Below are 72089 nucleotides of genomic sequence, written 5' to 3' on the forward strand. Positions count from 1 at the left end.
TGCTAATCGCAGTGTTCATGTGTTGCTGTCGGTTTGTTTGTTCTAATTGGTTGCAGGTCGGGTTAAATACACAGTGTATGTACAGATACTGACATTCTGAAAGTCTTACTTTTTTCGCATCAGTACCCTGCCAGACATACCGATGTACATCATAGAGTAGCGATTGTGCAGTCTCTTATGAACAGTTGTGTGCCGCATCTCCAAGACACCGTTACCTGATCTGCGTGGAGCGTGCAAGACGTAGCATAATCATCTGACCATTTCAAGTGGCCAATTTTCTTCACTTTCAACATGTATGAAAATAAAGGAGGTCGCCAATGATTAGAGTAGTAAGCCTATTTATATGTGTTACTAATATTAGCTCGTTCGTTTGTTTGTTTGTTTGTTTGTTTGTTTATTTATTTATTTATTTTCACCATAAGTGATGATGGCTATGATATCATATCCCTTTATAATGAATTTGTACATTATAATTATGTAAACCTCTGTACAGCGCATTTCTGCTTTTCAAAGTGGGGAGCGTACGGTCCCTACCGAATCACGCCATATCGGCGCGGGCTAAGAACGGGTATGGTGAAGTGGCCCACTCATCATGAACCACACTGTGCGCGTGCAGTCCACCCTCAGATAAAGAGTCATAATGATGTACTTATGGGGCGCCAAGTGTCGCATGGTCTATTTCGTTACGAAATAGAGTGATTTCGTAACAAAATGAACATTTCGTCGACAAAAATGATCATTTCGAAATAGTGACGAAATGGCCATTTCGTAACGAAATCAATATTTCTTCGACGGAATGATCATTTCGTAACTAAATATAACGAAATAGGCCATGCGACACTTGGCGCCCCATATATACCCACTGACAATGAAACACATCGTTCGAAGGTGGAGAAGGAGAACGTTGAACTGAAAAGACAGTTTAGCCCCTTAGGTTAGGGCCACAGGTTTACAATCTCGTAAGCCAAACTTATCACATAATATATATTATATACGATGAATGGAAGGTATTTAAAACATGTGCATGTTGTAATTCCTCACCGTGGTTCATTTGACAGTAACAAATTGAGTAAAATCAGAGAAGAAAATGTTTCATCAAATCGGTAAAATAAGAAAGTTATGGCATTTTATACTTGTCCCGTTTTCACGAGTGAGTGATGTCAGTTTTCTAGAAATAACCACACATAATGCTATAAACGGAATGCAGAAGTTCTTAACATCTGTAGCAATATTGTGCTATCAAAATGTTCATTTGAAACTAACTGAAACTAACGACATCAAATTGAGGTTTGAGACAGACATCCCTGTGCAATTCAAAATCCTTATCGAAGGCGAAGTTGCACCACTATCACAAGTAATGAGAAAGAAAGCCAAGACAAAATAACAATCGTTCATATCAAACATTCTATCCACTTCAACTGCTTGTAAACTTTGCATTTGTATTACCTTTCTCTTGGATGGAAATTAAAGCACAATGTAATGTAATGTAATGTTATGTAATGTAATGTAGTGTGATTGAACTGAATTTAATTCAATTTAGTTTAATTTAATTTGATTTAATTTAATTTAGTTTAATTTAATTTGATTTAATTTGATTTAATTTAATTCAATTTGATTTAGTTTAATCTAATTTGATTTGATTTAATTCAATTCAATCTAATTTGATTTAATTTAATTTGATTTAATTTAATTTAATTTAGTTGATTTGATTTAGTTTAATTTAATCTAATTTAATTAAAAAAAATTAATTGAACTGAATTGAATTGAACTGGATTGAATTGGATTGGATTGAATTCTACATGACTTATATTATCCGAAAATTCAATTCGGCTTATGGCTAATGATACTTTAACAAGACATGCAATATTTTGTGAAGAAAAGGACAAGCAGTCAAAAGGCGGTATATGTCTGTGCTAACATGGATGCCAAGTAATAGTAATATCATCAAGGATTGATCACAATCGATCAAAAGACGAGGGTCAAACCGACGTATTTCAGCTATTATTTCAAGCAGTATTTTAGCAGGTGAGAATAACCTATTCACATATCCAGAAATACGTAACATATCAATGATAGCGTCAACATAATAAAACTCATGACACCAGAAGAAAAAAACAAACAAACGAATTCTAACACTGATAGTTTTTGCTATCATTGTTATGAGGCCCTGTATTCCTCTAAATTCTTGCATCTACATCAGGCCAGTTAGTATGACAAAATTTCTTGACTTGTGCGGTTAATGTAATTATTATGGTCTTCTTTATCCAAGCTAGCATCTTCAATGTTGCCAGTGCTCTACCAGCGAGATATTTGCCATTATAATAACCCTATGGCGGTGCCCACTTATACCCATCTATACACCCTGGTCAAGATTGGAGTGGTGGGTAACTGTAAAGGACATCTTGTCAAAGGACCTAGACCCTTGACGGGATTCGAACTCGGGACCTTTGAATTGAAAGTCAAGAGTCGTATCCACTATGCCACAGTGCCGCCACACGGTTATGTCACGAAAGGTGACTACCGGTCGTTTCCACCCATTTAAAACAATGTTCCCTCGCGAAACCGTATTTCGCCTAATGCCCCCTTCCATGATAAAGTAACAAACAAAAGTAACCATGGAAACAATGACGATGACTCATCATAGCGAATGTCAACTCTAGTGTTTTGGACATGAGAGTAAATGAGGTGAATCAACTTTAGATTAAAAAGAAAAAAATCTGGATGTTATCACCATCGAAGTGAAGGAAACAGTGGATTTCCCTTTTTCAAGGTCTCTTGGGACCGTGATTAACCTGTGGTTCGAAAATTTACCAGGATACATATTTTCCTCTATCTATCTACCTCCCCCTCTTTTTTTTTCTTTCTTTCTTTTTGTCTTTGTTTTATTTTTGCACATCTGTCTGTCTTTCACTGGAACAAAACTTTTACACACATGTTTTGGCTAATATCTGTCTCCACTGTACAATTGCCAAATCGTGCTGTTTTCTAAACTTGGCAAAAGTTAGCTTTACTTTGCTTTGCTCTGTTTTGTGTTGTGTTGTGCTATTTTGCGTACGCTTTGTGTATCTACAGTATATGTACCTAATATGTAGCACAGTCTGATTGTTGTTGCCCTTGCTTTCCTGAAACCAATTTTTTTTAGTTTAAAATGATATTCTTCGATATAAGTGTACCGAATAACCCCGCAGGAGAATCTTCAAAAGGCCGACGTACCTTTTTCACTCTTATCACATTTGCTATGAGGGAGGGATTTCATCTTTCTTTCTCTATCTCTTTTTCACACGCACACACACACACACACACACACACACATATATATATATATATATATTCATTTATATGTATATATATTTTGAGAATGAGAATAATATATACACTGTATATATACAAATATATATACATAAACATATCTTTGTGTGTATGTTTGTGTGTGTGGATGTGTGTGGAGAGAGAGAGAGAGAGAGAGAGAGAGAAAAATATGTAGATAACTTTGACCGTCGCGATGACTTTCACAGGGATTCAGGCACACTTACCGTTTTATCCCTAAAAACAATGCACTTCGATCTGGCAGCACGTATAACACTTCCCGCACTGATATTCGTCTTTCGGTCCCATTTCCTATAACCATCCAGTTCTATTGTCGACCGTGGTTCAAGTTGAATGAACTACTGACTCCAACAAGTGGCATTATCGATTATTGACAGATTCCAACTTCAGTTCCCCCCCCCCCATTATTCGCTGCGACCTTTTGACTTCATGTCGCTTAATCCCGATATCCCACATTTCAGTTTGATCCTGTTCCCTTGTTTCCGATGACACAATATAAGTAACATAAGCTTGATTTGGCTTTTTTTCCTCTCTCTCTCTGTGATGTGATGTGTGTGTGTGTGTGTGTGTGTGCGTGTACTTGCGGTTTTTTTCATTTTAGATAATAACAACATATTATCCTGCTCTTTATCGATTCTATGATTCAAATGACCATGTCTCTTTGATTCTTGTGAACAGATCTCCCCAACCTGTATGCCTCAAGATATGGTGAAATATATGGACGTATATAATACACTTAATCATATCTTTTTCTGTAAACAAAGATATATATAATATATACAAACATGTTGCGAATTCACGTATTGGCTCCAATATAACGAAGAATCAAGAAATTAAGTAGTAATGCATTATTTTGCCAATATAGATAATATAAACTATAATTATTATATCTTATACTATACTATATTAAATACATATTTAAATATATATATATAAATATATACATGTATATATATTTTTATATAATATTCTTACATATATTTATATCTTAAAAACTATATTATATTAATACACAATGTAAACTATATTACGACGCAACAACAGTTGTGTGGTTTTCTATTTGTAGAATAATGATAATAGAAAACCTGAATCTTACTCAAATAAAGGTATTGGTGGACCGAGGGTGCAGTATTGGGCTGGAGGAGGAAGGGGAGGGATGATGAGGAGGGACCTTGCCCTGCAATGAATGTGTCAAACTCCCAAGTTCATTGACCCTACCTGCCAAAATATCAAAAATCCTTCATAAATTCCCCCAAATTCTCGGATCACTACCAAAATTTAATCATCTGTTACTTGTATCATTCTAAACCTTTCCTGCAAGTTTCATCTAAATCCGCGCACAACTTTTTGAGTTATTTTGCACACGGACAAACTAACTAACTAACTAAATAACGAACAAACCAACAGTAACGAAAACATAACCTCCTCCTTTGGAGGAGGTAATTACAAGAGATTTATCAATTCTGTAGCTGTCGGTTGCGTGCGGGATGTCTCTTGAGCATCTCTCGAATAGATGAAAGCTTGAAGATCGGACTCTTGATGGGACACGTGCAGAGATTGCCCGTGGTGAACGACCGCACTGCCGCTCACTCTTGACTTCTGTTATCTGGATAATCATTATTTCTGGACAGAGATTAATGTCTAAAGGAAAATGGGTGACCACGCCAAATGACCGATTACAACAAAGAGGGTGTTGGAGTTCAATTTATGGAGTGAGCGAAGGATGCATGATTCAAGTCCCCGAAAAAGATAGAATTCCACGTTTTCCTTTACCAGTGTCCTTTTTGTCACTGCTGATATAAGTTATTTATCAACTATTGATATAAAGTGCTTTGTCTCCATTTACATAAAGCCATTGTCCATCACCTTAATAAACGCCAAAAAGTAAAGTGCTTAGGTTTGTAATATTCTTAATATTACCATGATTACGTGACCTCCCGACTCATACCCACAAAATGTAGGCCATTATCATAATTGTCACTTTTCTAAATAATTTAAAAGAGTATTACCTAAGCTTTAAAATGATATATAACTTGCTAGAATTCGACTCTCCTAACTCATTCAAATAGTGGTTGAAATAAGAGAGAGTTAGGAGGTGGAGTTTCATAGAGTAGAGAGAATAGAGGATCTTAAGAGAAGGGTCATGCACTCAGGTGTGCTGTGCACAAACATCAATGAAAATCACCGTGAAAGCATTGCCTGTCCGAAAAAAAAATATGGTCCAGAAATATTGCAAATATCTCGATTTTGGTTTGTTTTAATCCGCTAAATTTTGACAGTCAGAAAAAGAAGATATTACTCTCCCAGAAAGACAAACTGTTTAAAATTTGAGTCGGTCAATCAAAATGACTATATATTGGTCCATTACAGAGAAACATCACTGGTGAATTCTTTTGTTCCAAACCCTTTTGTTATAAAGATACCCTATTTCGGGAGGGGGGGGGGGGGTTCTCTTTTTTGTTGTGTATAATTTCTCTATGTTCTGTGTGTAGTTTGATACATGTAATGTATTATCTTTAAATCAAACTAATGTTTTTAGCTATTTGTTCTTTTTTATTGCAGCATCATATCTTAATAACAGATTGTGTGTACAAGTCCCTTGCGAGGGCTCAATCACACGCTCAGTAGTTACAGAAAATTGAATAACTTAACTTTTGTGAACCCTGACCCTCTTGCCGCTACTGTCTTCTCAAAATCATTTTTGCAATTCAAATTCATCATACATTCTACAAACTAGCAGTCAGTTTGAAATATGTATTATTTTTGCGAGAATGACAAAAACAATCTACTCAGTATATGAAATGCTTTATTCTCCACCAAATCATTGCTGGTGGTGGTGTTGTGGGTGTTTATCCTTAATGGAATAAAGACAACATCGTTCATCTGTTTATTTTATCTATATTTTTACGTGCTCTTTATACGGACACTGAGGAAGCGCTTAAGTGCTTATGGACCAGCCATAACCAAAGGACGGACTGCTTGAAACCTCCTTACTTTTTATGAGTATTAAGTGCCTTCCCTGAGCGCACGACCACTTCTATATACCGTAGAACTAGTTCGCATATACGTATTAACTGTACTTTTCCAAACATGGGGACAGATCTAGTAAATAATAAGTTGGATGGCCGCAGCATCACCTAGCGTCATTTTTTTTTGTACAGGATCTATAACACCGTTTAATTCTTTCTTCACATAATTCTTCCCTGAAGTTACCCAAATCGTGAGCTATTGTTGTTGCTCAGTTCAAGGTGAAAAATGTACAGGTTGTGGAAGCACAGTGGATACGTGGAAATAACAGCTTCAGAGCAGACGTTTTCGATCCACAATATGTAATAAACACGTTCATTTTGCTGACGCCAGTATTAGGCCTTCTCAAAATAACATGGCTATCTAGGTTAACCATCTGTGCTGAAAAAAAAAAACAATCAGACAGACATTGTCAATATAATTCCAAAGATTAACACACAAACCAAGTGTCTTGATGCACTATAGGATTTGCACATTATACAGAACACCCCTAACCTTTATTTTCGAGGCGACTCTATTCGCTTTTCATGGAATTCACAGTTAAGGAGAAAGCACACGACGCGTTCCCCTACTTGACCGTGACAGTGGATTCCAGCTGGGCGCGTTACCAACTCAACAGGGCACGCAGTTGCACTTAATGTCGGTTTTTCGAGAAGAGGACTTCGTTGGACGATGTTGACTAACACTCGCGCAGCGTCTGTTTGCAGATATTGACTATAATACTTTTGCGCCAAGATGATCGTTCATTCAAGAGCAATGGTATCTATATATTTAATCTCCGGGGAATGGGACTTTCGCCGGCTTGGAGTAACGCATGCATGGTTTGAATGGAAAAGAGGGCAAAGGTTTCAACGTGATGTCATTTGATTGAATGTCTGCCTTGCGGTCAACCTCTCAGGGCTCGTGCAGAGATTATTTTGGTCTCATCAACCGTGAGAACATCTCACGCACCGCAGTGCAAGACAAATCTGACCGAAGTTGACAAAATAAGGACGATCGGCCATGTTCCTTCCTCCGATGCGTCATAGACACTTTTTTGTGACGTCATTGCGGAATCCTGCACTGTCAGTGATACAGGTGATTCTCAGCATGAAAAGAATCTCGGTACATCGGCAGAACGAGGAATCTTCCCATTCAACAAGTCACCTCTAACACTGTCCAAGCTCGCAAATAATTGCAGTCATTGTCCACAGGACGCGTTCTATCAAAACGAACGCTGCTTAAATTACAGGCTTTCACTAAGATTCTGCGTGGATTCAAGGCATAACATCCCGTTATCTAATTGTAACTAAAGAATATGATTACATACGCTTTCGATGACTGATAAGCCATCAATTTCAAATGAGGTTCATCGACTTTGCGATCTCTCACAAAGAGAATATCCTCCTCATAAATTATTTGAAGTGAACTATAAGAGTATTATCTTCTGCTGCACAGCAAATTTCTCCCTTTGTTTTTTGTGTGATTGTATGTTTTTTATTTCATTTTGGTCGTCCTCAAAATATCTGACCAAATCTGACATCGTCAACCTATCAGGCATCTTCTTATGAGATGAGAGAAACAAGGATTGTCCATGTATAGAAAAGGAAGTGTAAAGTGCAAACTGACCATTAATACGCACTCGTTAAATGGGCATCGAATATGGAATGTTCTGAGATTAATGATGGTAGGTGGATATTGCTCTCAATTCCTTGAAGGCCAAAAAAAAAAAGAACACTTGTACATTTCTATCAGTACACATTGTACAGACGACGACTTGACAATTGGAGAACGCAATGTCACATGACCTCCTTTTCTTTGTCCTCGCAAAAACGTACACAAAGAAATGAATTAAAACAAGTAAAACGACAAAGCTGTTTGTCCATCTTCACCTCCAGCCGATCAGTATGTGCTTACTTTCCAGGGTGAAAAAACCGTTCCATTTCCCGCAGCCTGTAGTCTTTGACATCCTCCCGCCGCTGCGCTTACTATCGCCAGGCGCTTGAGCGCCGGCCGGTTTTCCTCCGGAAGTCCCTGCACTTTTGTCGTGTTCCGGAGAAGTTTAACGCTCGTGAGTAGCGTGAGAAAAAAAAAGGGAGAAAGAAACATAATGGCGGGGCCTCGAGATATGATATGGTGTGTGGAGGTTGCTGGACAGTCTACATCTCTTGTTTTCTCAGCATTTCTCACATGAAGAACATCACGATTTGTCAGCAAGAACACGGTCACGTGACGTGTACAGGTGACGAATGCGTGACGTCATTGTTATGCAATTATTGGGAAGATGAAAAATCGATGACCCCTTCGGTCCTCGATAGTTCTTTTTAAGTTTGTTCATAAGAAGTGATACTAATGCAGGCTATCATTGCTTCTGCACAAATAATAATCTAGTCCATTACCACAGACCGTGTAAATACAGTACTTTCAACAATAACAAAACACCTCGACCTAGATTTACACGTATTTCTGCTGCTGCTGCTGCTGCTTTAATGATTTCTACTTTCATAAATATAACAACATTATTAATAACAATATCAGTAATTGATACTAACAATACCTGGTCAATTACAATGATAATGACGATAAAATAAAGTGATAACAATGATAATGATGATGATATTGTGATGATGTTGAATGGCATTAACTTTCTGCTCTAGTCCCGAATCTGCAGAGGTCTTAGAGAGAACATAGATTAAATTCGCAATGATCACAGATGTGACACTGTGGAAACAGGGGGAGTACAGATGGACTTCAGTTGTCAGACAAAATGAATCAACTATGATGGCATATGTACAAAATGGCGTAAAAGGAGCAAAGAGACTATCAGAAATGGGCACAAATGAAAAATGGAAGACGAATATACAACCCACTCTATTTAGCCATTGGTTTCATTGAGTGTGTGTGTGTGTGTGTGTGTGTTTTATTTTTGCAGACGTTCGCAGTTGTCAACATTATCATCACTTTGATAAACGCAGAAATACGGATAACAATTAGTTTTGAAACCCCAAAATAAAAGATGGAATAGACGTAAATACACACAAACGCAAGCAGACAGAAAGACAGATAGATGGAGAAATTGGCATCCATGTTTAATCTGCAAAATCCTTCATAAAGCTCTGGCACGTTGAAATGAAGTTAAATAAAAAGAAGAAGATAAAAGTACTGTATGTCTTCTTTGATGGGAGAAAAGGGAGAGCTTGTGGAAAGATCGTAATTATACTTTCATAAAGAACAGATAGAAAAAAACCAATAACAACAAGCATAAGTCGACTCTAATTGGTGGGCTATTCCTGCCCTGTAACACATATAATAGCATCCAACTTCATCTCCATGGCAACCGTAGTCAGAGAGAGACGGGGATGGCGAAGATGACTCTATGATTTTTATAAAGTAATAATTCAGTGTGTGCGTGGGTGATTCGGGGATTCCCCTAGTCTACCACCAGCAGTGGCAACGCGATGTCATGCCTCAGGGCCGTGGTGACTGTACGCCGCTGAAGCCGACGCACTCTGGGTTTATTATGATGAAGAGGGAGGGTTTGGTGTGACGTCAATCTTAACGGGACTACAATAGAAATATTTTCTCCCCTAATATAACTGAACAGCTTTATCATGATGATTAAGGGAGTGTATACCCTTGCAACAACAAAAAAAAAAACAGAAAAAAAACGGCAGATCGGGGAAAGTCCTATAAAAATAAACTATATCTTTTAGCGTCAGCAACTCGTTTAACTCGGATTACACGACAAATCTCAAAACCAGCTATCCTCGTTTCTTGTCCGTACTCCCCCCCCCCCCCGGGGGGGGGGGGGGGGGGGCTATGCTTCCATTGACTTCGTAAACGAAAGAATCATTCTTTTGTTCCCTATCATATTATACTATCTTTACCTGACTTATGAAAGTGTTATTCTCAAGACATTGACCAATGATTTTATTGATAAAAAGAATAACATTATCGTGAGGTGTTTGAAGCAAGAGATCCTGTGGCCACATGACAACTTTGGAAGCCTTGTTAGATAACCCACTGCCATTAAAAGATATTGATCTGATTGCGTTTTTTACTATACTACCACTCTCAAATGGTGTAAGTGTTCATATTGATCCTCTTTTGATGAACACCAAACTCAAGCAAAATACAGTTTATATGTTTTTTGCATTCATACAAGTACATAATATACACACACAGAATATGCATCAGGTATGCATCTAATAATGTTAGACACACATAGATACCAGTATACAAACATTCGTGTGTAACCACATATATGCACACATACATTATACGTAGGCCTACACTAGAAAGTAATAGAATGATTGACAGATAGAAATAGCCATATATTTATGTGTATGTTGGTAGATCAAACAGAAGAAAGAGAAGAAAAGAAAGAAAGACAGAAAGAGAGAAAGATGAGATATGGAAAGCACAAGTACGACGATAAGACAGTTGGTGAAATTGGTACGTGAGGGAAAACCCTCTATGATATAAGCCGCAGATGTGATTCTAAATCTAAAGTAAGGTTTCCCTGATTAACCAGAATTTGTCACATCTACACCACGGATACCTGTAGTATTCCAGCGAAAGACGAAAAGCATTAAAACCAGCTCTTTTTGTTTGGCATTCTTTAGTTATTGCTATACGGTAAGCTAGGCTGTAAGTAGAACTTTCTTTGAGTTTCTTTGAGTTCGGTGATCGTAGTGTACACTTGTCACTGGAGTTGTAAGCGGCGGCTTTGGATGACGAAAAACAAACATTCTTGTTTATTTATTCTGTACAATTTGATTTCATTTAGCCATGGAAATTATATTCAGCGGCCATCACTTTCCAAAATCTCTCCTTGTCAGGTTGGGAAGGATGCACAACTCTCCGGCAGGCCGCTGCTGCTATAACAATCATGGAACCGATTCGTGCCTAGTGACTGAGGGTGCAAGGAGAGAGCATAGTCTGCCCCACTTCAAACAAGACAAATGGGTACATTTGCATGTAAAGCAAAGGTAAGACTAACATAACCGGAAAATCACTGTCACAAAGCAAACTGCAACCACTCCTTTAATACGTCCACGACACACACATAAAAAAAGAAAATAAAGAGAAGACAAAAAATCTCTTCTCACTTCCTAGAGGATAGGACTTCATAACAAAAAATTATCAAAAAAAAAAATTCCTTGTGTTACCATGGTGATGATTATGTAGAGCAACCAAAACAAATTATGCGAGCAGTCACCTTCACTACTGGAAGCCCTAATGACGTCATAACACTGTCACCGCCATTGCTATCCAATGATAAGTTATGTAACTCCTGGCAACGGTTCCACAGACTGGGTGCGAACACCATTATAGTTTCACTGGAAGTTGAACCCCAGTAACCATGACGATCGCCAAGTGACGTTTGAAGCCTGACGTCATCAATATCTGCCAAGAAATTCATATTCATTATTCTGATGTATGGAGTGAGTCACTTTCGTCGGTTGGTGCCAAAGATTCAAGCACAGCTTTAGGTTTCAAGTACTGTGATCTCACAGATTTGTTCAAATCAGGTTATATACTGCAAGTCAAAACAATGTCTTTCCGATCTACTTTATACGCGCTGATTTGAATGTGTTTGAGGAAATGCAAGTTTCCTTGTTTGAGCACATAACTATCAGCATTTATAGGGTTGCCTACATTAGACTAGATTCGCATAATAGATTGTATCAATTGGCTTGCACTTGTTCCTAATATCATTTCCTTCAGTTTGGAGTAGGCCTATTTTAGAACTCCTGAAGAGGATAAGCGTTCCCTCTTTTTTATTTTGTTTTCATAATAATGGTGAGAGGCACTCATTCAATTCTTTCAGTGACTAAAGATTGAACAATTCAGTAAAGAACTTACTAACCCGTGCTCTCTGTATTCCCGACGTATCACATGCGGGAAAGCACAAAAGCCTTTTCAGGGGTTTAATCAAAGAGTTGGCGTATATACATTGACCGTCATCTCTTAGAAATCTATCCCTTCTTTGGCTCTTCCAACCTCCATGTTTATATATCAGAATAGGCGAGAAGAGGGGGTTATTAGCTGTCGTGCAGTCGCCGTTAAACCTAGAGGAAGTATGTACCTAGATAGCAGCTGTACTTGACTGAGTCATCGACTTCGAGTGCTGCTTTTCCCCCTATCAGGTAAGAGGGAGAGAGCTCTAGGAGATCACGCCGCGGGTTTGAAGAGCCGTTTTCCGACCCACGCGGTCCGAAATGGACGGGGACACTCCCGCCACCAGACGCAGGCTTAGCGCCGTCTGCCTCAGCCACTCTTTTTTGTTTTAATTCATCCAGATACGGGTGAACTATACCTTCATCTTCGAGGCATAATTATGTTTAAGGATGTTAAAAAGAATAGACATTTCAGCTATATTGTCCAAAATGCTGCTATAGTCTCTGACATTGTTTACCAATGAAGCGATGGAAAAGTTGCAATTGAAAACGACAGTCATATGCTTTAAAAAGAACATACTGAAAATCTGGGACTGAGTAGATTTACCAAGTTCAATTTTACCCAAAGAGAGTATAATGTTTCCATTAGAAATAAAGGACAACTTATTGAGATTCAAAACTGTTTCTAAGATATTACTTTTGCGTTAATTTTAAATAGAGTCTGTGGAGACAAGCTTATCCCAGTTTGTTATCACTTTTACTGTTGCTGTTATTCGTTGTCTTGTTGTCGCTGCGGGGTTTTTTTTCCATGGGAGGAGGGGTTGGTTAGAATATCTTGAAATTGTCTTAATATTTCCAGTGGTATCCGGTGCACGCTGACAACTTCCCAGAGATGCATTGAAGTTGTCTGTGTGTGTTTTTGAAGCATTCTTAAAACATCATAGCGAGATAATTTTGTAGGAGCATAAGAATGTTAATGTTTGAAGTGTTTAAACTGGTTGAACCAAATATAAGGGTGGATTTATCAATATCTATTTGCAAAGTCTCTTTAATCTGAATCATTATTCCTTTAGGACTTTTTGTTTGCCGTGCATTTGGTTGTTTGTTTGTTTGTTCGCTGTACCTGTAAGAGAGAATATTTGCATTCATAAGCGTAGGCTATGAGGAAACAATTCTTTTAAGAGTTTTAAAATGATTTTGCGCAAAAAAGTTAACCATCATTCAACATTTCTGTAGCCGAATATGAAGTGTAAATCAGAACGAAAGAGAAGGTACTATTAATGGTAACAAAATAGAGCGATGACACTTGATTCGATTTGATTCTCACATTTATTTCCAAACTGAACATGTAGCTATATAGCACAAAAACTGATAAATCTGTAACAGCAGATAATGTTACAAGAAGAAACGCGACGTGCCACATAATAGGAGGAAAATCTTTATTGGAGAAACCTACCAATAAGCGGAGAGCTTGTTTAATGTGAGTCCCTCTCGGAAGAAGGAAACAAACAAAAATATGACGATAGACGGAGAAAACGTAGGAAAAACGGAACATATGGAGCAAATTGCAGATTCTTTAAGGATCTCTCCGAAGTGAAAATTGGAAAAACTAACCAGTAATAACTATACTAACACCATATTCTATTTAGCTTTTAATTTCTCATTATATTTAGGAATCAATAAGTATCTAAATCAATTATAGAACAAACATCAGAGTAATCTTTTATTGTATTTTCACTGTCCATGCTCTCATCAAATGCTCCTTATTTATTTCTTCGCCCATACCCGTCCTGCATGTCATTCCTCATTAAAACGTGACGGCAGCTGAAATAGGTGTTCCAGGGATGTCACTCTACATTAATCATTAAAGGTTGCTGACGGCCAAAGGATAGATGCGTTTTTGTTTGTTTGTTTCATTGTCCATCTGCGAAGATATCTGGATATCCCATATTTAGCTGCACTATATATAGCTGGTCTTCCATGGGGTCTAGTTGGATGTGAGGTGGGACCATTTCAGCGGGATGTGCACCCTGCTCTTTGCCATGAAAGAATGAAGTGGGATTTTTCATACATGCATCACGGCGTATTGGCATTATACTGATTTCTTTGATAAAAATAAACTCTTCGCTTTGTAGCGTACATGAAAACATATCATTTCACACAATATGTAGCTGTTGATGAGGATCAAAATCATAACACCTCATGGTTTTTGAAAATCATTTCAAGGAAGTTAAAGGGATTGCATAGTTTTGATTGAAATCGAGCGTCAGGTTTTTAACTCGATGTTGAAAGAAACTTCTTGAGAAATATGAAAGAGCATACAATCTTAAGAGGAATTCACAGTTTATCGGATGAAAATCGGTTTTGGAATGGCTGAGATATATCCGGGACTAAAGTTGTCCTTATAAAACTTTCTGCAACCAGCAATCGCTCATCGTTTGAAAAAAAAAAAATCTAAAAACTCACCTGTTTCATTGATAATCATCTAAACATGACATCGAGAATGTGTTATAGAATGCGTTGTTATTATTATTACTATTATTGTTATCGTTATTACTAACATTATCATTATTATTATTTGCAGTAGTAGTAGTAGTATTTCATTTATCCTATTTTACTTGCAAACTTCCATCAGAGTAAAGCTAATGATAAATTGATTGAAAAAATGACTTATGATAAAACTGTGATATTGCAAATTGGATACTTATAATGAGGAACTCATCTGAAGCAAGGTTTGTACTAACCTACTAAAACCCGTCTCTTGCTATCAATGATACAGGATACAGATATAACGAAATACATGTATACGATGAATTTGTATAGATTTTGTATTGTGTATAGGTAACATTTCGGAATTCAAAATTGGCAGTATAGTACGATTTTGAAGGCTATTTTGAACGCTTTCCCGACAAATTTGAAGTGAAGTTAAAACAACTTTCCGGAGTAAAGTGGAAAAGGAAACTCTTATAATATGCCCAGCTCAAGAGCATTAAGATGTATTGAAGCGTTCCACTAGGTTGCTGAAGTATGAGCACTGCACTTATATACGTGTGTACAAAATACAAAATACAAATACATGATGTTTGACCCATTAGTAACTGAACCGTCCGAAACCGCCCGCCTTATTACGTACTCCCTAAAACGCCCGAAACGGCCCGTCCGCTTTTTAGAATAATAGTTTTATGTTTTACCATTTTTGTTGCTTTCATACAGAATATTTAACTATGTAATCTAAGAGACGCCAAAGGTCAAGAAAAGTATGTCACAATTACTGCCGTGACTCACAAGTCTCTTGGTAAAGTCGTAATAGGCTTTCAAATAAACATAACTTATAGCAGACAAAGATAAACGTGTTATGAGCTATTTTGTATAATTTAGAAAGTTGTCAAAATGAGAGTAATATTGCTGTACCTTCTAGCGAGCAATAGGCTATTATGTACGGAATCTTTAGTTGCTTAAGGGTTAAACGAAGTTTGCTGAAGACTTTGGTTTAAAAACTCAGTCTTCTAAATCGAGTAGATAGTCTGTCGTTTACACAAACATTTTTAATTATTGCTGGGTTTTTGTCATTGCAATAAGATTGCACTTTAATTATAGTTGGTATTTAATGCCATGCGATTTAATTTCCGCCTTCTTGGAACAGCCTGTATTTGTTTTAAAGTTTAGAGCATATAAACGTGGATGTCAGCTATGTAAGTGTCAAACTTTCCAGCCGGAACGTGGTTGTCTTGTAAACCTCACAAGCAGGGTCTCTGGATGTGTTGAGATGCTGCTTGCTTCCTACAACTCTGAAGATATGACAACATTCTGTGACACTGATCACAAAATGTTTATATTATATAGCGAATAATGAGAACATGTTTATATCCTTAATGCGCTGTAAAAGGCCTCCTCAAAACTACGGCAACTTACGGTTACATCACATGAACTTGCATGCTACAGATGGTATTTAACACAAATTACTGAACAACAACATACACATTAAAAGGACACAAAATAAGGGGCACAGACAATAACCAACCCCATTGGAAGCACAAATCATTAAACTCAATCTCTGTGCTGCGTTTATCATAATATCGAAGGATTGCTTTGTGAAAACTTAATGTAGTTTGTACATCCACGTTCAACTTTATATCAAGCGTTGATTTAAATAAAACGTAAATATGTGCACTGCAATAATTGCCTTTCTCCCTTGGCACAGTTTTTGTGTGTTTTTTTTTTCACGGATAATGTCCTCGCATCAAGAGCCCTTGAAAATAAAATAGATATCCCTTTATTCATAAGCACGATCTTGACACAACTACAAAAATAAAAAAGGGTATACTACGTGTATGCAGTCAAGATAACCTCCTTTGTGCTGGCGTGTTTTGTAATTATCTGCCACTTTTGCAACGCACCTTCACCACTTCTTATGAAGCAGGTAATTGTTTCGATCTCCTCCCAGAACTTCTCCCCCACCTCTCATCTAGCGACCCCGTTAGCATCCTTCCCCTTTCCTACTTCTGGTTGTTTCTGTGTAGTCCCTGATATCACAGGGGCTATCCTCCTCCAACATGTCATGAGCAAGATTAGAACATCATTTTGATTCCGAGTTTGCTTCATCCCCTGCTCCAAGAAGTGTGCGCAAATATTTGCCAGAGCCTCGTCGAAGATATCACTCATAGATCAATTGTTTTAAAGCAGCCGACTCTCGGAAACATGCACTCTTGAATCGACTGTGTATAAAATTTCAGGTTTTCGTCCCATCCTCCCACTCCGTCGCAGCAAGCTCGATATAATATAAGCGACGGCGCGGCGGGCGGTTCGGCACGCGACAGCCGCAGGGGTTCCAATGCCGTCACTCCAAGTCTGTGCTTCTCTGAATTTATCTTTCCAGTGTCGAGATTATTTTACGACCCATTCAAGATTCAACCATTACTTTGGATATAATATGAACTGCCTAGCAACTTGTAAATATGTAACTGATAGAAAGGACATTACCTTACATGTCAGCTGAACATTTTCAGCGGACGCAAATATCGGCCGACCCCTTCAGCTGATCCAGAAGTCCCCCTTTTAAAAGAGAAAGGCTTGTTGACACATCTATGTTTGTTGGTCATGCGTAAATGTATGTATAGATTTAAGCAGACTCTTCCTTTTCAATGATTATCATCCTTGCCATTCAGTTGGTCATCCTTTTTAGTCGTTTGTTAATTTTTTTTTCGTTTGGCCCACTATTTTCATTTTTATCCGTCGTATAACCACAGGCGGCAACTATGATATCATGTCGGAGACCTAGATACCTGTCCAGTTAGAGCGCAAGTGCACACCAAGATCTAATTTGCTTTGGTAAATGGAATGAACTTAAACAAAGAGAATGTCAGAAGTTTGTTTCATCAAACTCAGGCACAAAATAAGAAAGTCATGAGATCATCATGTTATCTATATTATCAACAGTTACTCGTGAAGATATGCTGTGTGCATCGTTTTAATTTGTTGTTCACACAAATCAAAAGAGAGGATAAGATTTCTGCACTGTTTTGATTTCTTGTGATTTAATATACATCAGGGTTCGACACTAACTTTTTGTTTATTTGTTTGTTTGTTTGATGGACCGTATTTTAATCTGAACTCTTGGTGGACAGAAAAAGATAGTGGCCCGAAATAAAAGCAAAAGAAACAAGCCATTTTGAACCTGATAAATTTGGTGGCCCGACACCAATTTTTAGTGGCCTTGGTAATGTATATATATATATATATATATATATATATATATATATATATATATATATATACATATATATATATATATATATATATATATAAATGTATGCATTTTAAGAACAGTAAAACGGTTATGCGGAGGACAACGGGAATGTAAAAAAAAATGGAAAAAATAGTTTGTGGTTCTGCAGTTGAAAAGCAGCATATATATACTTCAAGATTATTTCGGAAGATGCTGGCTGCTTCGTCTCCATCAGCTGATTATACGGTGAGATCACAATAAACACCCGATCTCATATTATGACATGAGTATACATATTCACGGCAAATGTGTTACTCACGGCACTTGTATACATCACAAATAGTGATATAGTATAGTACATTACCGGGACAAAGTTTTAAACGTAATAGATTGTAATCTATCCACCCTATCATAATCATTGTCAAAACATGCATCTCCCCAAGGAAGAATCTGATTGGCCGGGTAATCAGAAACATTGACAGCATCGCTGCTATTTCTCCTGATCCGGTATTTTTAGTTTTTTGGTATTACCTGACATTATTTTCATAACCCGGATATGTACGCGAGGTAGAAATTTGATTGATGTGGGTTGTTGGTGTTGGTTTCTTTTTCGCGCTCATTTGCGACACGTGTATAGAGGGAGAGATCTTCAGCGGCACTTTGCACATGCTGTAATGTCGTATCACCCGATTAAAAGGAGATATACAAGGCACTATTTGCGAGCGCTATGGTATACCGCTCTCCCGATAATTAACGGGTTGGTGGGGTGGGCCATGAATTGCGTTGAATGGAGCTTCGCGGCTATGCCCCATGTTTCAGTTTCGAGATACGTGCGATGCTATAGGGTGACGTGCCTCGTTATTAATTACGGATCGTAATCAAAGCTTTAATTAAATACACGATAACAATGCAGTGTATGTCAGCGAATAACGCCCAAGAATAGAATCGTCACAAGAGGCACTTGAAGACGAAACTTGTCACATAACAGATGTCTATGATTATAATATTGTACGTTCCGGTGACGTATCTATGTTTGTAAGTGCATGTATGTTTGCATGAATGTTGTGTGTGTGTGTGTGTGTGTGTGTATGTGTGTGTGTGTGTGTGTGTGTGTGTGTGTGTGCGTGTAGGTGTGTGGGTGTGAGTATATGTGTGTGTTTTGGCTTCCTGTGCTCTCGTGTACACGTTGGAGTAATCAAAGTATTAGTTAAGAACTAAGTGTGTGATGGCTCTTTGGTGTTAGGTAACATGACCCAATTTCCCCACATCTGAGTTTCTTTGAATTCTCTATGCACCCTGTACGAATACACTTACAAATACACTGTATATGGCAATTTAGAAAGTACACTCCGTTTATTTCCTTATATCCTTCATTTTCGTACAGCTTTTGAAATTGATCGAGCGGAGTACATTATTTCGTTATCAAGTTGCTTCATCTCATTGAATAAACACGTGAAATATAGAGATAAAAGGAAACAAACAGACAGATAAACAAACAAATGTTATTTAGGACATCGAGAACAGGATGATTTTGCACAGAATTCAAATTAATGAATGTTCAAATCTTCCTCTTAGAGACAATTTCTTAAATCATAATATACAGAATATCTTATCAAGTACTATGTTGTTATTGGACATACAAGACATCGCAAAAGTTAGTTTGTTCCAACAAACTCATGCATATGTTTCGTTTTGTTTGGTTTGTTTTAATGTGTAATAAAACTAGCCAAGATTTTTAATCGACTTACGTCACGATCACGTGACAGCGTTTCCCATTGAGCTTGATAAGGTATGCCCAATCTTTCTATATAACCCTGACCCTAACCCTAACCATAACCATAACCCTAAACCTAACCCTAATCTTTAAATTAATCTTAACCAATGATGTAGGCGAGCTACTGTCCACAATCACGAAACAGCAGTATAAAGATTATCGCAACGGAAGCGGAAGTGAGAGAAAGCTTATCGCTTTTCACCGTCTTTTGGATGCTTCCAAAGACTTTAACCTGACTAAAAAAAAAAAAAAAAAGTCAAGAAGCCGAGAAAGCGCACGAACGCTGGTAAAGCCAACCACCTTGGCAAGGAGAAGAGTTGGAGCGGAAAAGTGACGGTTCGCCCCCAGCATCGATCGCTTCATCGCAGCCTTCGATAACCTCCTGATAATATCTTTACCACCATCGGTCCGTGGTTGCTACATCTTTGATCTGATTTTACTCGTATTATAAAAAGCAACTTCCTTTGCAAATCGAGCACAAGCGCGGATATCAACACCTAAGCTTCTCTTCATATGTTGCCATCACTCTCCCTTTTGTACTTTTTTTAAACGAAAACTTTTGCGTGACTTTTTGCGTCATCTCCCATAGCACGCCCATGAGATATACGTTTTAAAAATCCTTGGCGTGTTTTCCCAAGTCAATAATGCACATTACTTATGGATAACTAGGTTCATTGCGTCTTTTCGTTGCCATGGAGACAGTGTTCCGCCCCTTCGATACCAAAAATAACAACGAAGTTCTTCCAACTTCGTGCTCAAAGAGCTCGAGCTGTGATAAAGTGACAGGAAATTACTTTGTGAACGAACATGATCAACTGGCTAAAAGGAGCTATTGTGATAGGGCACATCTTAAACATTGTTTGTCGTCATGTAGTATCTACGAAAACAAGATAATGACAGGGGCATGCTGTGACTTCTAACGAACGATTTACCATGCAGGATCTGTGTTTTTTTTTCTTCTTCTTCTTCTTTTTTTTTTCTTCTTCTTCTTCCTCCTCCTCCTCTACTTTAGGGTCCAAGTGTACCAAGCGTTATTTTCTGGTTATTGACCTTGAATGAATCTTAGCAAAAACCCAGAGTATACAATGTTGGACCAGAATAAGTGAAAGTAAAAATCCCATAATGATTCGATATGCATCTAAACCTCCCTCGCGAACTTTGGCGATGAAGAGTTAAGTGGTATCGTAACGCAAGAACCAAATATAGGTGCCTATCTATATATAGCGACTTTAATGAATGATAAGCAGTGCGTGGGAATGGCGTCATGTGTCTCGTGCTCTATGCCTTTAAAAGGATGTAATCGCAATCGGCCAACTATTTATAAGAGAAGAGAAGTATATGTAATTATACTTCAAGTCCTAACTGACCGAGAGTGTAGCGCATGCATGGAATGTCAATAACATCTTGAGTATATACAGGTCCGAGTGCTGTCGGTATCCCTTAAATCACATCAAATAATGTAAATATTTATGTAGTCTGAATCTGGAAGCATGACCCCTCACCTGAAAAGATAATTAAGAAAATATTAATAGCTTAACTCCATCCGTGTATTACTCTTACGTTCAACTGTAATCCTAGATATTTCTCTTTTTGACGTAGCACACTGACATGTCAATTTATATTGATTTACGAGACCTTGGCATAGGGACATCCTTAATTGGGAGGACTAATGAAGAGACAAAACCTGAATAAATGTGATAAGGTAATAAACGATCGTTCTTGCTGTGGTACTCCGTGTAAAGAGCAAACTTATTATCGAAAGCTGGGTTTTATTATCATTAAAACCATTCCATACTGTATTCTCCATATACACTTAATACACAGGCCACCAGGTTCACGTATGGAATGGGTTAATCCTCAACACTCAACAACAGGTTTTCATCTCAAACACCCTGTCCTTCCTAGGTTTGCAACAAAAGTTTCAAAGAAAAATGTGGCGTCATGACAGTTTTCACTTGCATGCTCGATACAAGTGACAGCTCCGTATGCCGCCTGATGAGGCTTTGATTAATGAACTTTATTAATGACCAAAATTACCAACTCTGAGGAGCAAAGGGCGATAATACTGAGAGAGCGTCTTCAAAATATGATGTCTGGATTATTAATATCATTATGTAATATCTGCCATAGAAAGATGGCTTGATTTCAGACACTTTGATTTATTGACAAATTGTATCCCTCGCGTTCAGTTAAGATCATTTTCCGTGCTCTATTCTCTATCACGCTAGGCATCAATAGCCAAATAAAAGCTGAGAATTCCAGTTATTGTCTGTAAGGGCGAATTGAATATGTTTGGAGGTTGGTGGTCATTTTTTTTTTTTTGTCTTGATTGATTAAATGTCTTGTTTACTTTGCCTACATGTGTCCAAAATCTTCTCTTTGCAATACCACCCTTAGATTCCCCCACTTTTATTTCTCCTTTTTTATTGGTAACATATTCAATTTTTTTCCTGCACCGATTTCTATCGATAACAAAGATGACTTAATTGTTTGAAATGTGAACTGAATCTGAAGAAAGTCACAGAACTCGGCTCATTCTGACGACTTTTATACTTTTTGGACAAACTCAAACTTTGTATCCACAAGCTCTCCAAATAGGTGTTATCACATCCTTGTTCATGATGAACTCTTCTACAGTAACGGATGAAGAAATCGCTTACTTCCATTACCTCTTCCACACAAAACGACGTTTTTTTACGAATTCTCAGTTTGGTTTTCGTGAGAAACATAGTACTACGCATGCTCTTTTGCATTTTGTTGATAGAGTTGTTCACGCAATCGATAACCATTTTCATTTAGTTAGTATTTTCTTGGACTTCTCCAAGGCCTTCGACACTATTAATCATGATATTTTACTTTATAAGTTATCGCATTATGGAATACGTTGGAAGGCCTTGGAGTGGTTCAAGAGTTATTTAGTTGATAGAAAACAATTTGTTACAAATAAAAACAATGATTCCGTTGTCAGAGAAGTTAAATGTGGCGTCCCACAGGGAAGTCTTTTAGGGCCGTTATTGTTCATTATTTATATCAATGATTTTTGTCGCGTATCCGACGACCTCTCTTTTATTCATTTTGCAGATGACACTAATGTATTTTTTGCCCATAATGATATTGATTTTCTCGTTCATGAAATTAACATTGAATTGAAAAAAGTGACAAACTGGGTCAGGGCCAATAGGCTATCACTCAATGCTCAAAAAACGAAATAATTATATGCTTTTTAGTAATACTGTTGATAGTTCAAATATAAAGTATAAATATAGTATTAGATGACTCTCATCTACAAAGAGTCTCACAAATCAAATTTTTGGGTGTCATTGTGGATGACAAACTTTCCTGGAAATCACATGTTGATAATGTTTGCAATATAATTTCACGTAATACAGGCATTGTAAATAGATTGAAATTTCATATTTCACAAAAATCATTACTTATGCTATATTCGTCGTTGATATTGCCTCATCTTAATTATGGAATATTAGTTTGGGGCAACACGCATCAGAATTTATTAGAGAGAGTGTTTCTTTTACAAAAGAAAGCTCTCCGTGTTATCTGTTATTCCCCGGTACGTTCTCATACAAATGTGTTGTTTGCCTCCAACAAGCTCTTAAAAATTACAGATTTGTTTTTGTTTAATTTAGGGCAATTTATGTACAAGTATTGTAATAACTTGCTTCCGTCTATTTTTGATTCTATGTTCCCAAAAAATCAATCATTTCATGAATATCCCACTAGGCGTTCCAATGAATTTCATTTACATCTTTTAAGAACGATTTTTGCTAAAATCACACTTATTTATGTAGGACGAAATTACTGGAATTCTTTGAATCATCACATAAAAAACGCTCCATCCATATATTCTTTCAAGAGGAGACTGAAGTCCTTTTTATTGCAATCATATGACTCTACAATACCGAATTAACCATTTGGCTTTTTTTCTTACATACTGACCTGCTCACTTTGTCCTCTCTTCGAAGAGTTAATGGTATTTTTTCCTGGAAGTTCGCAATGTTGTCATCTATGCCATTTTGCCCATAGCGTCTTGAAGTTTACTTTCCGTATCCATGTTACTCCTGTTCATACGTCCCTCTATTTTCTATTTTCTTGTCTTTTTTTTTTCAGGCGTCAAAATATTACTTTTTCCCCACAACTATCTTCTGTTTCTCTTGGCATGCTTCTGCCGAAGATCGCTGTTTCTGTTGTTCTGTTTCTGTTTCTGTTGTGCATTCTTGTCTGCTATTTTGTCTTCAGTTTGTCAGTCTTGTCCATCCCGTTTTGTCCTGTACAACCTTTTCTTCAGTAGTTGTCTTGTTGTCTAGTCCTGTTTCATGTTTGTTCACGTCTATGAAAGTGTATATCTGGTAATCTAATTTTCAGTGGGCTTCCAGACTTCTTCCACTTTGTTATTTTTTGTATCTTTTTGTATCGATGATTCAATTTATCTTTCCATCGATGTTCTTTTTCAGAGGGGCCCACATACTACAAGCTCTGTCTTTTTAGTGGGTCCCTCCATTTTTCGCACTTTAAGCAACGGTATACATGTACTTCACTTTGATCACTTCTGTTTCTTTCTTACTATACAATGTATGATTACTATAGGTCCTCAATTGTTGTACAGTCTTTTCATTTCACTATGTTCTATTTACCTTATTCTCTGTTATCAAAAGAAGTGAAACATATGTTTTGTCGAAAAATGAAATAAACTTTGAAATGAATTGAATTGAAATAAACTTTCTCATATAAGTCAAAGTCTTGGTTTAACGGCCTGCCCATGGGATAGGTACCCACCGAATAAAAACGTAATCTTAAAATCGCGAGACAGATGGAAGTCTGTTAGTAGCTACATACATTTTTACAAAGATTGTTCGGGAGGAAATGTATATCTTTTATTAATGAGTTCACCCAAGTTTACAGAAAACATTCGCAGAATTCACCTTTACCTAGACATAATTTCTTTACATGACCAAAGACATTCCATAAAACTATATTATCAATAAGGGTTATCGCTCAATATTTACAATTATTTTCTTAGACAATTGACTGGAGTTAAAAAAACAACAACATATGAAGTATTATTGAATTTAATTGAAATTGAATCAAATTGAATTGAAAGGGAATACTATACTCAACCTTCCCTCGAATCATTTACATTCCCTCCTTCACATTTGCGATTAAGTGATAATCATGCTTCATAATTATAATTCTCATTCATACCCAAACCTGACGAAACCACTTCGCAATAAACCTGACGTCTTTCAAGACGGACATCTACAAATTATTGCATTGTAATGTTCGGGTTTTTTTTTTTCTGTCATTTCATAGAGCACAGCATGAAGGTTTGCCTGCGTTGCGTAGTCTCTTTGACCGTGTCTAACATGTAACCCATTGGGGCTTATGTGTGACTTGAACTCAGAGATGACTGAGGGCAGGGGACGCACTGCGCATGTGCAGCGACGGACCGCGTTACATATTTTTTTTTTTATTAGTCGAGCCTGTTTTGGCACCGGTCGACTGTCTGCCAAACAGGACTTTATTTCTAGACGGTGTCCTCTTAACAAGAGGCGAATGCAAAGACGGATATGTCTTCCACCTTGAAGGTCGTAAGGGAAAGGTTTCCATGTCTCATCATTGAACTATCTAGCTCTATGGTCTCGTCAGCATGGAGCTACGGTAGCTCCATGGTGCACGTGGAGTATCAGTATTACTCTTATAGAGGTATTAACATTGTAGTGTCCTCACATTGCTCGGGATAGTAACTGTCTTAGCCTCCGTCACATGTCATTGGGCGTGTCGAGACGAAAAATACAATATCTTAATTCTAGGAGACTCATTTTTCATAAAATAACACAAAATAGAATGTTAAAGAGGTTTCACGTAAAACCATGCACTCTCAAGAAAATGATGAACATCTTGACAATAGGCTGGATAAGGAAAGTAGTAGTAGTTCTAGTAGTATACATAATAACATTAGTAGTGTTGGAATTATTATCATTATTACTATTATTATTATTATTATTATTATTATCATTATTATTATTATCATTATTATTATTATTATCATTATTATTATTATTATTATCATCATTATTATTACTATTACTAGTAGTAGTAGTAATAGTAGTAGTAGTAGTAGCAGCAGTCTCGGAAGAGTAGTAGTAAATGTATTACTTTAAATTAACGGTGGTGTTCGCAATAGCTGTGGTAAAAGTTATAGCAAGAAAGTGATAATAGTCGACTAATCAAAGTAGTACAGTAATAGTTAGATGATATAATAACAGGAATGACAATGACAACGGTTTAAACAACGATGATTATATTAATGGCAAAAAGATGAAGTAACGAAACTGATGATGCAACAACAATGATAAAAACAAATGCTAATGACATTCATAAAGCATCGACAATGGTAACATTACTGTTAACAAGTCAGGCATAATATCAGCAGCTAAGATTAGAAGAGGTTGCGGCAGTAATACTGTGTGTAGTTTATATAGGACAACATATCACTTCAATTAGAATTGGCAGTCTCTTGGAGTATTGTTATTTTTGGAAAAATAAAAAGTGCAAAACATTGAAGTCAATCAGACTCAGGAGCTTCGGTTTTGAGAGCCCAAAATAGCCTCCGCCATTCCACGGCTTTCAGTTGCAAATCAAGCCTTGGCCAGTTAGTTTGTTTTGGGTAATATGTTGTTTTGTTTGTGGGTATAATATTTGTTTGTTTTTAAGCATATTATACGCTTTCATTACCATGTTGTTTAATGTCCCTTACCAAAGCGCATTAACGGCGATAGAAACCGACGAGCTGGTCACCATTTCAGGGTTTTGTTTTGTTTCTACTTATCTCAGGTAGAAACCCAAATCTGAGGCGAAATTGAAATCAGCCACATTTACAGGACAAATGAACAGCGCCTTCATGGAGAAGGTGCGGCGTATGAGTATGGTCAGAAAGGCCTCTGTTTTACTGCTCGCTGCACTGTGGTGACGGTCACTCATTGCGTTTCTTTCTGTGTATGTGTGTGTGTGTGTGTGTGTGTGTTGGATGGGGATTGTATGGGGGTGTGAGTGTGTCGTATGAATATATTTCTGCCTGTCTGTCTGTCTGTCTTTCTGTAAATGTGATATACATCTCGACAACTGAACTTAAACAACTTTGACGACGTTTAAAACAATATTCCAATATACAATTAAACATCATTGTTATATAGCTACATACTATATGTATAATTATATTGGGATATATATGTATGGGATTCATATGAGCATGCACATAAATCATATCATAAACTATCAGCTTTTTTTTAGGTGTGGCTGAATAATTACGGGTTTTTTTTCGTCTGACATGGTGTTTTGATTTCACTTTCTTTCCTCTTTATATTATATCTATCTATGATATCATATCATATGACATGGGAGTAGGAGCCTTTTAGAATTTGGCGAATATGACACGGACCACATTCACATGTGTCTCTACGGTTTGGGTTAACTACAGACCAAACTGTGAGATAGTAAAACATGCACAGTCATAATACTTCTACCATATAACGATTAGACTTCCACAGCGTTTTGACTTATAGAGAGAGGCAAAATGAGATAGAGAGAGAGAGAGCGAGAGAGAGAGACATACAGATGGACGGAAAGACAGACAAATAGACAGACATAAAGACGGGGGAACATTATGGACGAATTTAGTTGTACAGAATGTAACAGACAAACATATTCAGTTGACATTACGTGTATGTTATCCATCATAATCTTAGCTCACACCTACAGCGTATCTTTGCGTGATATATTTACTCAGCTTTGATCAAGGTACCGATTCCACTTGTTTCGTTCGCCTATTTTCTGCTGCAATCATCTGATCAGGAAGAACAAATATGTTCCAACTTCCCATTTTAGCCTCTCTCCATAAGGCAAAAAAAAAAATGTGTAAAGAGAAAGAGAGATAGGTGACTATTATGTTGTTATACATCATAAAGAATATGTCGATGGATCATCCTAAGAAGTTCTCTCAATAATCGTGCAGTGTACAAAAGGTGTGTCAGCACTGTATAATCCAATATCATCATGTCCATTTCATCAATTGAGTATCTACAAGAGCATTTGGTCCCATTGTGTAAGGAAAATAATCGCTTCTTCCTCATTATCCTCATTATGTTCAATTAAATATGTTTCTTGATTCTCATAATTACCACCGTCGAATTTTGTGCTGTATACACAGTCACTGTACTGTACTCGTGTTTCGTGTGTATGCGTTACCCACTTTGGTGGCTTTATCGTGGGCGACTTTAATCTACCGGTAGATGGCGCTAATTTAAAGTTTGGCCACAGTCTATTGTGAAGGACAGCAAGGAGGGGGGGGGGGGGGGGGGGGGGGAGGGAGGACACCATACACCGGCAGCAGTTTTCTTTGTTACAAAATCTATACTTACATTGCTGACAAATTACCACAAACAATACCAGATATTACTTATTAAATATAGTTTCATTGACTCTTTAAGATACATATGAAAGGGTGTGATGTCTTCATAAAGCTTGATAGAGTCATACACCTCATTACGCTGGTGTGCTATTTCATCCATCAATTTTGTATCTCTTGGAAGAGTTTTACACGCACTCAACACATGGTAGATTCTATGAAGAAGATAGTAGACTGTAAGTGAAGTGTGGAAAAAAAAGATGTAATACAGAATTGTCACACTCGCATCTTGGGATGGAAGCGAGATGTTCATATCGAGCTATTAATCTAACAGAGGAAAAACTGATTCTACACTCGGATTTATAGCTGGGAAGGACATGGTCGGAGCAACTTATGGTACATCGATTGCATAGCAATCGGAAATGGAGAAAACCCTGAACCTCTGGGCTTGGTGGTTTTTACAACCAGTGCTCGTAACTTGGCCTAGATCCCTTTTTTGCAGAGATGCGCGTGCAGAAAAAAAAAAAAAAAGCGGCGCTAACTGGCATGTATTCGTCTAGTGTTGCCAGCTACTTCGCGTTTTTTTTCTCTCCTCCATCCAGTCATTACCTATTTTACTATTGGCTGCTTCTTCCATTCTCATGCAAAGCAAGACGGTCTAACTTTTAAAAAGTTTCGGACCGTTTTTCACGTATCACTGAATTTAACAAAGCCTACAATAGGCGCCTTGCAATAAGAGCTTCTAGGAGGGCACGGGGAGCATTATTAGAAGTCCCTCTTTTTCTCAGTGCAAATGTACAGCCACGCACAGACCATTAAATTTGTTAACAGCCACCCCCATCAGTGATAATGGGCGAGTCTGACTGGAACTGGCTTCCCATTGGCTATCGGTGCCAATGCTGGCATAGTGGGAAGGCCGTCACACAAGTTAGTTTTTCCTTCCTATCTCTCCATAGACGTGCTCAGTCACTGTGAGGAAATCATACATTGGTACAATATTGTTAGTAGGGTGCGCACTGTATAACCCCTGTATAGTATAAAGTTCTTGTCTAGTAACCGTACACAGCAATTTTGGACTTCCCCTTTGCTCGGGTTGGTAGTTGATCCAGTGGACCTGTCGTACCAACGGACAACGAACTTCAAATAAGAGTGATACTGAGAAAAAGAAGTTTCGAAATTGGTTGCCAGTCTCCAGGCTAGTACACCTTTGGTTACACCAGGCCTTCTCTGCTCCCAAGACCACCGAACGGCGTTCCTTCCTCGTACGTCAAAGATGTCATCTCCAATAAAAATGTAAGTCGTCAAGTGCAAACGTTCTACTCTTCATTGCAGACACTTGAAAGGATCCCATTATTCGCAGTACTTAGTGTATTTGCAAGAGGGGTTATTAATACTCTTTTCTTTCATTCCACTGGTGTAAAGTTGATGACCATCCATGTTTTCATTCCTCCTATAGTTGATGGAGGTGTTCATCGAACAAAGTTAAGTTTAGTTTTATTTCGTTATTTTTGAATGCTGTTAACAGTTGTACAGGTTCATCATCATCATCATCATCATCATCATCATCATCATCATCATCATTATTTCGTAGTTCGATGACACTTGTACTGCAGATGAACACCCCCGTGCTATGTCTCCTGGCTGTGTGTCATGATAATGATTTAGTATGTTCTAAAGTACGTGTAAAAGGCATTGTGGTGTAAAGAGCTGACTTGTAGTCAGGCCGGTGTGATTGGTTGAACTTTTTTTCTTCTTGAAGGGGGGAGGGGAGGAGGGGGAGAATTTGTCCCTCAGCTTGCTTTTCTTGCCGATTCTTTGACCTTTTGGGTCCTCTCTGAATACAATTTACTTGATTGTTGGTTTACGGTCTCTTTTTGAGCCTGAAGATATACTGTTGTCATAGCTCCCATGCATGCTGCGTGCAGATTTGATTTTAAAGTCAGTATCGCAATGTTTAAGAAGAAATTGTCATGGCATAGATCGTAACGGATAAGCCATCGTTCTAGTGAAATACAATATGCTTGAACTACTCATGCCGCCGGAGCTCGACAAACTAGCTTTCAGAACAGATAAAACACCGATCAAAGTCTTAACTGCCATTTGTATTCCTTTGCAAATCAGCTGCCCAGTCAAGGGTTATGCACAATTTCTGATGGACATAGACTTGTCTGATGCCAAGATGGAATTAAGAAGATCCCTTTTCTCCATTTTGACCTGGAATTATTATCAGAAGTTATAAAGAAATGAAAAGAATGAGATGAGTAGTCTCGGAATGGGTGGATAATTAACTCTCTTTACATTCGATTCCTTCAATAATGTTTTATACATCACAGTCAGTAGAATGATACTGCTTATCTCAACATATAGTTGTAGGAGTTTTTAAATCTGCGATTAATCTGAGGCTCTCCCAACATTTTCCAAGTATTATAAAGGTGTACTCAGAGTTCATGTTAATAAGAACAGTCGCTGATACACCCAGCAGACTGTCCACCGCTCTTCTCTGGATATAGCGGAGGTGTTCAATGATTTCTAGGAGGTGCGCTGGTGGTGGAGAGGTCGTGGGTGCGATGGCCTCGTACGAGCGCCGGGCTCTTCCTCCTCCCAGGAGCGTCGGCTCAGTGTGGGTCCGCTCCGCTCCAGCTCACGGCGGACACTGCCAGCATTAGTCACCCATCAAAACCAAACGCTCCGTCTTATCTTTGCCGCAATAATTTCCCCTTTCTTGTGTGCTTGGCTGATGTCTACAATAACTGTATAATTTTTCGTCCTCCTTTTTTTTTTTTGGGGGGGGGGGGTGAGGGGGGAGCAAGGGGAGAGGGGGTCTACTATTCATCCAATTATGTGATTGCAAACGAGAGCAGTCTAATCATTGTAATGTGACAAGGAGGGACAGAAAGAGAGATAGTTAGCAAAGGAATAATCCTTCCCTTGTGTTTTGTCCTGTGTCAGTTGGCATGGTTTTTACAAGTCACAGCCGCCTGCAAAAGTTCACCTCATGGGCAAGGTAAAAGCTGACAAGGTCTCATTGTAAACTCATATTATTGGCTGACTGCGAGTCACGAATTCGTCGTGTGTGAGGTACACACACACACACACACACATACGCTAAAAGATTAACAAAAAACTATATCTGTGTCTGTATGTTTAACTAATTAGTATTGCAGGTTCGTCTGGTACCTCCTACATACAAATGTCGAATTTGCAGAGAAATGTGGTGGTATTGACTTCCCGCTGTAGCCAACTACACGGAAGGACACTATCTCTGACTGGGTATTTTCCGTTAATAGTTTGAACTAGAACTGAACTACATAATAATTACTATTCCAATACCAGTGCAAATGCCAAAACTCATTTGTTTTCATTGTTACTATCGTTTTTGTCATCATTATTATTATTCTTGTCCATGATAATATTAATGCCTTCTGATTAACTGAAGCTGCAGATAATTTCCTTACACTATTGAATTCTTTTAACGAAAATTTAATTAAGCAGTTCGTAATGACGATTTTTTTTTTCATGTTAAACAATCCTGATCGAGGACACAAGCGCGTTCGTGTCATGACGCAAGTGGTGTGGCTTAATTAGCTGTTTGCATGGAAAGTGATTTTTTGTAATCCTAAAAATGGATTAGTTTTATGTTGATACCAATTGATGTCAAGGGAATGAACTCCTTAACATCATATCTTTATAAAGTAAGGCAAAATTGTGATTTTGTTGATATACAATGTGTGACCCAGTATTTAGGAATTAGTTTGAAAGTAATGTGGCGAGATGTTGTTGATTAATGTCAAAGAGCTTTAAACTTGGTTGAAACAAAAGTTATATCGGTTTCGAAGACTAAAAAGTTTTCCACAAGACTTGTCTGGAAGAGCTAAAACAAGCTGAAATATTCTTAAAGTTAACCTTGTAAACTCCGAAAAGTATGCCGAATGAAGTCCCAGTAATTTGACATTATTTTGGAAAGGCAAAGCATTCTGGGGTATATTTTTTTTTAATAAAAAAAAAACTACAAGATTGTCAGGAGGAGTAGCAAGATTGATAGCAGGTCTGGTATACACCCTGGCATTCCTTAGAGGTGTAAGCACAGGGGTGGTTGATTCCCAACAGTACGGGGAACTATAATGCCTTCCAGGAGACAATGGATTATGTGTATTTCGAATGGTTCATTATGACGTAAATAATGGAACAGTGTTGTACTACTATCTGATTATCAGAAGTTGATAAGTTGTAATTATTATAACTTCAATACAATGTACTCCAAAAACAGGGAACAGAGAGGTGCGAGTGCAATGTCAAAATCAATTGTATAAATTAATATTGTGTGCTGAAAAAGAAATTATCTAAGTGTATGGAGATCAAGCAGGTTCTTATCTTTCATTTCGTATAACTTCATGTAATTTACATGTTTTTAAATCCATTTCCAACAAGAAACATAACGCGATAATTGTCTGACTATAAAAGCATTATAAATATTCACATCTTGAATTACGTGATAAGGTACCAAATAACTTTATATAAAGTCATATAGTACCCCTGCGTGTAAATAATCATCTTTTGAGCTACTGTTGGGACAAGATGAAACTTCGCATTGTCACATGCGATGTTTTTGCCAAACCATACATGGTCTTAAACAATGGATTAGTAATCAAAATTCGTAGGCGTTCCTCGATAGCTGAATGCTGTGTGGGCTGTAATCAGATTGTTTAAAAGCGATTTAAAGGACTTACATGCGTTCTGTTGAAATGCAAAGAACAAGAACGCATATTTTTTTTTTCTTAAAACCTTTTCTTTTGCCCCTCAGGTCTCTCACAAAAAATCCATTGCATCTTGATACAAGATTATTGAATTCTTCATTAGCAAAGGTGAAATTGTAACTTCGGAATTGAAAGAGTCTATCTAAAATCATGGAATGAATGTATGATATAAAAAAGTGTTGAATAGGGATATTGTTGATCAAATGATAGCTTCCATGATAAACCCAAAGAAATACGAGATAGGAAATGCAATATCATGAAGGAAGAAAATGTCCTAGATTATTTTCCTGAAACAGGTGTACCAGTAATTCCTGATTAGTTTTTTTTTTTTTCAATTCAATATTGGCAATTAGAGATTGTCTAGTGAATTCTTTAGGGTTGGTTCATAATCAGTGCTCTTGAATGTGGGTTAAACGATGTTTCATTTTACTTCAATGTAAAACACCACCACCACCAAAGGAAACTTTAGGAGGAAAAAGGCATATTTGAAGATTATATTAGTTTAGGAGCGCAGAATGAATGAGAAGTGCTCTCTTCTCGCGTTAAGAGGGCTCCTAAAGTTGACAATGTCCATGTGGCTTGTCCTGATTCGATTGTTTAAACAGGGAGATGGGAGAGAGAACTGCGACCGTGACCCAATTCAAGCGGTCCCTCGCACCAAACACTTTGTAGGTCACCTCCGTACAAGGCCCGGCTCCACGAGCTCCCGAAACTCGTATCTGAATGGTCTTGCGCTGGTTCCCTTTGCGCCGTGCATTCGCCACACTCTCAGACCAAAGGAGCTATTATAGACAGCTCCATGTTCAGACCAATTCGCCCCGATGTTCACGTGCGTGACAACCGAGGGGCGCCAAAAGCATGAGTCGAGAACCATCAGCGCCCAGTATCTCCCTGGTCTGATTTCTCCAACCAGGTCTTCCTCGCATGCATTATCAACAGTACAGCCAGCATTGCTTTTCTTTGTATCATCGTCTCACTATTGATCAATGTCGTTTTCTTCTTTTTTCTGAATTTTTTTTTATGGACAAAGCATATGAATTTAGCCGTGTAAAGTGCATTTTAGGAGAAATTTAATATTATCAAGAGAAACGAACGGCGTGTAACAAAGTTCGTCGTTAAGTAACAGCGAAGATTATTACACTATGTTTGTTCAGGTGTCAGCATGGGGCAAACTGTAGTGTACTCTATACGAAGTGACAGATGCATATTATAACGATACCAAGGCCGTTATTGTCGATAGCACGCGCGTAGAGCTAACCATAGCGGATGAACTTAATCTTGCCTGGAAATGGAACTACGATGTCATTTCATTGATAAAAGTCGGGGCATCCGCTTCTGGTGTTATGCTATCCATTTCCTTCTAAGGAAAAGGAGAGAGAGAGAGGAAGAGGGAGAAGGAATATAGCGTTAAAACAGTGTTATCTGAAGTTCTTGTAGGGCGATAGCGCGACAGGTGTATTCACAATCATCAGGTAATTTATCAATAATATGATGATATAAGGCGTGTAATTTTGTTGACATTGCCTGATTGGTATAACGAATTGGTATGCCAGTCGGTACTGACGCATAAACTTTGATTATTCTGTTGATCTTCAATAGCTAGATCCAATTTAATGGCCGTATGAATTTAACGTAAGACCATGCAGCCAAACGGATCTGCATTAGATTCAACCAAAGGGTAACGAATAAAAACAAATATTGTTGCTATTGCATTTGTCTCGAGGATGAAATCAGCCAAAATGAATAAAGTCTCTTAGTCGTTAAAGGATACAGAAAAGACGAGAAAACATGGCATAACGGCCCACCAAGTATTATGGCTGACAACGTTTGACACAACCATAACAATACTGAATTGATATGTCTTTATCGGGTTCTTTTTTCGTTCCTTAAGCAGAGGAGCTGTCGCTCAGTAAGAGTTATCGTAGGACGGAGGTGGATGCGTGAAAAGATGAAAAAAAGAGTCAGTGAAATCGAACTAGCATCTAAATAAGAATGAGTAGAAAACACTTAAATAATACTTTTGCATCTTACCTTTGACTTCAAAATTCGACTTCGAGCCTTTTTGACAATTCGTTATGTAATCACCATCAAAATTAATCCCCATCAAAAGGCATCATGATTGTAAATTGAAGCCTATCAATGCTTCAAATGACTTAATGAACATTCACTCTCAAAGAAACCACCGCGTATCCCGCAGGATGCCCACACCAACAGACGACCAATTTCCCTCCCGCGAAGGCCGGTGCGACATGCGACAACGACCTGTTGAACACGTGCCATAGTCACATCCTCGGCTACCTAAAGTAGTTGGTGGTCGTTGTGTACGTGGGAAAGGTTGATTGGTACAAGCCATCAAACAGAGATTTTTGAAAGCATATTTAAGGAAATGTAGGATTTTCTCAGCAATGTAACCACTTCACGTACGTGTGGATATCCGTTCACAATTTTTTTTTCTCTCTTTACCATTTATGCTTAGACTGATAGGTGTCTGTCCAGGGTCGAGTTCGCTTTCGTCTGTGTCACAAGTTCGCGAATGTCTAAGTTCTAGGAAATCCCTCCCCCGAAGAACTGGGGTGCGGTCATTAACAAATGAATGAATAAATGAATGAAAAATGACGATGTGAATTCACGGTTGCAAGCTGCCACTTGGGTCTTTTGCAGCTGAAGGTTGAGGCTTTACTATTTAGGATTAGTGTGGCGTTTGCCATTTTTGTTATGTGCATAACTATGATTTTATTTTTGAACACGGTCATTTACGAGAAATACAATAAATGCAGACGCAACGCGGGGGACAATGCAAGCTCGCTGGATTAAAGGGTTAACTCTTCAAACTTTTATGCAGCGATGAGAGCTGCAGTAAGGTGCCTTCAAAAGGCAGTTTCAGCTGTCCAATGTTCAAAGGCGCAGGATTGACTTAGGAACCATTTCACATCGGACGGCGGCCACCCCTCCTCATTATCAAGGAACAACTTTGTTTGATGATATGAGTCGGGTTGCATTTTCTTCTTAGACTGAGCATGCAGTGGCGGGGTATTAAAGGGGAAGGAAAGGGGAAGGCTAGTAACTGATCAGTGGGAATCAGTGGAAATGCTGGGAGATGATCGTTCCAATCCTTATGGGATTCATTCAAGAGTTCATTGTATATCTATTGTTGTGTGAAAATGATTTGCTTCAGAATGGTCTCATATTCAAGTAATGTGCAGTTTAATGCGTCCCTGGTCAGTGACGGAGCATTAATCTGCACATTACTTGAATATGAGACCGTTCTGAAGGAAATCATTTTCACACAACAATAGATATACAATGAACTCTTGAATGAATCCCATAAGGATTGGAACAATCATCTCCCAGCATTTCCACTGATTCCCACTGATCAGTTACTAGCCTTCCCCTTTAAGGTTTGATTAGGAGTGTGTTGGTTACAGGGGTGCAGACAAGTGACCCATCCCCGCCTTTTTAAAGATGGGGAATTATCTGGTGTGGGGTGTAGTGACAAAAACCTTTAAAAGCGAAACAACGAAAGCAATTACGGTCGGGCCTAGATATGAAATCATCCATCCGTCAACAAAGCATCCCTTCAAACCATTAAAAAAACGATTCACTGTTTTGAGTACTGAAAAAACAAAGAAGAAATCAAACCAAATCTTAGTTGAGAAAGAACGGTTCGTGCTTTCGTCCATATTCGCGCTCAGTTTGCTCCGGGAAACTCAAGGGGCGATCCTAGATCAGCGATCGACCCGGCCAGACGGGAGGAAGTGACAGAGCATTGACAATAACATCGAATCCACTGATAATTGTTGCTGTAATAACAGCTCCGTTTCATTTCATCGTTCCATGCTACATTCTACTTACAGTTGTCTGTTAGGTCAATTACTCTTCTGAGACAATGCTGTGCCGTCATATTCCTAGGTTACACTAACAGATGCCCATTGACTTTTAGAGTGAGAAATTAAATTGGATTACTTATTCTGTTCATATGGGTTAAGTGAAGAAAAAAAATAGTAATCGCACAATAACAACATTCTATGTTTATCCGTTGACTAGCGAACTATTTTTAAACGGATGATAGGGTCTGTGCTACGAAACGTTTTGAGTGCAGCCCGGGGCTGCGATAAGGCAAATTGACAGTCTTTCCCTCATTCAGATGATAACAATGGTATAACGTGTTGGAGATGATAGCCCATTCATGGAGAGAAAAAAAAGGCAAAATAAATGAAGTATAAGGGCGTCTACGTTGAACTAACACGGAAAGAGGCGAGTTTCATTTCCGCTCCGAAATATTTGAAAAACGGGTTAACTCGGGGTCGCCTTGCGTCAGAATCACTCCTTGACCTAAAAACATTATACGGCCTGCGACTCGACCTAAATAATGTAACCATGACTTGAACGTCATCGAGAGAACATCAGGCAAGCGAATGTGACGAGCTAGCTGCTAAATCGTGGAAAATAATGCATGAAACATGCAGACTGCATATCATTCATTACTAATTTTGAAAAACAAAAGTACTAGAAGGATATCAGCCCCAAATTTTCTTAGCACATGACGTTTATTCATCTAGTGAATTAAAAAAACATCGCTCGTCATCATGCTGGTTTATCTCCTGAGTCCTGAGCTTCCATCTGGGCGAAATTTGATGTATGTATTTATGTGCAACCTTTTGGACGATTCTTTATTGTCTAATCCACTGATTTATAGCTTTAACGATAACTTATGATATTGATTTTGTTTCATACTTTCAGCTTTTTTTTTTACCAGTATCATTTCTTTCTTATTTACTTGTAAACACATTTGAGTCGAACCTACCTCTCTACTGACTCTCTTGATATTGCATTTGCGCTTTCTTCTTCTTCTTTTTTCGCAGTCTTCTATCCATTTACCACCTTTAGTTCCAGACCATCAATCTAAAAGTTGTTCCTTTGGATGCATTTTCGGCTGTGTTATTGTTATGAAATGAAGTTGCTGACAGCGAATGACAATTGCGTGATATTTGCCGATGTTTATTTGTATGTGATTTGTTCTTGTTGTTGTTGTTGTTGTTGATCGTCTGATGGTTCTTCTTACAGTCGATATGAATTAATAGTAGCACAGTTTTCGTCGATCCGAACGAGGGACACACCAACACTGCATACCCTTCCATAATAATTTTGATGAAAACATGATTATCATTATGTGATCATCAACGTTCATGTGTATAACATGCATGCAGCATGATTATGCCCTACGTTTTATTGAGTAGCACAACTCGAAACGAGTTTTCTTTGTTAGATTATCAAATGTCTATCTTTATATGTATCCTGACCTTATATGTTTATCTCGTTAAAGCTCCTTTGTATTCTACCTGCTTGTCCTTTTAAAATTCTCTGTTCCTCCACCCTACCTCGACTTTCTGTCTATCTCTCCATCCCTGTCTCTTTCTGTCATATCGTCCTCTCTCCCCCTTCTTCCCAGATTGAACATAAAACTATACTTTTTAAAATATCTGACGTTGATATAATTCTCTTTCTCCCTCCTCCTGTTTGCTCTGCAATCTCAGGGATATGGATGCGGCACCCGCCAGCACGATGCACAATGGTAGGCAGCGCCTCCGCCCTTTTCTCATTTCCCTCATCAACAGCGGGACGGTGAAGGGGCTGGAGTGGTTAGACAAGGAGCACACCCTCTTCAAGATACCATGGAAACACGCGGGAAAACAGGACTACGACCCCCAGGAAGACTCTAAAATCTTCATGGTAAGACGAATTACCGGGCATTTCTATACAAACGCTCACTAATTTTGTCAAAGATATGCAGACACTGAGCAAAGAAAACGAAACGAACAAAGTTTATTTGGTTATTACGTATAGCAATAATTCAGATTCATTCTCAGTAGACTGCAATATCCAGCCCCCAACCCACCGCCCCCCCCCCCCCGGAAAAAAAACTTTAATATTAAGAAATTATTCTACTCTGTGTTTTCCCAGAGCAAGTCCTGTTCGCAAAAATTTTCTAGTGATGATATTGGCCGGTCCAGTGCGCCTATTGAAATAAAAAACAAAAACAAATACTACATGTCATCTGTCACAACAATTTCGAGAAATCCAAACACCAAAAACTACAAGGAAATGCATTCTGTGTGAGTGAGTGTAAGAAGATCGAACAGCATTCATTGATAAAACAAATATACCGAGGTATATTTAGAACTGATGTCGTCAATGCGAGTGAAAATTTCAGGATATTATGTTTTTGAATCATTGTTTTCCTTTGTCTCGAATGATTGTATCCGCGAAATAAGTGTCCAACAGGTAAGAGTGAAAGAGATAGAGAGAGAGATAGGATACTTAAGGAGAAGGGATAAGAGGAGGATGATGGGAAGTCTGGTTATCACGTGACATGACTGGGAAAACCTCACGACAACATTTCCGATCACGAACGAGATACCTGCCCGAAAGTTTTCTGCTCATAGTTTGTTCAATCTTGCTACATCGCCTGGTCAGCTATATCGCCTTGCCAAAATTATTTGAATGCATTGTTATTCGTCAAACAGTAAGGTTTTTAGTGGTTTTGTTGTTTTTGTTTCGCATCCTTTCCCCGTTATTGAAGTTTTTTTTTTGTTTCCTTGTTTTTGACCAGTGCAGTAATATTCGGAGTTAAAACGTGTTCACATATTCAGCTAAAGCCAAAATTTCCAAAGGGAAAAAACCCTAGAAGTTCGTTAGTCAGTTGACTTACCACTAATTGGAGTTTGTAGTCATCTTGTGTCCACATCAGTGATTTCGGCAGCCAGCTTGCGATATAGGCCTAATGGTTGTTTACAATGTCTCGGTTAAATCCTAGGGATGGCAGCAAACTAGGAAGCATTGTATGTATGCATTTGTGGTAGAGACAAACAGACGAAAAAACAACAACAGCAACAAATAAACAAACATCGAACAAGACATAGCCATATTTTTTACTGAAAACCCTCCACCTCCGTGTCACTCTCCTTTGGTTATTATTTGATATTTGCTACTCATTCTTCTCCCTTGAACATTTCCGAAGTGAAAACAGTGAGAATTCATGCTGATTCTGCCATCCTGCATCTTCCTCAGATATTTATCGTAACATTTCATTATATGTATTCAAAATTTGCGATGTGATAATTATGATGTTCTATGATTTTTGCTTTTATCACACATCTGCACCTTTCAGCTGTGGTCAGCGAACACGGGCAAGTACAAGGAAGGTATCCACGAGCCCGAGCCAGCCGTTTGGAAGACGCGGCTGCGCACGGCACTCAACAAGCTGCCGGACATCGAGGAAATTCACGAGAAAACTCAACTCGATATACCCGAACCATACCGCGTCTACAAGCTCCTACCGAAGAAAGGTGAGCCATTCATATATTCACATCCCATCGAATCGAGAAGTTGAGCTATAGCCAACACACTTGATGATTGTGCAAATACGCGTGTCCCCTACACAAACAAAACAGATGCAAATGCACAAACAAACAATCCAATGCACAAACAAACATTTACCATTGTTTATTGGTCAAGAAGAGGGAAAAAGTGTCTGGTAAAATGTCTCTAGCCGTGAGAAAGTACATTGAGTGTTTTCATTTCGTCTTGCAGACGGTAGAATGACGATTGTAAGGAAAACATAGACATACTTGATCGAATGATTCTACGTAGCTATCCTTTGACACTTAGGGGAGCAGGACGTCGCAAATTGGCATTTGAAACTTTCAAAAGGGAGATATGTCTTCTGAAGAAGTTAGCGGGGGATTGGATTTTTTTTTTAGGCTCTGTTGAAAAATTAGTTGAAAACTACATCTGCGATCCCAAATCGCCTTTGTGCGAGAATTTTTCTAGCTGTTTTTACCAAATTTGCCTTGTATAAATTATTAACAGCAGCAGTAACTATTCAAACACACTGAATGTCACACTTTTTCCCAAGAAAAGATAACAAATCACAGATCTTTTGGCTCGTCATCAATAGGCAGGCAGACAAGACGCGTGGATTGAACTCACTCTTCATGAAACATAATGCATGCGTATATTTCTCACTCTGTGAGATTTTCGCACTGTTCAAACTATACTTTCAGCTGTGATAAATAACATGTCAAAACCGATCATATCCCAAATTCATTCGACGAGGTTTAAGGTATCCACATTTTTAATGTCAAATTGTCAACCACGCATGCACAATTTTCAAATGTGTGGAAAATTTTCTTGCTTGTTCTGACTCAATTTTGTTGCGTTTGGCAGTGAATAACAACAAGATAGTGTGGTGTTTGACCCAGGATATTACCTTCAGAGCAGTAAAGAGCAATCAGCGAATCAGCGAACATTTTGATGGATAACAGAGAAGACGCAATTAGCGGCGGTAAAAAAAAAAAAATTCGTCCGCAGCGCAGAGTTAAAGAATGAATCTTCTGATGAGGAGCGCAAGGGAATGCAGACAATTCCACTGGCTCATTAAACAAATTGGACGTGACTTATGGGGGCTCGCGAGGGAGTGAGAACGGTAATGATCTTCAATAACAGATGACAAGAAACAACACAAAAGAGTTTAACGTCTGAATCAACATTGCTTCGACCCTGGACCTAATTCTAATCCCCAAGCGAGAGGCAGTACGGCTGTATATGGCTAGAGAAAAAGGACTTTTTCGCCATTAAAAAAAATAGAATTGGACTTGAAGCAATAAATATAAATCACCTCGTTGATGACGACCAACATGCACGTTTGGGCGGCCAGGTCTCCTCCCAGGGCGGGGGCCCCGCGCGTCTCCTTCCCGCACCTGCTCGCTGCAAATTTGCTTGGGAATATGAAATCAATTTTGAAACAATTGCCAATTGGCGTAAACTGCCCAAAGCAAGACATACCAAAGCAAAAACAGAAAAAGATATTGCTTCCCCAATTACAGAATATCTCGGGGTAGCTAGCATTGTATTCGCATATTTTGATGTCTCTCCTTTTTTTTATTCTATTTTCTTTTTCCTCCTCCCTGATGACAATTACAAATCAATCAGTAGTAATTGTCCCTTACCAAATCCAATTATTGTGTATTTGTGCGTACGTTGAATGAAAAACAAAAGCAAACACAGGGATTTCAACCCGTTGATCTTTTCCGGCATTTCATTTAAACGACCGTCACAAATTATTTCACTATCTGTTTGTCCCCCCCCCCCCCCCCCGCAACCAATACTGGTCAGTGAATGTGTTTTGTTTTTGCTTTTTAGTCACTCTATGGAGCTGTTTTGTGGAAATTAATAGTAGGCAAAAGTGACTGATAACTTGTCGATCTGTTTTATAGAAAAGACAAACATGGTCACTTCATAAAAGAGACACACTTTACAGAGCTTGTTCGTGGTAATTTCAGAGCGTTCGGTCTGTCTTCCTTGATGACCAAGGAGTTCATTTCTTTAAACCCTCAGCTTATTAAAAAAAAAGATTAAATCGCTAGCCAGTATAGCAGGTTTAATAGAGTCACTGTGTCATTCAATACAGACACAAATTTCATGTACAATGCACGTGAATCCATCTGCTGCTTACTTTTCTGTATCAGTGAGATGCCAACAAAACGCGTCTCGTCTATAGATAGGCCTGCTGGATTCTTCTGGTCATTTCCAGACTTCCCTGCCGGTCATTTTGTTACTTCGTTCACGCCTCTCACTGCTTTATCGTATTCCTCATTGCCTCTCTCCCCCTGTATATTTTTTAGTGATTAGCCGATTCGTATCGCTGATACCTTCCCTTAAATGCCGTTTGTATGATGTGTCTTCAAGTAGACTTTAGACAGCCAGGAGACAAAACTGGGGAGCTCTACCAGATCTTGAGGGCTCCTCTATGGAAACAGGGAGGTGAGACGCCTCTCACTTCCCTGGTTGGAAGGAGGGGTGCAAAAAAGACAGTACTTTCCTGTAAATGCGTCCGTGTGCTTAGCAACGTGTTCCCACTCGAGTTTTTACTATGTGCTTGCGTTCTCCACAAAAATGTGCGAGTTAGAAAGTTTAAGCACGGGACGATATGTCGACAGACGTCTTGTTTTCCCCAAACCAATGGAGATGTAATCCCCTCACATTATTTCATCGCAGAAATGATGGTATCGCGTAATATCTCTTACTTTGGCACCCCCGTGCGACATTAGTCCTTTAACTACTCCAACCCCATCAGTTTTATGTGGAATGTGTTCGTTGTGAGTCGAGCAGAAATAAATGAATGCTAAAGATTGAGTGCAATCCCACGATTTTGAAATAATACGTCAAGCAACTCCGACATTTGAGTCTGTTAGGGAAAGAAAACGAAAAAAAAAGAAGACATACAGCAAAAGAAATGCTTTGGAAAGAGAGAACAGTGAGATCGAGGGGGAGGGGGAGAGGAGTATGAGTGATGGTATTCTTGGGAAAAACAGTGATTGCTTCACATCACATAGAAGGATTAGGATTGTTTGTGGATGCTTGCAATGTCTCTGTCATATCAGTGGCTCCCATGAGAGATGAGATCGTGCTGATGCGATCATTTTGGAATGTCCATCTCTCATGTGGGAGCCATTGGTATAAAACAACACCTCCCAAAAACTTCAGATCCCCTCTTCTCTCTCCTCTCTGCCCCCCCCCCCCCTCCCCCTCTTTCTCATCCAGGGGATTCGCAAATGTTGTTACCATAGAAACGACTGAAATGCTTAAAGTTGATTGGCTGTGCTAGTTGCCGTTACCACAGTTACTGCATGCTCGACAGCCAATTACAGCCCGTTGTTATAAGTTCATCACGAAACGGGACTACGAAGCAACTCTTCTATCAATCTGTTAGCAATTTCGCTCAACTTTCCTGAAACAACACAGCTTTTATCGATTCCGCCCTGTGTAGAACGCAAATACCCATCACTACTGCACAATTTTCTGAAGTCGCTATCGGGTGTAAGCTTCCATGAACTTCCTAAAGTGTACCGGCAGACCTTGTGAACCCCAGCAAAAAAATTGGACAGTCTCTTCTTATGGCAATTGTCAAACTGTTCATTGATTCTCTGCCTGTATAGTATGCAGGCGATAATACGGTATGACCCGATTGATTGCCATTTCATCAAAATCGAGATTGATTCGTTGGGTTGTTGGTCTATAAACGGCACGGATAATTATGGCTTCTTACATACCTACACAGGCCTGCCCACATGTAAAATATTTCAGTCACTATTAATAGTTGATAGCTATTTTGATGATATGATTTTTACAGAACGGTTTCCAATAAAATCTGGCAGTTGACTTCTAAAATAGAAAAGACATTTGGAGTAAGAATAAAACTTTTCCCCGATATCCAAAGTTAATCTATTATATGCCGAGTTTAATCAGAATACAAACGTCAAGCGTCTCTCGTACAAATATTATAGGATGGTCCAGAAGCGACACTGCAGTATACTGTATGGTATGATATCAAATATGAACGGTAGCTCGATTTTCCAGAATCACGGTTCCAGGTTTGGCTTTTTCTCCTGAATTTAAAAAAAAAGTGTCTTCCAGGAGTTTGTGTGGTTGACTTTTCCGCGTGACGACTTCTTTTCGAATAATGAGTTGTACAATTCAACTCCGTAGGACTTTCAAAAAACAACAACAACAACAACAAATGAGAAGACATGACTTATTTCAATTGCTTTTCACCTTGTGGATGATTATGTTCATGCTGAACTACGTCATAATATGCGTTCTTTCAGAATCACTGCTTTGGCGGGAAATCACCGGCCGTCCAGGTATAACCCCGGAAAAACTTTGATTCTGCCTTGACCCGTGTCGCCAAACTCTGTTAGCGTGTAAATGAGAGGATATCTTATGAAACGAGCTATCCTCACAGACAAAAATCATGGCTATATATTGTGTGACATATTCATGAGAAATTAATCACCACTTGGGGGTCACTCGGCAATGTCTACGAGGACTTAAATAAAATGAAGTGACTTACCATACCATCCATTATTCTTCATGCCCGCAATGAGACGAGATGGAATATTTAGATAGATAACAAGAGGCTAATAAGAAATAGAACTCCGTGACGCACGAACATTCTGTGCACCTTTTCACTAACGTCATCCCATTATTAATCTTATTTCTCTGAATCCGTCCGTTGCCTAGGGTTTTTTTCTGTTTTTCTTTTCCCCCTTCCGTTAACTTGAGATGTTGTTATACGAGTGTGTCGAACCATCACTTCAGATCAAATTACCATTGTTATGTTTAGAGGAACGATATTTACGTATAGAGTCATCATTCGCTCTATGGCATATCAGAGTCCCGTTCAGGCAAACACGTGTTTCCTATGAGTTGGCGCAATATTATGATTTGGCTCGAGAAAATTTGGGTTTATCTTTCTATCTAAAAATAAAATCTGGGCATTTTTGTGTGGATGTGTACGACCCTGCAGAATTTGCGTGGTTGTCCTAGGATACGACGTTTTTTTTTGTCTTTGTTTTGCTCTTTCTGTCTTTGATGAATATCCTTAAACATCGTACCAACAACTGGATACTTGTTGCTCCTTTCCTCTTTGTTTACTTTGAAACTATATCTCTATATTGTGGTCGTAAAATGCCATCCTCGAACATTTCTCTCTTTTTTTTTGCGGGGGGGGGGGGGGGGGGGGGGCAAGAAACAGGTTTGGGAAGAAGCCAAAAAGCGTTAAAAAAGTCAAGGATTTAGGTTGCACACTCTTTGTATATAACACGCGCGGCACGAAGACTGATGGTATTTGTTCAAGGGCCATTAGAAGTCGTAGATTTTCGACGAAAGTCTGCTTTTAGCCAGGTAGGGCATGTTCACACTTTTCGGAATGCGCGCTGATGTGACCGTGACAAAGGCAAAGTGATACTATTACTTATTACTATTATTGTATGAATATTAAAGACAAAGAACCAAGAAACGTTAAAATCGCAGTTTCGGTTTGCCCACTCCAAATCATCGAAGTGTAAAACTTCTGCTTCGCTTGCTACTTCAGTGCATCTCTTTTCGATGACTTTGTCGCAGCTTTTATAGAAAGATAAGTTGCTCTCGTATGCCATAACTAATTGATAGAAATCATTCCCGTTTACAGACACTGGAGTGAAGGTAGGTCTACTAGACTGATTTTTCCGTTAATCGTTTGAAGATGATGTTGAACCGTACGTATTCTTCGAAATAGAAGAGTACTAGTTAAACCAAGGAGGTACTTAGCTCCTTGGTTAGGAGGTGCAGTGTACTAGGTTGTAGGCGAGCTTAGTACACCTCATTGGTTAAATCATGGACCTAACTGTTACTAGCGCACTCGGCGTGGACCGACTGACCGTGCGGGTGTGAACGCATCTCCGCCTGAGCAAATCGTCTCACGGTCGGGTCGCAATAAATCTGGGGAAACCCTAGCTGGGTATACCTATGCGATGAGTCACCCATAAGCCCCGAAGTTGTCACCTCACACGGTATGCGAGCGGGGACACGAACAAGCCCAGCGTACTGTCAACATCGCACAGCGGCCGAGACAGGGCACGGAGCTTGATACAAACCAGACACGGGCTTTCTCGAACCCTTTCTCCTTCTGACAAGCGTACCATACGAGAAACATTACAGAAATGACGACGGGATAAGAAAAAACTTCGAGGAGAAAGGAATTCTAGGGGGTTGACAAAAAAGCGGCCAAGAAGGAACCACTACGGCTATAAAACTTCAAAAAGAAATGATAAGCAGGTATATCAACTAGGACTATAGAAGACAGGGAATTTTAATTCGCGAAAATAATTAGATAAAGGACGCAAAAGACTTCGGCTTGTGAACATTGAGGAAAGTTTGGACGCTACGTAAATTGAGTTCTCGTGTTCATGAAGAGCATGCCTCGCGCGTGTCACATTTCTTCTGTTTTTTGTTGATTTTACTGTTAAAATAATTTTAGAAATGAGTCTGACGAGGAAATTGAGCTGAAATAACATCGCCGTGTTGCCACACGTCGGTAAAATACCATCACTCCCGGATGGGGGATGCAATAAAATCACTAATAAGTGACGACGTCTTGGCCGTTTTATTCCCTGGACCAAAGTTCCTGGCCTAGTTCCAGGAACTGCTTTTGTACGATAAAGGTAGCAATCCCCTTACTGCACCAATACTACCCACCATATCCACGGTTCAGCAATTCTGTTGGGCGCTCATTTGAGCACATCGGAATGAAAGTGAGCATTATGAAACAGCGCAAAAAAAAAAAAAGAAATCAAACACATAACTGGTAAAAGGAATCCCGCTCTGCGAGTGGTGATATTGTAAGCGGCAATTGCATCGTGTCATTCACCTTTTGCATGACTGTGAGTGTGAAACGTCATCAAACAATGTGCACTTTCATTTATTTATTTTTATTGTTCCTTAGTGTATACGGTACGTATACATTTTGACTAGATAGTGATTGACTTAGAGCGGGAAGATGATACCATGAAGGGGAAGCAAATTGATGCTCGAAAGAAAAACAAAATGGCTCTCAACAGAAAGAAAAAAGGGATCAATAGTAATTAAGCAAGACAATTACACAGTTAGATTACAGTTGTTTCGTTGTCTTTTTACTCGGAAATGAGGGATGATGAATAAAAAGAGAGAGGGAGAGAGAAATCAGTAAAGAAAGAAGGTCGATGTGGTTAATCAGTATTCAGAAGTTTTGGGAAAGGAGGGGAGAGGGAGAGGGAGACCAGGGGAGCAGAAGAAAAAAAAAAAGAGAGAGAAAGGGGAAAACGAGGGTGGGGCAAACCCTTTTAGCAGGGTGACAACATCGCTCAGGAATGTGGAGGGGGGTCTGGTTTCACGCGGGGCGCTTTAGGACCACGTCCAGGGTCGGCCGACGGGTCACGTTGGGGTCACTGGCGATGGGGTGCAAGGGGGCATCGGTCCTCGGGTTCAAGTCCCACTGGGTGATAGCCCCTCTTGCAGTCTGGTCTCTCTTTCCAGGGTACGAGGAGAAAGCTCCAAGAGTTTGCTTGACGCGTCCCTGTGAAAACAGCAACCAGTCTCCTACATGTACCCCTCACCTTTCTCGCTCTCCCTCTCTTTCTCTATTTGTTCCTTTGTTTTAATACGATGTTTGAGTTCATCCAAGTGCATGCAATTGGTGCGCGGGCTCTTCCATATCCTAGCAGTTATCGATCACCCTCGTCACAAACTATGGTAGAAAGCAAAAATACACTGCGGCAATGGTTACAACATTAACCTTTGCTGTGCCAATTAGTAAAATGTGCAAAAAGTCACACACATACCTCATGGAAGGTAATAAAAGTGGCACACGCCGAGGGTTGAGAGAACAATGATTAGCCTACTCCTTACCCATCGTCGTCTTCGTTGAGAAGACACAAAAAGGGAAGGGAGAGTTAGGAAAACAACAACTGAGCTCAAGAAATGTCCATTTTCCATTCGTTCATGTTTTGCAAACCACAGTGTTGCAGCTGTGAAGTATGAATTATACTGTTGGCTTTGTGTGATCTTTGGGCTAATTTAATCAAACATCTACATCTAACAAAAAATGATGATGAAAATAATTATGTCACTTCAGTCTGGTCTGTATTTGAATGATCTCTACTTTGTGTAAATGTTAAGCATGTGTACTGCGCTCTGACAAGCTGTTCTCTTCACAATGGAGTGATTCGGCTTCTGTAAAGTGAGGTGTACTCGTGTCTCCCTTCCTTTTCGCTGCTCTTCCAACCTGAAAGCCTCTTCCATAGCCTATATTTCTCGAGCGAAACGCTCTCTCTTCCGTCCCGCACCCCGCACGCACCGTGCGGCGGGTTGGTCTGTGGAGACCCTCCGTTGAAACCCTGCCGCTTTCTGTCTTCGGGCGATCCGACATTGTTATCTCACCATTTCACGCTGTTTGTCTACACCCGACTGCACTTTTTGCGCCTTCCCTGTGGAATTGCTACACGCAAGTCAGTATTGAACTTGGAAGTGGCTTCCTCTTGCTCAGTCAACCTCTCTCTCTCTCCCTCCCTCTCCCATTCATCTCTCCCCTTCTCTCCCCCCCCCCCCCCTCCTCCTGCCCTACCCGCTCTCGCTCCTAACCCCTTCTCTCTATTTGGCACGCTACTATTTGGAGAGCAGAAATCTATCCTTGCTCACGAAAAATGAGCATGAGTTTTGAAGGTGAGACATCAGATGAGCAGTATTCAATGAGAACAAAAAAAAGTAAGCTGGTTATGACAAGGATTCTGAGGAAGAAGAGATGGTATTATGCTGAGAAAAAGAAATCAGACAATTCAGGTCCCGTTTGCGGCCTCTTAGCAGCGAAAGGAACCAACGTTTCATCTGACTGACTAAATACCTCAATACCTCAACCACCTGATTATGTGGGTTGTTTTTCTCAGTTTTATTCATTGTCATCAGTATTAATATTATCGTTATTAGCATCATTGCTATCAAGAAACTTCTGAGTACCATTCAGACCTTCACAGTGCGTTGTGAGATATCACCGAATACGTGGGGACGGCTATCTCTGTTCAGGTACTTTTGATACAGGAGATACGGCACAGGGTGTTTCGTGCATTTCTGTATCCTTGTGACTGAAGTGTCGAACTGATGCTGTGGGTTAAAAACTAACCTAAACCACCTTTGTCTCGGCTTTCCTCCTTTCTGCAGCTTCCAACGCCAACAGCAACAAGTCACCGCAGCAGAACGAGTTTTCCCCCTCGACCAGCAGACCAGTAAGTGGACACAAATCCTCTTCGCTGAAGAGAAGTGAATGCATGTGTTTGTCCACTATGATGTGTGGCATTGTTACTCACATCCAGCTTAATGCATGATGAATTATATTCAGCGAAATATCGACTCAATCAGAAAAATACGATCAAAAATTATAGAGAACGAAAGCCATGGCTGATGAATACTGCTTGAAATAGAAATACCACGTGGAGTAAAAAGTCCCTGCTATTTCACGTATTGGACTCACGAGGCAACATCTGTGGGGATCACTTGAAATATTATTCGGATCACAATTTTAACTGAGTTCATTATTAAATCAACCTCTCATCAAGCAGCTTTCAGTTAATTAGGTCCAAGGTGATTATTATGAATGAATTCTGACATTTTCAACTTCGGGTTTGTAACTTATCGTCGAACTCTATTCTCGTGTAACTGAAACACCGGACGTGCATATTAAGAGAAATTATACAAAGAAAAAAAGAAAACGATATTACGTTGAGAGTTGTGAAATGGGTACTAGATAATAATTATATTGATGTGACGGGTTTCACCATTTGTCTTGCAGCAGATGCGATCAAGCCACTCTGCTGGGGGTAACGTGCGTTCTTTCCACTCCTCCGTGTCCTACCCGAATGGCATGGGTGAGTAGCGTTTTCTCTCCTCGTTTGGTGCATAGCTAGCTAGGACGTGATCGTTTCAACATCAGCCACATTCACTTGCAGATTTTCTTTCTTCTTTTTTTTTATTTTCTTTCTTGAAAATGTCTGCCAGATTCCGATCAAATTCCGCGAGATTTCTCATGTATTACATGATACCTGTTTTTGCGATTTGATTTCCAGTTGTGGTTTTCTTTTTCTTTTCTTTTCTTTTTTGGCTTTATAACATGTCACTTAAGGGACCAATGTAAAGTTTAATGATGCAGGTTTTTTTTTTTTTTCATTACATGGAATAAATTTGTTTTATTCTCTTGATCCACCAGTCCGCAGCTCCTGATTACTGTTGGTTTCTTTTTAATTTCAACACTAGAATCGATATATGAAATTCACCACAGTCAGCTTTTCACTGAAGTTTGTGCATAATATAGCCAGATTTTGCCCCTGCTGCTAATGGATCCCACCCGCGTACTAAAAAAAAAAAAAGTTAAATGCGGTGCTCCCATTAAATACGAAGATGTCATTTCGACGTCGATGTGGAAAGATTTAGAGAATCTAAAAATGAATTCGGCATGGTCATGTTATAACGTATGTAAGAGGAGAAGCAACATGGAAAGCTAAATGCAGCTTTAAGGCTCATTCACGGATAGTTGCTTTGCAAGGTTAAGTGTACTGTGAAACTCCAATGGTATCATATTTTAAAGCAAATAATAGCCTTGTGGCGTTCATGGCTGATGGTTGTGGCGCCATGTGCAAGTGTGCACGCCATGGGCGCCAATTGGCAGCGCTCTGTGAAGAGTATCCGGTGTTTCACGTGTTCGCTTTCTTCTTCTCCTCTTTATGTTTTCACAGAGTGCCCGGATGCTCCTCATCCAAACTACCCACCGCATTATCCCCTCTATGACTACCAGTATCCAAATCCGGTAAGTTATACTCTTTCCGTCTCTTATCTCAAGTGACCCTTATGTAATTGTACACACGCCACTACACACGTATCGTGAGCAGTGTCGGATTTACGTGACACAAAATTGGCAGAGAGATCTGAGAGAGTATAAGCTAAGAGAGCGAGACAGTGAGAGAGATGGGGAGAGGGGTGGTGTTATATATATTGCTATAAGTGTGTGTGTGTGTGTGTGTGTGTGTTTGTCTGTGTGTGTGTGTGTGTGTGTGTCCATTGAGATAATGCGGTATTTATCCTTTCTCCCCATTCTCGCTCTTTCTCCCTGCATCTCTTCAAAGAGAAAGAAATTCATTTCTTGTCTGTTTTGTGTTTCCGTTGTAATTTGCCTTATATTATATATATATATATATATATATATATATATATATATACATACATATATATATATTTAAGTGCTTTCGTGCTTTGCTGCGGTCATTCCACGACATCATTTTACATCACGAAAGACCAGTAGCAAACAGGTCTCGCTCTAGAAAGCCCCCACTTTACAACAAGCTTTCAGTCTGATTTGAGCATGCTTTCCGAAGGCCATATAGATCTCAATTGAATACATGTATCATCCCGCCAGTATATCAAGTTTAGAGCCTAACGTGCAACATCAATGTTTATCACTCAGCTGATACCAGAAATTCAGGGTGGCCCTCTTATTGTGAAATCGTAATCAAGTGATCAGCTGAGAGCAGGAAGAGTGGTCGATTTAAGAACGAATCAGACAAAGAAAATGATTGGTACTTATTACTAGTCCGGATAATAAACAAAGTGATAAATGGAGAATACACAGATGATGTTAAAAAGAGACATTAAAATGAATAAAGGAGCATGACAATACTATTATGACAAACAAGATTTACGAATGCCGGAGACAGGTATGACAGGTAGGATAGACTAAGAGCTGATAGAGGAGGTAGAATTATCATTATGTTGTCAAGGCAAAGACACAGGGAGATTGATGGCAAGTCTAAAAAAATGTCATGGATCAGGAGTGGAAGAGATAAGGTTAGAGGTCACATGACAGCGAAGAACATCTACGAAACAACAACAACAAAAAAAGAATGAAGTGATTTGAGGAATTTTGTCAGAGCCATGCAGCTTCGAGTGGTGCAAGAAAAACGCCTCGTTCTCATGGGTATAATCTTACGGACATTTAAGGTTTGCTAAAATTACTCATGGAAAACGAGACAGCGACGTGCAGGGCCGTTACCGTGCTCTTCACGTTATGACATATAGTTCTCTCTTCTGGTGTAGTCGGGTGTGTGTAGGTTAAATTGTGCGTTCGCGACAACACGGTTTCTTTTAAATCTTATTTTGCGGTACATGCAGCCAATTTCTGGTGTCTAATGGAAGCGAAGTTTCTATTGTAAGCCATATGTGGGTGCCAATAAGGCAGCAACCGTTAAACACTTGCATTGTACTATGTTTTATTACAGATATGCGACATAGGAATGAGTCATTACTCAGGCTTTTCGGCGTCTAATACAGGTTAGTGCCAATTTCTGTTTCGTCCACTTGGTTAGAAATGTGTGTATGTATATATGTATGTATGTATGTATGCATGTATGCGTGTAAGTGTATATGTATGTATGTATGTATGTATACATCATGTGTATGTAAGTACGCGTGTTTATTATGTAAGTATACAATGGGCAATTATACTACATGTATATAGCAGTAATGATAGGTCTATACTTGTGAACAAATTATTGACAAAAGTAATTAAGAAAGAGACATTGATAACATTACTAATCTCATCAATAATAATGAGAATAGACCATCCATGAAATAAATTACCGATATGATATTGTACCTGTAACGTGACAGCACATAGCAGCAACCATTTGGGAGCGATATACTCATTGGAGATTGAAAAGTCATTCAGGGTCTATAAAGCGTTAGTCCACATCTTCTAAAGATGACTGGTGATCTTACTGTGATACACGCATTTAGCTTCTACAAACATAACAGCAGTACTTCACTATACATGTATCACGTAATAATAGAAAATAATGTTCACAAATACATGACTGCGGTGTTGTTGTTTTTTAAATCATCACACCTATCTACCAATATTATCTACTGACTGAACTGAACTGATGTTCAATTTCAGCTTGTGATGTTATTCCTTTCACTATCAGTATCATACAGTTCATGCATAGGTTCGAATTCCAGGGCTTTGTTCATAGTTTCCCAGTATAGTGCGGGGAACATGGTGTTACTGGCTAAGCGTTCTGCATGGCGTTCATCGTTTCATGTAAATGCACTCTCCTCTACTTTTGTGGTTACAGGTTACAGCTACTACCAGAGCCACCACCAACCCGTGCTCTCGCCCCGCCACCATCCGTATCCGATTTCTACCCGCCACCACTCGGTGTCGTCGAGCAGCTCGGTCGATGCCTTGACCGAGATCACGGAGGTCATTCAGGAGGAGATGGGAAACGGTAACGCCAACGAGCACCAGGAACCCCACCATTACACCAACATGGACAACATGGCGGTGCAGCTACAGCAGCAACAACACATGAAGATCGGCTCTGCTGGGGGTAAGCATACCAGTGCCTTGTGTTTATGTGTGTGTGTGTGTGTCTGTGTATTGTGAAAAAAAGAAGAAGTTATAACGACAGTCACTATGTGTGTTTTTTGGCTAAGCAGACGTAATTAAGCTATCAGATGTAGCTCCAGCCAATCAGCTGTCAGCATTAGTGTTACCATGGTAGCTAAGTGTTCTGTACAGGCGATCATCATCGTTTTAACTGATTCATGAAAGTATAATATACCATACAGGAAATACTGACATTAGCTACCAACCTGACCCTGATTTATACGACAGGTATGCACCAATACGTCAACAATAACAACGACCCTGCGCAGATGAACTACCATGACCCCAACTCCGTCACTTCCGCCGGTATGACCATCCCGTACAACAGCCCGCCTACTGGCGGTGTTCCACTCCGGCCGTTCTCCTCGCGTGGCGACTACGAGCAGCACGCTTCGCCTCCCTCGGCAATGAACGCGATCACCATGGCGTCCAACGTGTTGAGCGGGGAGGACGAGGGATTGGTAGCCTGCACCGCCTCGGACGCCATGCCGGGGATCTGCAGGCGACAGTCCATCAAAGAAGAATCGCATTGCCTTCCGCATGGTAAGTGTATAGTATACCAGTCATTTTCGCTATTAACCCATCGCTTACCGAAAAATTAATTTTTGTCAATGTCAATGGCATCTCGGAGGCCACAATTTAAGAAGAAAAAAGAGAGAGAGAGAAACAAATGCTTGAATGTCCCTTTTGATACAATTGTCATCAAACATAATGGAACCAGTGACAACGAAGTACAAGATGAACGAAAGCTGCGCAAGATCGTAGTATTAGGGCAGTTTTGAGCTTTTGATGATCATGATTACAAAACTTTTCTTGTCCTAGATGGATGGTGGATGTATGAATCACCAGTAAATTCCTCGCGCTGCACGCACATAAATACAGCGGCTGCTCTTAGATTATTGTGTGTGTTTGCAGATTTGGGCTTTCCGTCATCACATGCGCGGAAACCTTATCGCGCGAAGTGCCTGTCCGTTTTCCTCCCCTGTCCACTTCCCGCTGACCATGCTGTCAATTTCCTGTGGGTTTCCTCCAAATTCCTCCCAATCTATCAATCCATTTTGTTCCTCTCTATCTTTCAGAACACGAGATGACCATCCGTCTGTACTACAAGTCAACCGACGCTGGCTTTCACCACATCCGCGCCGAGGCGGGCTGCATGGTGTATTTCAAAGTGCCGAACGATAGCGAGGATCTTCGCAACATGGACCTGATCCAGCTGCCTGATATTAAGAAGATCCCCGAGACGGAGGTGAAGGGAAAGCAACGGGAGTACATAGGGAGGATTCTGGACTGCTGCGAAAGGGGGTAAGCAGTCTGCGAGACTATCTTTTGAGTGTTTTCTTCGTTTCATTTCATCGTCTTTATTTCTTTTCGTCCTCTATCCGCATGTCCTCCTAGAGAGAACAATCTTTACTCTCTTTCTTCCATTCCTTTTAACTTTTTTAAATTCTTTTTTAAAAGGCCGAAGATTGTAAACAATTCGAAGAATGCCATTGTCGCAAAAAACAAAACAAAACAGAACATAAGTCTCTGAAATGCTCAATTCTGATTGGTTGTTACCTTACTTGTGCTTGATTTTCTGACTTTTTAATACGCCAGATTGCATCTTCTTTATGCAACAGGGACCTGCAGGTGTACCCTGTATGGACCTTGTATGGTTTACTGTTTCATGTTTTGTAGACGTTATTTTTTAAACACGATTTTGATATCTTTATGATTTTCATAAATCATTATCTTATAGTGTTTTCTGTTCAAGCACCTGTGGTGGTTGATTGAAAATTCAATCCAAGCGTACATCCAAACGGAGCTCTTCAAAATGATGTTTTGGGGGATTTTTTCCCCCACTACAATCGGATGTATCGTGTGCGAAATCACATTTAGTGAGTGTATGAAACACACTAAGCTCTGAAATTTGCGAATACGGTAAAGAAGTTCAAGTTACCATGTACAGTTTATTGGCTATCGAATGTATTGTGATGATGTAGTCTTCAACTTTCTGCTCTCTCTCTCTCGAAGGGTTTCTTTAGTTTGCCGAGATGGGGCCATCTACGTCAAACGCCACTGCCGCAGCGTCCTCTTTTGGAGCACGTCCGAGGACCCAAGCTGTCCTGAGAAGCTGGAGCGCGACGTCGAGACCAAGATATTCGATCTCACGCGCTTCCGGCTGCGCCTTCGCCAATACTACGAGGGCACTATCCCGTCGCCGGTGGTGCCAGAGATTTACTTCAGCATCGCGCAGAAGCTGCACGAGGGCTTCCCACTTCGCGCCTGCTTCATCACGTTCGTCGTGCGCCCGCTGCGCGCCTGCGAGGAGCTTCGCACCATCAACGACGAGGCGCGGACTCTGCCGCACAGCAGCCACAGCGGTCTGTTGAAGTTCTCCGGGCCCGACATGCACAGTGACGTGTTCGCAACCAGCACGTCGCCGATGGTACCTCCCACATCGACTGGACTGGGGCCATGGGGCGACATGAGCCCGTACGCCGCGTCCTGCCCGATCGTGCCCCAACCTACCGCCATGCAGGTTAACTAGACTTTTTAGTTGGAGTTTTGTCGAAGTAAAGAAACATCTTACATGTCGTATTAGTGGTTTTGAAAGCGTTCAAAAGTTCATATGAAAATAAAAAGCGAAATATTAGTTGTGGAATTTGGAAAGACTTCCATAATGCTTGTTTGTTTATTTCAGCTATTCATGTGACAATTATATCGATCTCTTTGTTCTAGTGGCAATTATATCGATCTCGTTACGAAAGCAAAAGCAATCTTTCCCTGATGATTTCTAAAAATATTAGTTTTTATCGCTTTGTCGTGATTTTCAATTAACTATTACTGTCTGATGACCAATGTCTCTTCATTAAGTTTTCAAAGGAAGTAAATAAAAACATAAACATAAAATTGCTTGCAAAAGCAATTAGAGTGACAATTAGAGAGAACTGTGTAGTTAAAAAAGTGCGTATACGTGTTTTTTTGTTTGTTTGTTTTTTTTAGATTTTAAAACTACACTTTCGTTGTACAAAATGTTTTATATCGGTTCCTAAATTGCAAACCAAAGGATGTTGATGATGCACATAGTGTTTTGTAATTTATTGTTGCAGTTTGTTGTAGGCCTTTTTCTTGCCTTTGAAGTAATGTTAAGTCATTTTCACCCTGAATTCCGCAAATCTCTAGTCGGAAAATTGACAGTCGTGTAAAAATCGATTTAACTCTATTTCTTCTTCTTTTTTTGCGTTTTCTCTCCTAAAGAGACAGAATGTGTTTATATAAATTCATGTCACACGCATGAGAAATGTTGAATTTAGTGTGGCTCACACTAGATATGGGCAGTATGTGCCTTTACATTGTAAATGTGTAGTACATGTATCTCAGTTGCTGGAGACATTTGGAGCAGCATGCGTTGCGCTAGCAGTTTGCACCAACTGATGTTGATCGCAAAGTATACTGCGCATCCAATATGTCCAACAAGAGCATTAAAAAAAAAGCAATTGTATATAGCCGATGTACATACTTGAACTTTCGCATTTCCATGGTAACTATTCATTCATTCCATCACCTCCGTTGGTAATGAGTCTATTGATGTATTCATGACGTGGTTGGGCTATTAAAAAGAGAGAGAGAGAAACAGCAACACACTTTTCTGTAAGTCGGGACGGACTAGGCGCGCCTAGGCAATTGGAGTTTCGTGAGATAGTCTCATGCGAAAACTTGGCAATATGGATTATAGGGGCCTATTTACCTGTATACAATAATCTTTGTATGTCTAGCCCAGAGCAAGCACGTATTACATATAAACGCTGGTGAAACGGGGGAATGATGGATCAAACTAATGTTTACCATATCGCTGTTTTATTCGAATTGACATCGATATCGTGTATATTCATAATAATTTATTAAGTTGTTTGTGCCGATGAATTCCAGTATATTAAAGTGGTTCTTCGTGTATATAATGTACATAATGTATATTTTGATACTGCGTAAATGTAAATACTTTAAAAAGTCATCAAGCACTTTTGTCACTTCGTTTGATGTGGTATTATTTGTAGCAACAAACATGACCACTGAAACGCATCTCAATGTTGATCTTGCCAAACATAGAGTAACTTACCGAGTATCCGTGTCGAATTTTCGAGGTTATCTCTCTATGTATGTCATGTGCTGTGTAGCATGAAAGAAACAACTGGACTTGTATTACAACGAGCGACAAAAAAGAAAAAGAAAAAGAAAAGGGCAACCGCTAAGGCGGGTGGGGGGGGGGGGTGGGAGGAAGATTTACTTCTCTTAATTACATTAACATTTCAGTGTTCATGTGGGAAGATAGTGGACATTTGTTGATTTCCGTTATTTGACGCAGCAAATCATGTCGCTTTTGTCACATTAGTTTACGCAATCTGCACTGTAATATTGAGCATCAAACATGGGAGAGTATAGTGAGAGAGAAAGAGAAATCCATCATGTCAGATAGAATACCTAGCCACATGATTATATACAGTCACCGATCCTCTGAAATCCATTCCCTACGAAGGAGGGCTCTGAAGGACCCACGGACAGGACCCCACGAGGCACTGGTGGGGTACAGTGGGTGAAATTTCCACGACTTCTAGGGTATGTGTGTAGGCCGTCAAATCAGTATATAGGTGCAATGTACGTCAACTCTCGAGTATTTGTTTGCTTGCTCTTCACCTTTATGTATGTGTGTGTCTGTATGTGAGTGTTTGTGTGTGTGTTTACGTTTATGTTTATGTGATTCATTCAGAGAGGAATTATGTTGACATAATAGAGATAAGGATTTGTATCATCAGGAGTAAAATATATATGGTGAGGCACACTGGTAATATTTCCACGCACGAGGGCGGCAGCCAGCGGAAAAAAAAAGAGAGCAAGGAATCACATGACTACAGTATTACAATGTTTAGTGAGGGAAGTAATATGTCTCACCAACTGATGTCATAAATGTCAAGTGTTCTTAGCATTCGCCATACGAAAATGTTCCTCTGACAAGAATAGAAAAGAAAAAAAGCCTGTACGTGTCGTTTTTCCGATGTCCGATTCTTGTATTTCCATCCATAAACATGTAAATAAGTCTTTAGGCGAGCGCCGTATTTCTTTGGCAGATTTTTACCAGCACTTTCTAGATTATTCACTCTGCACAGCGGGCAGGCTCCCGCCACTCGAGCACTCTTAGAACAGTTGGGAAGAAAAAAAAAATAATTGTGCGACACCACTGTTACTGCATTATCATTCAGTTTTAATAATGTCTTGATGTTGTTATCGTTGTTTCAGTTGAAATGTTTGTGCTTTTTTGTGTGAGAGATGCGAGATTAATTATTGGACTTTACTATGAATGCCACGAAAAGTCGAGCAGTCAGCGAAAGTCCATGATGTGGTTTGTGTCAAAAAGGACTAGAGACGATTGAGATACGCTGATTGTATGACTGTAGAATCATTTCAGAAGAATAAAAGCGTCTTTTTACAAACACCCACACAAAACAGGAGTCGTTTGCCAACCTTTTTTAAAATGATTCTTGTCCACTAGAGCAGAATGCTGCCACAGACCAGGTGAGAGAGAATGATGGGAGATGGAAGGGAAAGGGGATGGAAAGGGGAGGAGTGCAGGGGGAGGGGATGGGGAGGAGAACGAAAGTGGAAGAGGGGTAACAGTTACATACTTCAGTTAGTCTGAGAAGAAAAGCGTGAAATTTTACAAGCGCAACAGTGAAATATTGATCATAAATGGATTAAAAGTAAGAAAGTTATGAAGATTTAAGAACTCGTGAGTATTTGCAAAAGAGTTGTTGAAGTTTCTGAGTTTTAGACATGAACCTGCAATGGAGTGAGCTCATGATCCAATCACCTCATCCTTTTCCATTCATCATGCATACTATTATGTACAATGGTATGTATATATATATATATATATATATATATATATATATATATATATATATATATATATATATATCTTTATCTATATCTATATATATATATATATATCAAATACATATACATTCATATTTATATGATATATGACAAATATTCAATTCTGCTGCTACTAAGGTGTAAAAGGTAATGTTTCTTTTGGCTGACTTATTTCAGTATACTGATCTGTCAGTTATATAAGGATTTGAGACTGGGGAACAACTGTGATTGAACAAAAAAGGTGGAAATGTCAAGGTTTTATGTAAAAAAATATTATAGAAACCTGTGAGACAATGCCATCATCAGCTTTTCGTAAATTCAAAACGACTATTCGAGACAGTTTTTGTAAAAATTAGCAAAACTTCACGATTTAAGATTTCCCCTCATCCATAGAAATGGTCAAATTTTCACGGTTGTATTTGTAAAAAATTTTACTTTCTCTTTAGATTGATGTTCAACTGGTGTGTGTATGTGTGCGTGTGTGCCATGCGTGCATGTGTGTGTGCATACGTACGTGCGTGCATGTGTGATATGAGGGGGGGGGGGGGGGAGTAGGGCTCCAGGGCCCCTTCCTGAACTTCTTCCACTGCTTCGAAAAGGTACGGCTTTCTCCTCTCTTCTGATGGTAATATTTCCTAATACAATACTGGACGAGTCAATACTGGTTGAGTCAATACTGGACGAGTGTAGAACAATGGGAAGATCATATCGCTATGGTTGCAATATCAGAATGTTCTCATTTCTTTCATTGTCTATGGGAACTCTTGAAAGACAACTTCAAATACACACGGACCATAAACACAGACACACATGCGCACACTCATACATTTTCCAATTTCTTCTGCCTTCCTCTCATTCATTTGTGAAAATATCGTCCAAACATAAGCAAGAGGATCTACACAAATCAAACGAGTTCAAAAAGGCTTTACAAGTCACAGATACAACTATTTCTTATTTTAATCCAAGGAGGAAACTTCTGGATTAGACTTTCTGCAAGTTACAAGCCCACGCATCACTTGACAACCAAACAAAAAAAAGACTAAGATCGATTCATGTTGGTCACAGTTTTTAATTGGTTATACCATACACATCTCTGAAAAGTATGACAGAAATTTGATCACAGTTTTGTTGTTGTTGTTGTTGTTATAATTGTTATCAAATATTTTAAAACGAACTGATGGTACCATGTATTTAATACAATGTTCAACTGAAATGGTAATTTAGAGTCATATAAATCACACATACACAAAAAAAAAAGATAAAGGAAGAGGACAAGAGGAAAACTCTGAAGCTCTACTCGGGGGAAGGGGATAAACGTTTGGTTGACATTGATAAGATGCAAGGATGGACCGAGACGAGGGTGAGCTCCTTGTGTAAATTGCATGGTCCAGACAACCCAAGACCCAATATAATCGTAGGTCAAGAGCTCGGGGTCGATAGGTTGGCTGATTATGCACATCTTACAAAAACCTGAGAGAAGGAAATTTCACTAAGAGCTTCGGCTATGGAATGTTTTCAAGACTTGCAAAAAACTTCTGATGGAAGCAGACACTACAGCAATGGATAGAGGTGACTTACAGGTGTGTCAAAATACCATTTCCATGGTAAGGAATGCACGTTTCTCTAAACTGGGGTGAAAGGGAGTATTGGGCAGCAGTCATATTAATGCCGTCATGATAAGTAAACATGTTTCAGATGTCTGCATACAAGCAGTTTGTGGAGGGTGGGTCACAAAAAGGACATACAGTTCTACATGTGTAGTTGACAGAACTGTAAAAGCATAACACGTCAGGCAAGGAGCCACGTTAACTTGTAAAATGTTCACTGAACTATTTGATTCAATTATTGATTAATTATAAAAAGAACCCCCCACAAAAAACAAGGTGCGATAGGATATTACATACCTAAAACTTATATCTTGCGCAACTCTTGAGGGCAACTCCACTGCATATTTCAGTGGGTAAAGCCCCTCCCACAACCCTGATGTTCTTGTGCCTTGGATTAACTTTTGACATCCCACATTTCACTTCTATAATACCAAAAATATGAGAGAATACAGACCAGATGAATGTCATCAGCAATCCCAATTAGCTTGCTATCCAATACACAGGTGTCATTCTACAAGTATCTCTGTGATTTCTCTTTTTTAATTTCTCAGTACCCTAAATCTCTGAAATTTATTTCACTAAAAGTGGCAGAACAGTTGTAGAAACTGTACCACCTTGGTACCAGCAGTCTCTGTGCTTCCTGGAGGAAGCAGCTTCAACATGGTTAGAGGAGGAAAGACCAAGTACAAAAACCTTGGCAGGCAATGAATTAGTGCCTACTTTCAGGCAACAGGATGCTTTAATCACTTATGGTAAACCATTGCAAACAGCATCACAGCTCCACAGCAAGGCCCAAAAAGATAAACCATACAGCGCGTATCTGTAACTAACAATGGAAAAAACAATTACACAAGCAATGCATCAATAACACAGCTTTACAGTCAATATTGAATTGAACAAGGGAGGACTTTGTGATTCTCAATGTCCTGCTGAAAGATTTCCCCAATAAAAAAGTTGTCCTTTGTACATTTACCTTCACATATGTGTTGAGCAGTTTAAGTTTCTTTTGTTTGTTATTTTATTCTTTATGGGGGAGAATTCCTAGAAATTCCTTCACCTTCAAGACAGCAACAAAACTATTATTAGGTCTACATCACTGTGAATATCAAACCACAGCAGTTCACTTTCCGCATCACATGTAGCAAATGCTATGATCGATTCACAAAATCAAGGATGAACTTTGGGGTGTATTTATGGCTGCTCCGACCCACGCCCAATATCATTGCCAAGTCTGCCACCAGAAGAGGATCAATGGAGTGAAAAAACTATGGCACTGACGTTGGTTGGTTGGTTGGTTGGTTGGCTTCCTTATTTCAGGAAGGCCTTCCGTTCTGCACTTTCAGTAAAGGATGATTGATATTTTATAACATTACACATCGCACAGGTCACGACCAGCATGTGACATATGTAATAATGTATATTAATAGACTCGAATTTATCTTGCATTATGAGGGAACATAGATACTGGCAATAACAGCTACAGAAAGTACATTGACGTCGGCGGTAGCCCGCCACAGAATGACTTCGCAATCTTTGCGAGCCTGACCAGAATTGCTCTCCCACCAAGTATAAGTACCTTCTTGCAGTTCAGATCGAATTTCAAACCTTGTGGTCAAGACTGTATTTCCACACAAAACAAGCTTGTTGCGGGACAGCATAGTTGTTGTTGTTGTTGTTTTTATTGAGCAGTTTACTTTGTTGGAAGCATCTGGTTTGTTTGTACTTTAACCACTGGAGATCGTTTGCCTGCCAAATCCTTCTGTGCATGGAAAGTTCGATGGCTCACTGATTCCAGTGACCAACTCCTTAATCTTGCGGAAGCCTACTGTAAGTGGAACTCCACAACTGTCATAAATGCATTTGGATCAATGCATCACTGTAACTCAAGATAATCTGTGATGATAATCTTATAAAAAAAAAAGGATATAAAACCTAAATATACAAGTAGATTGAGTAAATGCAGCAATATCAGTAGAACACATTGGTGAAGTTTGAGGAAAATCAGACAACACATATAAACTAGAAATGTCGCTATGGTGACTGGTATGCCTCCGCCATAATGCATGGTGCTTCGAATAGGTCTTTTGCACAATGTCTTGACAATGTGTGATGACAGTTTCACATAACTGGCAAAATATCAAAATGACAGGTTTGTCGCAAATGCATTGAGTGTTCACTTTCCTTGAACTAGGTTTATTTGGATGAATGGCTATACTGTCTAAGAGTGCAGGTATTTAGGGATTTGAGGATTTGTACCCAACTTTTGACCCTTTTATAAGTTTAAAGACAAAGTGAAATTTAGCACTTTCACTTGACCTTTGACCTTTTGACCTATGACCTTTTGGCAAGAAACTTCTAAGAGAATCTGTATTGAGTAATACATGCATACACTAAGTTTCAAGAAAAAATCCTGCAGGCATTGCATAGATAAGAGAAAAATAATGACATTTTGATGAGTTGACCTTGACCTTTGACCCCTGAACTTTGACCCATGACCCCTAAATTCCCTGCATAATCACAGCCAGTCAGTTCATGCATATATACCAAGTTCCATGAAGATACCTTGAAATATATGTGAGATATGGAGAAAAAAGTGAAATTTCAACATTTTTACTTGACCTTTGACCCTTGACCTTTGACCTCATGACCCAAAGCTCTCTCTGGGGAATCTTTATTTGGTAGTTCATGTATACAATAAGAGTCAAGAAAATACCTAAAGGCATTGCATAGATATAGAGGAAATAGTGAAATTTTGAGCATTTGACCTTGACCTTTTGACCTTGAGCATGTGCTCCCAAAAGTTGATAGGCACAACTTCGCTCCCTCATGCATATACATGCCAAGTTTCATTAGGATACCTCCAACAGTTTTTTAGATATGCTGTCGACAAAATTGATTATGGACAGAAGGACGGATGGACTGACGGACAACCCGAAAACATAATGCCTCCGGCGACACTTCGTGGCGGAGGAATAAAAATGCAAACAGAAGAAACTAACCAGAAATGAAGATAATCTATTAGTGGAAAAATGAGCAAAGAAAATGGGATTACGATGCCGATGGAATCCCATTTTCTTTGCTCATTTTTCCACTATCCCGATGGAATTTTATTTTCTTTGTTCATTTTTCCACTTATAAACACATATAAAAGTTATGAATCTGTTAAGTTTCGCTGCAGCCGTTGCTGCATGACAAGACTACTACAGTTTGTGACGTTACATATGAAGAATGATAATTTACAAAGAAAACATTTTAAAAAATAAATCAACAAAGCCTCCTTTTTGGTAACCACTGATGTATATCACAGAAAATATTATTCCCCCTGCTTTCTGAAAGAGGCAAGTCAAATGCTCTTTCATTATGTTTGAAAGAAGACGATAATAATTTTTATGTTCTTTATACTTTCTTTACATCATTTTTCATTATGTGATGTCCCAAACTGCAGAAGTCTTCTCATCAAGCCATGGCTGCACCAAAAGCTTAAAAATTAAGATCTTTTGAACGGATTGTCCAATTTTCCTAAAACTTTGACTGATGCATTTTACCAATATTGTTGCATTCACAAAATCCACATTTAAATTTGGGTTTCATTCCCCTTTAAAAATCATCACAGATACGTGTATGACACTTGTTGGTGGTCTCAGGTGACATTATCATCATTAAACATTGTCATCAATGACATTGACATCAATTTGTCATCACCGTCATGTATGTGCTCAGTAACTAATATCCTCACAGCTACAGACAGACAATTTTCCCCAAACTTTCACTGATGTGTTCTACTAATATTGTTGCATTCACTCAAACCACATGTATATGAAGGTGGACTTGACCTTTAACTATTTCATACAATGGCTCTCACAATGGTCTGTCCAATGATTTTAATAGTCTCTCCAACAATTTGCCCAAGTCACTCTATCTCATTTAGACTGGAGCCAAGTCTCCTTCCCCTTACTTTATAGGGGGATTATTAGATTGCTAAGAGAATAGATTGGAATGCTTACAGCTTCAGTGTATATGTACGAGTACATCACAGGAGTAATATGAATTGCAACCCTCATCAAGATCTACTATGTATTATTGGATAGTTAATATTGCCTTTGTCTCCTGAGCTATACAGAATCTGAAATAACATCACTAAAACCTAAAAATATGAGGATGGGAGAAATGGAGTTACTTGTTCGCTGCATCCCACTGGCTTTGAGAAGCATCGCAAGGTGTGGTGGTGGTGATGGTGGTGGTGATGGGGGGGGGGGGAGCACTATTCATCTCAGCATCACAGATGAGGAAGAGACATCACCATGGGTACGAAGAGATTGACAATGTCTAGGTGTCATGGTTGCAGTCCACAGCTGTGTGGTAATACTACTCTCAGCTTAAAAAAGAAAGAAAGAAAGAAAAAAAAAAGAAGCATGGAGTTCCCCCGAATGGCAGTCCTGTGAGATAAATTGGACATATCCTACCACGAAGAGGCGGCATTGCCTGGAAAACCACCCCCGTATCAGTCCATCTTTCCATATCCTTCTGTGGTCGGGAGCTGAACTCTCAGTAATTTGCTTTGCTCCTCTTAGACTGCTTTCGGACAATTTTGGGTGGCGTGCACGAGTTATTTGCAGGAGCATGATTCATGCAATTATTTCACATTGGGGAAAACTTACATCTAATATATCCATGGTTTGCTGCAATTTTCTGTCATACTTATTGATTAAGGTGTGTGTGTGTGTGTGTGTGTGTGTGTTATTTTCATTTCATCTGGTTATCTATTAAACAAATGAAACCTTTTATTTCTTTCAATTAAGAACCTTAAATTTCTACTCCTACTGCGCGAAGATACTGTAAAACCAAAAACTTTCACGAATTTTGCAAGCCAGGATTTGTGAAATCAAAATGCATGCAAAAGTTCTTGTCTAAACTGAATTCATTATATGCCAGGGGTAATTCATGAAAATATCATGCCACAAAAAGGACTGTATGCTGCAAATATTTCTAGTTTTATAGTAGTACACAGGAACGGAAATGCTATTGCCTTCTGAGACCAAATTATGCAATTTTGTTACTTTGTACGGTAATACCAGCATGAATTACTGTCCCAGGCATTTTGAATGGAACTAAATATATCACTGAATATAGAGCATGTATGCGAGAGTGGACCTTTGTGCTAAATGGAAGTATGTATCTATGTGCCTATGGGGGAGGGGAGAATTCACAATACTAGGAGGGCTACTTAACCCTAAAAAGACTGGGGGGGGGGCCTAAAAGGCCCCCCCTCGACATTTCGCGCGATTACTCTGCAACACGCAATGCTCTCACCGCAATGTTCTATGACTTTTTTCTTTCGAGTTTCCCGCACATTTTGATACCAAATTTGTGACGCCCGGGGGTACGGTTCTGAAGTTACATAACTTTTTGTACATGCACGTGAGGCCGAAAATGGCTCAAAAATGTGATTTTGTGTACAAAGTCAATGCAAATTGAGTTTTTTCACAATGTTCATATAAATATGCTTATTTTTACTCTCAATGGCTAGAATTAATTTATTTTAGGAGTATTATGCTTCAAAAAGTGTCTGCCACAAATTTTGTTTAAAAAATTAACAAAAACAAAAGGTCGAAAAAACAAAGAAATACATAAGAAATTCATAAAACAATACAATAAATAAGAAATTAATTTTGATACCGAATTTTTTTTCAAGTACATTTGCTAAGATTGCCACAAAGAAAAATTAGACCAAAAATGAGCACTTTTGGAGCTTTATTTACTGATTTAGATCAAAGAGTCTGATTTCTTGCATAAATTAGCATAATTAATCAAAATAAAATAAAAGAAGACTATTATGTAAAATTTAAATATACGATCTTGTAGATTACATCGCACACTACGATTGTGCAAATTTCCACGGCGATCACGCGATCCACGGCCGAGATCTTAAGGGGGGGCCCTTTAGGCCCCCCCCCCCCCCCAGTCTTTCGAGCTATCAAAATAGCCCAGTCTTTTTAGGGTTAAGATGTAGGGAATTTAAAGTAGGAAAAGGAGAGCAGGGTTGCTTTGGATTAGATTGTCATTCACACCATTTGTTATACAGTGCAGATATGGCAATTTACTAATTTCGGTTATGTATTTAAATTTCAGTAAAAGAACAAATTATGGGTGAATTATGATTCTTCATCTCATCAAAGAAGGTGTATATTGAGTGCATACTGTACCTTACTTACTGTACTAATTAATCATGAGCCTGGATAAGATACATGTACTAGGGTTTTATTTGATTATGTATAATTTGATTTTTTTAATGAAATCTAATGAAAATCATGGAAAGAAAAGAAGAAAACAAAGCACACCGGTGTACTGCTAGTCATTACTCCAGGTAATTCAATCTTTGGATCCCACTTGTCCGAGATGACTCACATATATCAATGGACAATCTAGACAGAACATGAGAACACAAGGGCGTCAATCATCCGCATATTGTCCATTGATAAAATGCGAGCTAGCCAAGTTTAAAAAAAGCAACGCCTCCAGCCCACGCACCCCAAACAGGCCGACCAGTCCATCAATTGCTTGCCAACTATGACTAACACCTTGGCTCTGTGACACTGTGTATGAGAATGGCTACTTGAGATACCAAGGCCCATCTCTGCTGAATGAGAATGAATCGAGTGACCGCCGAGATTTCAAGGAGATGCATGTGCGACTACGGTCTTGGAGTGGGGAATCATTTCATACACAGCATACAGACATCGAAAGTCCCCCTTCATGTGAGTTTCTGTGTTAACGGTTTCCATTCACATCTTTCCAGATCTCCTCAACCAGCATGTTCATTCAGACCTACCTAACCAAACAAGTGTGATCTAAACAGTTTGGAACCCAGTGTTGATGGAGGGCATGGTGTTACTGAGGACCAAACATCCGCAGCTGCTACTGCACAACACCCAGTCCATGCATTCACAGCCAGAGATAAAAAAAAAAATCAAAATTATCCGATGGATTAAAATGGATGTCTCAGCAGACTGCAAAGTGATGCAATAACAAGGCAAATGTATGATGTTGTAACTAGAAATGTTGTTATGACGCCTAGTGTCCCTCCTCCATAATGCATTATTCTCCCAATAGGTCGGCAGCATATCCTGACAATGCCAAATGGCAGCTACGCATGATTGATAAAAAAACAAATAAATGACGTATTGGAAAGTTTGGCACAACCAAAAATGTGTCGTGTTTATATTCCTGGAACCAAGTTGAATATGGATATGGCTAAATTATTTACAAAAGAGCAAGTATTCGGAAATTTGGGCCTTTTCACTTCACCAATGATCCTTGCCCTTTGACCCCATGGCTCACAACTTTCTTAATATAATCACAAGCTGGTAATATCCAATTTTCACAACAATACTTTGAGCTATTTTCAAAACATTGGAACAATTTTGACGCTCAACATTTTTACTTGACTTTTGACCCCATGGTCCAAATCTTTCCCAACAGAATAATTGCAATAATGCATGTAGTTTGTATATGCCTACATTGTAGTTTAATAGTGTATGCCTTGAGTCATCTTCAAGGTAGGGAGAAAATAGTGTAATTTCAGCATTAAATAGTAGAATGTCATATTTTAACCTACACTTTCACCCTTGACCTTTGACCTATGACCCCCAAAATCCAGAGAATTATTGTCATGTAGTACTATGCATATGTCCTGAGTTTCTTGAAGATACTTTGAGTCATTTCCAAGATAAGGAGAAAAAAAAGTTCAATTTTAGCATTTCACTTGTACATCAACCTTTGAACATGGTCTAAAACTTTCCTTAGATAATTTGTATCAGGTACAGCTTCATCCACTCATACATACATATGCGATGCTTCATTTGGATACCTCATTAAATGTTCTGAAGTCATGCTGTTCCCAAAATCAATCACAGACAGATGGATTGATGGGCAACTCAAACAACATAATGCCTCCGGCGACACTTTGTGGTAGAGGCATAAAAACTGCTTGCTATGATGATTAAAAAAAACCAAACCAAAGGATAAAACGTTATTACAAGTCAAATCATCTATATCAATGTAATGACTACACACATGGAGTACATGTACAATCATATCTGTAGCGTGGATGACAAGCCCACCAATACGGCATGCATAAATTATGCCAATTGCGTAATTCATAAAATGCGACTATTGAGGCACGTTTGCCGTCCAGCATTCTTGCGCTGTGCAACATCACAGTCAAGAGGGGCTCGTTAAACGTGGAAACAATGGAGGCAAAATTGCGTAGTTTGAAAAAAAGGTTGAACTCTGTACTAAACTTGTTGAAAAATTGTCAATGTCAAAGAATAGTCAGAACCAGCCAAACCAGACCAGTCAAGAGAATTAATCCAGTTCTCCCAGCTTGCAACAAAGTTGTGACAAAATAATGTTTCATTTATGAAATATAATAATGAGGGGTTGGAGGATGTATAAAATATTTAGGTGTTACTATTGATTCACAATTGCTCTTGTCAAAGCATATTCAGTTTATATGTTCCAAAGTGTCACATTCAGTTGGCTGCATTGAACGCATACGACACTTTATTTCGTATGAAGTTCTTATAAGACTATATTATGAATTCATATTACCTTATATAGATTATTGCTGCACTGCGTGGGATGGGTGTTCAAAAACAAACCTCTTTATGGTACAAAGACTACAAAACAAGTACGCCTGATTAGTTAACTCTGACCGGTTGACGTCAAGATGCTTTCTACTTGCCACTCTCAACTGGCAGTCTGTGGAGCAAAGAATAAAGTATCAACATTGTGTACTCACCTATAAGGCATTAAATAATCTGGCTCCAATATATATTCAGTCAATGATTAAAACTACACCTGTAGTTCATTTCATTATTGTACTTGATGCTCATTGGATAGCCCCTAAACGTACAATATACCCCCGGACTGAATTTAAAAAAAAAAAAAGTTTGTTCAGCTACATTGGGAGTTCATTATTTAATAAACTTCCAACTTCAGTGCAAACTAGTTACTAACTTCCAACTTTTAAAGAACAAATGCAAAAGTGTAATACACAGTCTGTAATAAATTTTGTTAGATTTATTTTGCATTTTGTTTTATCACTAATCCATACAGGGCATACATACCCCCTTTTTAAGGTAGGGCGGAGTGGGGGAGTGAGATTATATTAAGAGGGGGGAAGAGACAGGGACTACAGATGGGGTAAGGGAGTGAGATAAAATGTTGGGGGTGGGGTAAAGTTGTACTAACTGTTGGTTAATCTTTCTTTTTGTAGTTCATTTCTGTGTTGTTTATATGTCACATTCAATTATACTGTGAATTGTTATTCGTGTACTATGCCATATTGTATTTTACTTTGTCTATTTCAGGTTCTTACAGGGCATGCTTGTAAAGCAGTTTCTTAAACTGGATGCACCTACCCTGTCATTTTTTCTTCTTTTACAAAAGACATGAAGAAACTAGAGAGGCACCCTGAGAGCGTAGACCTCCGCCAAGCATGCAGCTCATTTCCATCACTGATCTTGTTCTTCCATAGAGATATCAGTGATTTCCACCCACACGTAATTATACTATAGCATGCTGAAAGCGTTTATAATAGTGTGCTGAAAGTCTCCCGATTTCCCAATATAGAAGCCTTTGTTACGTCATAAACCCTCAGCTGCACAGCGCGCCTCGCCCTAGCAGAAACTAGAGCATGCACTTTAGTGCGCGCATGCAAACCTCAAATATGCGCAGCCTGAACTCCCAAGTTCATTGACCCTACCTCCCAAAATATCAAAAATCCTTCATAAATTCCCAAAAAATTCTTGGATCACTATCAAAAGTTAATCGTTTGTTACTTGTATCATTCTAAACCTTTCCTGCAAGTTTCATCCAAACCCGTTCACTACTTTTGGAGTTATTTTGCACACGGACAAACGAACGAACGAACGAATGAACGAACGAACGAACAAACCAATGGTAATGAAAACATAACCTCCTCCCTTGGCAGAGGTAATAAAATATAAACAAATCACATGAAATTGCCTTCCTTGATTGCAAAGTCCTGTAGTATTCGGCATGTGGAATGGACTACAAGAATAATCTGAATATCTCTACAAAGAATACATGAATGTTGATTTTGAGTCGGGACATTCAAATTGGAACAAGGCAAATTGCAGAATACAAGTCAACTACTGACAAGAGGAAAAAATTCAAAGGGAGGACTCTTTCATTTGCTGACACAATAGACGAGATACAAGGCCATACAGGTGTCCGTGCCGAGTGAGAAAGGGTTAAAAGTAAAGACCACCTCTGACGAAATGATTTAAAGTAGTTGTCATCTAAAACAACAAAAGATTTTGAAGAGCTGGAGCAATGAGGGAACAGACAGATATCTTATTGGCCACAGTGAGGCATGGACAGCCAATCATCTCAAGAGGCTGGTAGTAATCATGACTACCCCCCCCCCCCCCCCAAAAAAAAAAAAAAAATATGTATATATATAAATCATCACAGTTCTTGCAACCACTAAATGATGATTAAAATGTTATTCAAATTAATGACATTTCATTGATTAATTCAGTGATTTTTATATCATTCTGGGGCAATTTTTCAATCAGTTGCAAAAATCAAAATTTTATCTGTTCAAATATGCTTTCAGATGTCATTTCAAACCAGCATTTTTTTAAAATTCCATTTATTGCAATCTAAACTAAGTTTATCCATTTAATTGATTTGTTAATCATTATCTACCAATTATTTACCTAATTCAGGTTCATTTCTCTATACCTAGTGTCCACAAGTGTAACAATTTCTTCTTTCCTTGATTGAAATT

The 72089-nt window shown here is 39.0% G+C and overlaps 1 protein-coding gene across 2 annotated transcripts; it reads left to right on the forward strand.

The window, feature by feature from the left end:
* Positions 1-29187: 29187 nt before the first annotated feature.
* LOC139711614 (uncharacterized) lies at positions 29188-56727 on the forward strand. Of its 2 annotated transcripts, none has more exons than XM_071623470.1 (11): positions 29188-29447; positions 38443-38638; positions 40077-40254; positions 49478-49542; positions 50106-50181; positions 51046-51116; positions 52582-52633; positions 53437-53691; positions 53979-54293; positions 54830-55055; positions 55767-56727. In XM_071623470.1, the coding sequence occupies exons 1-11, from the start codon at positions 29428-29430 to the stop codon at positions 56281-56283; spliced, it is 1971 nt and encodes a 656-aa protein (XP_071479571.1). In that variant the 5' UTR covers positions 29188-29427; the 3' UTR covers positions 56284-56727. The 2 variants fall into 2 exon arrangements, with proteins under 2 accessions (XP_071479571.1, XP_071479572.1); XM_071623471.1 differs by having other exon boundaries at positions 50109-50181.
* Positions 56728-72089: the final 15362 nt, after the last annotated feature.

The sequence above is a fragment of the Diadema antillarum genome, unplaced genomic scaffold, assembly GCF_040938485.1.
Source record: "Diadema antillarum isolate AM-2024a unplaced genomic scaffold, OU_Dant_1.0 seq00001674_RagTag, whole genome shotgun sequence".
Classification (NCBI taxonomy): domain Eukaryota; kingdom Metazoa; phylum Echinodermata; class Echinoidea; order Diadematoida; family Diadematidae; genus Diadema; species Diadema antillarum.

Excerpts from the sequence above, each read along its gene's own strand:
- LOC139711614 (XM_071623470.1), top strand. The coding sequence starts at position 29,428 with ATGTCATCTCCAATAAAAAT. Across the intron at positions 29,448-38,442 it reads ATGTCATCTCCAATAAAAAT|GGATATGGATGCGGCACCCG; the intron begins GTAAGTCGTCAA and ends CTGCAATCTCAG. Across the intron at positions 51,117-52,581 it reads ACTACCAGTATCCAAATCCG|ATATGCGACATAGGAATGAG; the intron begins GTAAGTTATACT and ends GTTTTATTACAG.